The sequence below is a fragment of the Hetaerina americana genome, unplaced genomic scaffold, assembly GCF_022747635.1.
Source record: "Hetaerina americana unplaced genomic scaffold, ioHetAmer1.1.p SCAF_1, whole genome shotgun sequence".
NCBI classification, from domain to species: Eukaryota; Metazoa; Arthropoda; class Insecta; order Odonata; family Calopterygidae; genus Hetaerina; species Hetaerina americana.
In genome coordinates this window covers 18,221,119-18,293,207 of record NW_027286069.1, presented here as the reverse complement: position 1 = coordinate 18,293,207, position 72,089 = coordinate 18,221,119, and the positions used below count along the sequence as shown (strand labels likewise).

Sequence of the window (72,089 nt, the reverse complement as noted above, 5' to 3'; positions counted from 1 at the left end):
GAGGCAAGGAAGTCACCATGAAGGTCCTGGTGAGTACCTACTCAACTTCGTAAGCGTTATTCCTTTTGCATCGCACTACTTCTGGTGCAGCTTGAAAAGAATCATAGTAGAAATGTTATATATCTTGGAATCACAAACCCCTTAATTTTTCAGACGTGGTGATCCAACAACTTACGCATTATAATTCTGATATCCTCAATGTCACGTGAAGTTCTATAACCGTCAAGAAAAATTTAACTCATAAGATATTCTCAGAAAATTTGGATGGTATAACTTACAAAATTTACGATAAATGTTTTATTAATTACATTAATGTCAAAATCATCGTAAAATTTAAATAGACTGATAAGAAAATATATTTTTGCACAAGCCTAAAATCTATATTTGCCGATTTATTAAAAGTAACAATACTTCAATATTCATTTCAGTTTAGCTTTTATTATTAACCTCGAAAAAACTTCGACAGATTTCGTATTGCAAAGAAACACTTGGTTTTTCCACCTAAAATATTTATTCACGACCTAGGTTTCGACGCTCAGCGTCATCTTTAGGTGGATGACGAACCTGAAGATGACACTGAGCGTCGAAACCTAGGTCGTGAATAAATATTTTATGTGGAAAAACCAAGTGTTTCTTTGCAATATGTATCGTTTCCACAAAGTGACGCCTGAAGTTATCTCCTTCGACAGATTTATTAACGTGCATTGGCATTTATTCAACTTAACTTTGGTATACAGAGAAAAATGTTCTTATTGCAATAACTTGAACAATTTACCCTTCGCAAGAAAAGCTTATTCCATAACGCATAAACAATTACAATAATTCTTGCACATGTGTGACAACGGATTTGAACTTAAGGCTAAAAGAATCGAAAAATATGTGCAAAATATAAATAGGTCGGTTATAAGCCGTTAACCTTGGCCGTGACTCAGTTTATAGCAAAAAGTGAAAGTGAGATGACCAGCAGAGAGCGACAAAAACCGGTCACGTAAACATTCATCAGAGCGAGCGATAGGATAAGATCGAAAAACGAGATCAGTAGTGAATAAAGACTAAAAAGCCTAAGCTAAATGCCATGGGCAAGGAATATGCGTCTTTAACTCATAAGATATAAAAAAAATTACGACCGCATGCTCATAAAATCTCTTTCTCTCCCCAGGTCGTTATCTCCGCTGTGCTGGCTGTTGCCGCTGCCGGTCACCTCGGCTTTGCATACTCTTCCGTCGCCCCTTACTACCAAGGGTACCACGGTGTGCACCCTTATGCCACCTATCCTTATTCCTCCGTCCTTCCCTACAGCCACGGCATTGCCGCTCCTTATGCCTACAACGCTGCCCCCTACGCATACCACGGTGCCCTTGCCACCAAGAGCCAGTACCATGCTCAGGTGAGTTCAACGCTCGAATCAAATACACACACATCGAGCCCATGCCTTTCTCATGAAAATCCATTCCCTCCGGACCCGTAATGCATTAATCTAATCCAATCTTTCTTTCCCTTGATGTCATAGGATGAATTCGGCCAGGCCTCTTACGGTCATGCCACCCACGACCAGGCCCACTCTGCCGTCCGTGATGCCTTCGGCGGTGTCTCCGGGTCTTACTCTTACGTGAATCCCGAGGGCAAGATTGTCGAAGCCCACTACACCGCTGATGCCGTCCACGGATTCCGCGTGGCTTCCAACGACCTCCCAGTCGCCCCCGCCGTCCCCGTCGCCCCCGTCTACCCCGAACTCGTCGGACCCGAGCCCGTCCAGGACACCCCTGAGGTTGTCGCTGCCCGTGCCGAGCACCTCGCCGCCCACGCCGAGGCCAAGAGCCGCTCCCGCCGCCAGGCCATCCTCAGCCCCTTCGCTTATGCCCACCACGGAGTCCTCCCCTACGCCCATGGAGTCCTCCCCTACACTCATGGAGTCCTTCCCTATGCCGCCCCTGCCGTTCGCCCAGCCACCCTCACCACCGTCGTCAACAACCCCGGACATGCCGTCTCTTACCGCGTCGACTAAGTCCATTGTATTATCACCGCTCGACCATCTTACTCCTCGATACATCGTGAGAAATGCCGACAACTCAACGCCGCCCAGATAACATCTCCGCGGCGGGTCAAACTGCCATCGATCTGAGAAGTCGGGATGAACTGAACGCGAGGCGGTCGTAAACTCATGGACAGTCCAAAAGGGCATTTTCCACCATACTCTATGAGTTATGACTGTGTGTGTGCTAGTGTGAATGAGTCAACCTACCCTAATACTGTCTTCCGAACATCTCTTCAATTGATTTGGCCGCTCTGGCGCTAAAGTTCAATAAACAACTTTTTCAATCTATATTCAACTGGCATTTCATTCCTTTTGTTTATTACCTATTCCTTTGTTACCACCTGTGAGATAAAAAGAAACATGCACTGGTTTAACTCGTGATCAATAAATGACCAGCGCGAAAGTAATGAAATCAGTCGATTATGAAATATATTTCTAATTGACTGGCACCTTATGAACCCTCTCACTGATTATTGTGTGTAAAGCAACTTACAATTTCAGTTGAAGTTTATATCATCAATTTAGGTGGCTAATGCCTCTTCCTCATGACATGACTTCAAGCGCAAATTAAGACAGCAGTCAAATAATATTTTACGGTATACTTTTAACGCCATCCTCGAACTAGTACAAAAACTTGACATTTAAAAGTAGCGCGGAGAAATTAGAATCGTTGTAACACGATTACAGGACATATAACCTTTAAATAAATTTTTATGTGAATCTACTTCTACTGGGGTTTGCATTTCTTTGAAGCCAGTTTTCCTTGCTATATCTAAAGTTTTTCATCATTTTGCCAAGTTTAAGGTTAACTGCTTTAACTCGACTGAAATGGAATAAAAAATAATTAAGATAAAATGATATTTATCACTCCAGGACTATTAAGAATAATCAAAGGCAATACCTCAATTTGATTCATTTTCTTAATATTTTCGCCCTAATAATTAACGATGGCGCTAAATCTTGACGGTTCAATGCAATTAATTCCCTTGGAAAAATGTATATAATACAGGAAAAATACATTCAATACAGGAAATATGAGTATACTGGTTATTTTTCATCTTTAAACAAGTTCGGTGTTCAGTAGGTCACGTATAATGCGTAATGTTTAAACATTATTAATTGTCTATAGTATTCACTATTGTAATTAACATATGCTACGAGCTCCTCTTTATTTGCTTATTAAACAGATGTAAGTTAAAAAATTGCAGGAAATTAAGTTATCATGACGTTAAATTTTTCAAAAATATTTGATGGAAAGTTATCATATTTGTTCCTCTCTTTGAAAAAAAACCAAACGAAGTTCGAATAGTTCTATCAGTAAATTCCATTGTTTTTCTTTCATTTTCTCAACCGATAAATTAGAATATTGATTAACACAACGATATGCCAGAAATATACATATCATCCGTAAGTAATAGTAAATTAAACATTAGGCACATCACATTATACTTAAGATGATAACTGACACAGGAAAAAGACGGTAAAATTAGTAAAGGAGTTATTAACCATACATATCTCACATAGCATATATTTTTAAATCAAAATGGAGCACCTATGGTAAACGATGAATTACTTTAAGGTTTTAGAATAAGATACACAATATTTGTACATGTTTTTCATTTTATTAAACTTTAGCATCTTAAAATATCTATAATAAACCTAAAGTGGGTTGAAATTCAGAGTAAAATCATTTGGTATTCGAACTTGCTGTTCCAAATTTGTACAGCTCTACAGGGTTTTCGCCATAGACTACATCGTAGTAATTTTCTCAGAGGAAGCATTAAAAATTAAAATATTTTAAAAGAGGTCGAGACACTTAGTTACATAAATCCCCGCGTATTTCTATGGGGATTATATTTCCTTGATAGCTAAATTGGTTAAGAATTGGCCCTGAAAAGTCCCAGTCAGGGACTACATGTATATATGTATATATATATATATATATATATATATATATATATATATATATATATATATATGTTCGTATCCCTTTCCTTATATCTATTTCTATGTGAATTTATATTATTTCTATGATGTATATGTGTGTGTGTATATATATATATATATATATATATATATATATATATATATATATATATATACAAATATATAAAAACACAGATGTAGATTTTTAGAATATAGAGACACAAAGAAAGGACACTCACAATTTGTGAGTGTCCTTTCTTTGTGTCTATATATTCTAAAAATCTACATCTGTGTTTTTATATATTTGTGTGTCGCCGATGAGCGTTCCATTTCGAAGATATTTTATATATATATATATATATATATATATATATATATATATATATATATATATATATTTGTTTATATATGTTTATATATATTTATATATATAACCCTTCAAATGGAAATAGATAAAAGGAAATGGGATAGGAAAACATAAAAAGGAGGGCGGAAACGGGAGGGAAACGGGAGGGAACACAGGAGAAATGGGGAAGGCGGAATCAAGTAGATCACAAGCGCAAAAATATTTCCTTGACCGGGACTTGAACACCGGATCTCTACATTTGCCGGGCGGATGCTCTAACTACTTGATTTATCGAGTAAATGTAATTTACTCTGAGATCTGCGGGTATTTTATGAAACCTAGTGCCCAGAATCTTTGGCCAAGAGATGGCGTCAGGGGGCACTTTCACCCACCATAGGAGAAATACGCGACACACAAGAGGAAGGCCAGTAGGTAAGCAATCATACTGCATCATAAAGGGTAGGAACAGTGCGTTTCGTGGCACGCATAGCCAGAAGTAAGAGACGAGCCACATTGGCCAAATACACATTGGAAAAACACGAAATCCCGCCATATGGCGAACGAATATCATTCACAAGGAAATAGATAGGAAAAGGGATAGGAAAGGAAAAGTATATATATATATATATATATATATATATATATATATATATATATAGTGTGATAAATTCCCACAGCTTCCCGGGAGCGGATGCGGACTCAGACCACAATTTAGTTGTTATGAAATGTAGCGTACGTTTTAAAAAGATAAGGCAGGGGCGGCGAGTTAGAAAATGGAATGTAGAAGCATTAAATGGGTTGAAAAGAAAGGAATACAAACAGGCCGTAGAGAAAATCATGGAGGACGGTAAAGAGCTAAGTACTATTGAAGAAAAATGGGAATGTATCAAAAAAGGGTTGTCTAAAGCGGCAAAAGACACTATTGGAACCGTTAACGCTAAAAGGACTCGTAAACCATGGATCACGGATGAGATGATTGCAAAAATGGATGAGCGGCGAAAATGGAAGAATATAAATACAGAATTAGGCAAAATGAAGTACAAAGAATTGAACAATAAATTGAGGCGGGCAACAAATAAAGCAAAGGAAGCCTGGTGGAAGACGCAGTGCGAGAATATGGAAAGTCTGCAGAGGAAGGGGGAAATCGGTGCGCTTTACAGCATAGTTAAATCTTTATCGGAAAGTAAGAAAGGGAGATCAACGATAGCAGTTAGAGATAAGGCCGGTAAGGTAATAGTTGACGTAGGAAAGATCCAAGAGAGATGGAAGGAATATGTAGAAGAACTGTATAGTAAAGAGCTTAGACCAACAAAGTTAGACATTGAAAAGGAACGTGACGTAGAGGAAGATAGCTTAGGTCCAGGCATACTAGACAATGAGATAGAAAGGGCATTAAGGGAGATGAAACTAAATAAGGCCGTGGGGGTAGATAACATTCCCGTGGAACTTTTGAAATGCTTGGGAAAATATGGGAGGAAGAGGCTATATGGGCTGATCCGTAGTATTTATGAGGAGGGAATCTGGCCGGAAGACTTTGTGAGATCAGTTTTAGTTCCTATTCCGAAAAAGGTAAAGGCCACGTCATGTGAGGACTATAGGACAATTAATTTGATATCCCACGCAGCTGAAGTTGTTCTCAGGATCATAAATAAAAGGATAGAGAGTAGGGAAAATGATTACTTAGGGGATGATCAGTTTGGGTTTAGGAAGGGGAGAGGCACGCGTGATGCCATTGCAGTAATGAGATTATTAATCGAGAGGAATATAGAACACAACCAGGAGGTATTTGCCTGTTTCGTAGATTTCGAAAAAGCGTTTGATAGAGTAAATTGGGAAAAACTAATGAGTATATTGCAGAAAATAGGAATAGATTGGAGGGAAAGGAGGCTAATCCGCAACCTGTACATGTCTCAGACTGCTCAGGTGAGGGTGGGAAACGGGGAGTCAGGATGGGCAGTGTTAGGAAGGGGTGTAAGGCAGGGTTGCCCATTATCACCGTTGCTGTTCAACCTGTACGCAGAAGAAATGATCAAAGAGGCATGGGATGAACTCGAGGTAGGAATGAAAGTGGGCGGGGAATTCGTAAAATCAGTTAGGTTTGCTGATGACCAAGCTTTAGTTTGTCAGTCAGCCAAGGGGCTGCAAGCATTGCTTAGTGAATTGGAAATTCAGTGCGACAGGTATGGGATGAGAATCAATATTAATAAAACAAAGGTTATGCGATTTTCTAGAAAGAAAAAGGCCAAGTTTAACATTAAAATAGGAGGGCAAAAGCTAGAGCAGGTAGAACAGTTTACGTATCTCGGAAGTGTTTTGGACCAACACGGTCAAAGTAGTAGGGACGTAAGGAGAAGAATTGCGCTAGGCAAAGAGGCTTTCACAAGGAGGAGGGAGTTGATGACAGGGACTCTGAGTAAGGATGTTAAGAAAAGACTCGTAAAAACTTTGATATGGAGCGTAGCTATGTACGGAGCGGAAACGTGGTCATTGAAGCAGGAGGATAGACGTAGATTGGAGGCTTTTGAAATGTGGGTGTGGAGAAGAATGGAGAAGGTGAAATGGACAGAGAAGAAAATAAATGAGGAAGTACTTGGTATGGTGGGCAAAAGGAGGGGTTTATTGGGAGCAATCCTATGGAGGCAGGAAAAGTGGATGAAGGGGGTGTTGACCGGCAGTGGGATGTTGAAGACTGTGATAGAGGGTAGAATGTTGGGGAAAAGAGGAAAGGGAAGGAACAGGATAGGGTTGTTTGACGGGATGAAGGGAGGAAGAAAGTACTCAGAGATGAAGAGGGACCTGATATAGAGTAGGATGATTGATTTTGTGTTTTGTTAGGAGTAATAAAATATTTGTTTGGTAGTTGTGTCCGTCCAAAAACCTACCTTAACCGGTAGATTACTTTAAAAAAAAAAAAATATATATATATATATATATATATATATATATATATATGTAACCATTAAAATGGAAATAGATAAAAGGAAATGGGATAGGAACACATAAAAAGGACAAACACAGGAGAAATGGGGAAGGCGGAATCAAGTAGATCACAAGCGCAAAAATATTTCCTTGACCGGGACTTGAACACCGGATTTTTCCATTTGCCGGGCGGATGCTTTTGAGCTTTCGAGTAAACGTAATTTACCCTGAGATCTGCGGGTCTTATAACGGGTATGTCTCTCAGGAATGTTAAAATATGCTTGTGGATGTTTTCTACGGTCTCCCAATGTTTTCCTCTCAGCTCTCTCTCCATTCGGGGAAACAAAAAATGTCTTACGGAGCCAAGTCGGGATTTTAAGGGGGCTGGGGGACCACCGGATGATCCGGGCCAGGAGTTGGTAATGATGAAGGACTTTTAGCTGAGGGCATGTGGCGTTTGGCTGGGCGCTCCATCGCGCCGTGTTACAAAGTCGAAAAACACACTTCACGCGAAGGCACGTCTTTTCGCTCAGATTGCTCGGAGTATTCTGGCAACCAGTTGAGTTGGAAGGGCAGACCCCCCACCACATTTCTCGACCGGTTTTACCGCGCTGTTATAGATAGTCGCGTCACAACAAAATCATGTTCATTACTTTCATAATTGTCCATCTACATAGAGACATTTCCATTGTGCCTTGTATCGTTTCTTCTTTTGTCATTATATTTTAATCTATCCTTGTCATCAGAAAGTCATGCAGTCTTTTGATGTTTATCCCTGCTTTTCTGAGTAATCTTTACTCGATGGAGCATACAGATAGTTATTTAAATGTCCTCAGAGGAAGTAATGTATTGATGAAATGATATCTTGAGAACTAATACACAAAAATAATGAAAGTATCGTATTGCATGCATAATTTCGAAATTAAAAAATGCTAATTATTGAAAATAAGGGGATGCGCTACGCATTATTTGTTAAAAATGGTACCTATACTTTAGAAGGTTCAGACACGTCTGAATGTTCTCCTCCCAGTTAGCGGAGTGCGGTTGTGAAGCAAACTACAAGTAGTCTCACCTTTACTCCTATACTCACCTTTAAGAATCCTCGAAGCAAATTACAAGTAGTATTACTTGTAACGAAATAAGATCATTCGGTCTATCGCGAGTAACCAGTACGTAATCACATAAAAAATCGTATCTTGAGACAACTTAGAAAAAGGATTTAATAAGTCCAAAATCCAAATTTTTGAGAGACAACCCTTCTGATTATTGAAAATAAGTGGCTGAATTACGAATCGTTGGTTTTAGGCAGTATGCTTTAAATGATAGATTGCCTTGTCGATCTTCCATCATCGAGTAAATTGAGGAAATCGAGTAAATCTCTAAGTAATAATAGGGAAAAAATATACTTAAGCAAGAGGAAGATACTTGCTAATTAGGCAGTAAAATCACCAATGGTAGGAAAAAGGGGAATACGTTGAGTAGAATAGGAATGGCGAAGCACACTTTCTACCAGCAGAAAAAAAACACAAACGGCAAAGAGTACCAGTTTAGACATCAGGAAGCATTTCGTTAAGGTATATATGGACCCCACTTTTCTACGAATGTAAGACTTGGAAGAAAGAATCAGAGAAAAGATTGGAGGCGATGGAAATGTGTTAGAGAATAATAATGGAGATAAAAAGTACCGGCAGAAAAAAAATGAACGGACTTCGAGGAGTAGTTGGTGAGGGTAGACTGTGGAGGTCACTTACGAGAAGAAGATTTGCGTAATTGGAAATTGATTGAGCATATCCTGAGGCGTAAGAATTTATTGAAGGTCATATTGGTAGGGGAGAGTTGCAGAGGAGGGCATATGATTAGCTAAAAAAAGTAGGTAGTATCGGTACAAGGAGCTATAAGAGAATGAGGATATTGGCAGATTGGAACAGGATAGTTCCTAAAAAGCCAATCATAAGGTTAATAATCCGTGATTATATATTTTCATTTCCAGATTATTCCCTATTTATACAGAGATATATATACATATATATATATATATATATATATATATATATATATATATATATATATATATATATATATTTATATATTTATACATATATATATATACACACACACGAGTTTTTTAAAATCTAAATTGAATAAAAATATTTTGGTGCTTTATTTTAAGTTTTCACCCCAGAGTATTTATTTGGGTTGCACTATATTTTATTGAACCGTGTTCAATATAATGACATTTAAATTAAATCTCAAACGCCTAATTTTAAATTTTACTCTAAAATGAAGAATAATTAATCAATGCTGGCATCGATAGCAGGAGGTATATAAAAATTGAAAAAATAAACAGTGTTTGTTTTAATCATCAAATAATTCTATTTATACATTTGTATTGCTCTGGCTAAAGAATTTTATCAATTGCTAATGAATGGTTCATTCAATATGAAATACTTGAATATTACATCAGCCACCTTGAATCTTCGGCTTTCTTTTATTGATCAAATATTTTGAAGGAAGAAACGATAACCTATCGCACTATCTCTTAGACGATAAAAAGGAACACGGCAAAACTTGATGATTTAAAGGGAACTTTTATGTAAGTTTTAAACCGAAAGACTGTTACAAATGTTATAAAAATCAGTTTGAAAATATACCATGGAATATAAAAAAGCAGAATTAAATAGAAAACATAGACAAACTATTATAAAAGTGGGAACAACCAGAGTGAGCACTTTTTTAGCTGATATGAGCGAGACATGCAGTACTTGGCGATATTGGAATTGTTACTCCTTTCTTTCAACTTTAACTGTAACATTGAATATTATACGAGATCTAATCAAAAGGTTCCTCAGCTTTTAATAGTGCGCCTCCAGTTAGGTACTTTTTAATCTGCTTGGAAACGTTTTTTTCCGCGGAAACATCCCAAATAACCGCCTTCGACCACTTTGTTGATATCTTGTACTGTTGATTAGTAACGGCCATTCATGTGATAGGTGTTCATGGAGTGCGACGAAAAATCGGACCCGCGGAAATAAGCTCCCTGAAGGAGCTGCGATGTTCAGTTAAATTCTCCGTGAAACTTTGTGATTCCTTCCCGAAAACTTTTGAGTTGACTACCAAGAATTAAGGTATGGATGCGAATATGAAACGTACCGCCTGTTATGAGCGGTTTAACCGATTCAAAATGGGAAAAAATCAGTTGAAGACGACTAGCGTACCGGAGGACCATCAACGTTGACTGATGACCCCCACATCAAAAAAGTAAATGATATCATTCGTGCAAATCAACGTTTGACAGTCAGGGCACTTGCAAAAGAGTGTCGCATCTCGATTGGTTCCTGCCATAAAATACTGACTGAAAAATTGAGGATAAATCGAGCCGCCGTCAAATTAGTGCCTCGTCGGATGACAGCAGACTAGACAAAACATTGAGTTCAAGTCTGTCAGAAATTGCTTTATTGAGCCGCAGAGGATTGTCCAAGATGACAACAGGTGACGAGTCAATGGTTCACGGATATGACATCGAAATAAAAGTGCAAACTCAACTTTTTAATTAAGAAAATAACTGGAAAAAATTTAGCTGGCTAGTGAAGCATTTAGCCTCCTCTTGTGATGACAATGAGTATTGGTTCCAAAAAATTCCAGAATATAGTTTATCATCCATTTTGCATGTCAATTAAGTTTATTTTCCATGCCATGAACGCTGATAAGATATAAATTGAAACATTCATATCTGAGGGGGAAGCTGAGCCATCATAGGAGCATTGTGCCAACAGACTAATTCGGTCGGCCAAAACTGGTAATTCAAGTTGCATTCAGAGTAAAAAACATAAGCAATTTTGAAAAGCCCAGCAACGATTATTTTACAAAGAAACCTCCAGCCATACGTCTTTACTAACGCAAATCGTGTACGGTTACCTCTTGAACACAATCTACAAAACCTTATTGGTAGGTTAGGCATTCTCATATCGAGTAGTAAAAAAGCATGGCCTATTAAAATTTTATTATATTTTAGCGTTAAATTGAGCCTCAATTACTAGAAAGCCTCGCATTATGGCATTGTTTATTATTTCACTGTCACTGAAACATCAAATATTGAAGTTCTATTTACTTTAATGCGTTACCCCAAAAGAGAATACTAGTTTCAAAATTTTCAAATTCAATAAATCATTTTCATTGTACGTATTTACGGATCCGAAAGTAATAAGCAAACAGAAAATAGAAAGCTGGCGGAAAAATACGCTTTATGTAATGTAATTAGAGAGTCCAGAATTAACGCACCGGGAGACGAAAATATGTGCAGTGAAATTATAACTTCAAATTTAATGGATTTCTTTCCTTCACATGGCAATGCCAGAATAATGGCATCAAAATGATCTGACCTCTGAAAATGTAACTAATTTCGAACATATATTAATGGTAAGGGAATAACGGTTTTAGGATTTCATATATGACTTCATCTGGGCATTAAAAATTTCGGATCTAGGTCAAAAGAAGTATTCCAAGACTTTATTGCCATGGATATGAACGTATACGTAATATTAGCACAACATTTGACAACATTTAAATTAAAACAATTTATACGAATTTCCATATTCAGGCAATCATCTCATAAATCTAGGAGAAAGACATAATAATTATACAAGATTATAAGCATACGTAAATATGATTATCACTAAATCATAAAAATGCTTCAAAATTGCACCTCTAAAATATTCATTGTATCTGCTAATCATAAATCAAAATATATAATTTCGTTATCTACAACATTGAAAATTGGAAACGGCCGCGAAAACAGAAATTTTACAGATTTGTTAGAATTTCCGGAGTGATTTCTAGAGGTATGTAGAAGACCTCGGAAGAAAGCAGCCCCAAAGAGAGGCCCAGTGAGAAAAAGGGCGCGGTCATAAAGAAGAATGGAGTGAGGCAGGTGGGCGGGAGGTTTTCCTGGTTGGAAAAAAACAAAGCCGAACAGGTATAAAAGGGCCAAGCGACGCCACAGACAGCATCCATCCCTGAGCTCTCCAAGAGGCAAGGAAGTCACCATGAAGGTCCTGGTGAGTTTAATGAAAAATTCACTAAAGTAGCTTCATTCCAGCAATCCGGCACGCACGCAGTTGCATGGTTAACAGTTAATTCCGACCACGAAAAAAACTTTTGATTTTAACACATGTATCTTTTTCTATCAAGGTTGTTATCTCCGCCGTGCTGGCTGTGGCCGCTGCCGGTGCCCCCATTTTGGCCTACAATTCCATCGCCCCTTACTACAGCGGCAATTACAACGGGCTCTACAACGGCCTGTGGAACGGCATCCACCCCTACTCTGCCCTCCCATACCACGGTGCCCGTTTCGCCACTCCCTACGCCTACAACACCGCTCCCTACGCCTACAACGCCGCTCCCTACGCCTACAACGCCGCTCCCTACGCCTACAACGGACTCTATGGAACATCATCCCAGTACCATGCTCAGGTGAGTTCAACACACAAAAAGGTTTACCTTTGTTTTGTGCTTCAAAATAACTGTCATTTCGCAGTCGACTCGTCGATGGCGATACCTTACCTTAATTCATAATGCATAGAACCAGAATACATTCAAAATTAATATAACCTGCAGAGAATTTAATGCATGTGCAAATTTCACCAATGTCAATAAATTTAAGTGCATATTCCGAGATGTCTATGATACCGGGCGACTCTAGCTTAAAGAAATGACATGTAATCTCTATCTAATTCTTCCCTTATTCACAGGATGAATTCGGCCAGGCCTCTTACGGTCATGCTACCTACAACCAGGCCCATTCTGCCGTCCGTGATGCCTTCGGCGGTGTCACCGGGGCTTACTCTTACGTGAATCCCGAGGGCAAGATCGTCGAAACCCACTACACCGCCGATGCCGTCAACGGATTCCGCGTGGCTTCCAACGACCTCCCAGTCGCCCCCGCCGTCCCTGCGGCTCCCGTCTACCCCGAACTCGTCGGACCCGAGCCCGTCCAGGACACCCCTGAGGTTGTCGCTGCCCGCGCCGAGCACCTCGCCGCCCACGCCGAGGCCAAGAGCCGCACCCGCCGCCAGGCCATCCTCAGCCCCTTCGCTTATGCCCACCACGGAGTTCTTCCCTACGCCCATGGAGTCCTCCCCTACACTCATGGAGTCCTCCCCTATGCCGCCCCTGCCGTTCGCCCAGCCACCCTCACCACCGTCGTCAACAACCCCGGACATGCCGTCTCTTACCGCGTCGACTAAGTCCATTGTATTATCACCGCTCGACCATCTTACTCCTCGATACATCGTGAGAAATGCCGACAACTCAACGCCGCCCAGATGACATCTCCGCGGCGGGTCAAACTGCCATCGATCTGAGAAGTCGGGATGAACTGAACGCGAGGCGGTCGTAAACTCATGGACAGTCCAAAAGGGCATTTTCCACCATACTCTATGAGTTATGACTGTGTGTGTGCTAGTGTGAATGAGTCAACCTACCCTAATACTTGTCTTCCGAACATCTCCAATTGATTTGGCCGCTCTGGCGCTAAAGTTCAATAAACAACTTTTTCAATCTATATTCAACTGGCATTTCATTCCTTTTGTTTATTACCTATTCCTTTGTTACCACCTGTGAGATGAAAAGAAACATGCACTGGTTTCACTCGTGATCAATAAAAGACCAGCGCGAAAGTAATGAAATCAGTCGATTATGAAATATATTTCTAATTGACTGGCACCTTATGAACCCTCTCACTGATTATTGTGTGTAAAGCAACGTACAATTTCAGTTGAAGTTTTTATAACTAATAATATAGGTGTCTAATGGTTCCTCCTCATGACATGACTTCAAGCTCAAATTAAAACAAATATCAAAATATTTTAACTTATATTGGTACAGCCACCCTCGAACTAGTACAAATACTGTACATTTAAAAGTAGCGCGGACAAATTAGAATCGTTGTACCACGATTACAGGACATATAATCTTTGACATTTTGAATAAATTTTTATGTGATTCTTTTTCTGCTGTGGTTTGCATTTCTTTGCAGCCAGTTCCCCTTGCTATATCCGAAATTTTTCATTATTTCGCCAAGTTTAACGTCAATTTATTCGACTCTTCTGCAATAAAATTTGAAATCAATTATGATAAAATGATATTTATCATTCCAGGACTATTAAGAATGATCAAAGGCAACAACTCAATTCAATACGTTTTCTTAATTTTATCGCCCTAATAATTAACGAGGGGGCTAAATCTTGAAAGCACTTGACGGTTCAATGCAATGAACTCCCTTTGAAAAACAAATGCATGAAATAGAGGATATAAAAGTATACTGGTTCCTTTTCATCTATAAACAATTTAATCGATCTGCAGTAGGTCACGTATAACGCGTCATGTTTAAACATTTAAACATTATTAATAGTGCATAGATAGCAATCACTATTACAATTATCAAAAGCTATGAACTCCTATTTATTTGCTCATTAAATATATGCAAGCTATAAAATTACTTGAAATCAAGTAATCAAGATGGTTTTTCTATTAAAAATAGTCAGTGGAAAAATATGACATTCGTTCTTCTGGATCCCTACTTGAGGTGCTTTGTGGAGGGCACTTTGAGTGAGTACGCCGTCTGTCGGATGGGACGTTAAACTGCGGACCCCTTGGCGCCTTTCGTAAAGAGTAGGCTAATGCCGACGCCGGGTTTCTCTCCACCCTTCTTCCTTTCCTGTCCTCCCCTATGGCGCAAATGACCTCAGCAGTCGGTCGCCTCCCCTAAAAACTACTACTACTTCGTTCTTCTGTATTTGAAAAAAACAAAACGAAATTATAAAAGTTCTAACAGAAAATGCTATTTTTGTTCTTCAATTTTCTGTACCGACAAAAAATATTATTGGTTAACACAACGATATGCAAGAAATTATGATTTCAAATGCGGCAGACAGGACACCACAGACTGGACAGACAGTAGACTGGACACAAAATTTAGTTCAAGTCTGTCGGAAACTGTTTGATCGAGCTGCAGAGGAATTTCCAAGATTACAACAGGTGATGAATCAATGGTTCATGTATATGACATCGAAATAAAAGTGTTTATCTTCACAGTGGATTGGTGGAAAATTCCCTAGATCCAAGAGAGCTCGACTATTTCCCTCGAATGTCAAGGCTATGTTGACTGTTTCTTTCGATTGCAGAATATATTTTTGTTATACATCACAAATACCTACCTAAAGATCAATCAAACAACACGGAGTACTATCTGGGAGTTATGAAACACCCAAGAGACAGAATCTAGCGAAAACGGCCCGAACTTAGGAGAGGCGTCTCACAGAAATAGTGATTTTTTAGCCAAAAATAGGACCGCTGTGGTTTCCCATCCACCCTGTCACCAGACCTAGGACCATGTGACTTTTTCCTGAAAGATCTGGTGCTTTCCTGGCGTATGAGTTGGGTGAATTCTTCTCGGGTCTTCCACCTGGTCAATGTCTCCATAGCTGCCGACGTTTCGATTCCCGACTCCGTCATTGTCATCAGGGCTTCTGATTCTAGGCGAATCAGAACCCCTGATGACGATGACCGAGTCGGGAATCGAAACGTCAGCAGCTATGGAGACATTGACCCTGTGGAAGACCCGAGAAGAATTCACCTGACATTTTCCTGTTCCCCAAACTAAAAACCCCACTCAAAGGAAAAAGGTTTGCCACCATTCCAGGGAGAGAGAAAAATTCGACGGAGGAGCTAATCGGGAGAAGCGTTCCAGGAGTCTTTCAGAAAGGAAACACCGTTGGGACAGTTGTATACGTTGGGGGGAGGATTACATACTTTGAAGGATACCCTATCCAATAATTCGCGGCGAAGTTTATCCTTTGAAATAAAAAAGGTTTGGAAGTTTTTGGACATACCTCGCAGCTTCCATTATCAATCTTATTTATTTTTTGTGATGATTTTAGAGAAATTCTAAGAAGTATACGATAAGTCGAGCGACAGTTTTACGTTTCTTGGACTAATGTTCTCCATTATTCGGCTTAAGGAGAAGTAGTCAATGATAAACTGGCCTTTTTAATTAAGAAAAATATTAAGAATAAATTTAACCAGCTCGTGGTGCATTTAGTCTTCTCTTGTGATGACTATGACCGTTACAAAAATTCCAGCTTCCAGAATATTATTATTATTATTAAAAATACACTTGTGCTGATAGACAGTGTCAGGTGGCACACAAGTCCCAAATAATCACAAAAGATAATAGAGAAAATCAGACTTCAAAACACAAATCTCTTTAACAAAACAAGCGAATCCCCATCTCATTTACATCCATCAATCAGCAAGAAAAAAAGATAAATTAAAAAAAAATTAAGCTATTACATATAATACAATGCACCACACATCAATCAAATTATTACATGTATTCCTTACATCTTTTCTGGGAAGTATGCACTCTGTTAGGAAAGGGCTCGAATATTTTTGCAGGTAAGGTGTTCCAATCAATAATTGTTTTATTTAGGAAAGAAAATTTTTTTTATTTGTTCTCTGTGCCCGGCATTTTACCTTAAATTTGTAGTCATTTCTCCCTATAAAATTTGGGTTCCCCGCATCTTTCCGAAGATCTGCCCAAGCTTTCTCCCCCTTCAGAATGCGGAATATTCCACAAAGTCTGCTTGCTTTCCTTCTAGTTTCTAGAGGTTCCCAGTCCAGCGTTTCTAGCATGTCAGACACACTCTTCATCCTCCTATGCTTCCCCAGTACATATCAGGCAGCCTTTCTTTGCACCTTTTCCAGTTTTTTGATATGACCTTCTTCATGAGGATCCCATACAGGAGAAGCGTACTCTAAAATTGGTCTTACCAGGCTCTGATACGCCTTCTCCTTGGCTGCTCTAACTCTCCCTTTGAGGTTTCTCATCACCCAATGAAGAGTTTTGAAATCTTTCTCAAAGATGTACTCCACATTTAGCCCCCACCCTAACTCCTTAGTTAAATATACACCTAATTATTTGCAAGTATCACTTCTAGGAATGACATTTTCTGAGAATTTATATTCCCTATTGTTTCCATTCACCTTGTTACTAAAATTGATGGATTTGCATTTGCTAACATTAATATCCATCCCATTATTTGTCACCCAATCCGCCATTTTATTAATGTCCATTTGAAGTTGTCGCGGTCTCTGTCATTTTCGCGGTCTATGTCAATATAGTTTACCCTTTTCCCATGTCAATAAAGTTTCTTCTCGAGGTCATGGACGGTGATCAGGTATGAATTGCACACTCACACCTGAAGGGGAAGCTGAGTGCAGAGCCTATGGGTTAACATAGGAACATTGTGTCAACAGAGTACTTCGGTCGGCCTAAACCGGTAATTCAAGTTGCATTCAAAGTAAAAAAAAAACAATGGGAAAGGAAATTATCAAATGCCCGGCAAAAATTATTTTGTAAAGAAACCTCAAGTCATCTTATTTACAAACGCAAACCGTGTACGGTTACCTCCCGAACACAATCTAAAATGCCTTTGATGCAGTGTCCACAGTCTTATATGGCGACGTAAAAAAATATGACCTATGAAAAATGTTATTATATTTTAGAGTTTGATTGGCCCTCGATTCCTAGGAAACCCCGTATTATCGCAAAATTTGCAGGATATTGAGCAAAAGTTACTTCTTTATTATTTTACTGTAACTTTAACACCAAATATTGAAGTTCTATTAAATTTTATGCGTTACGTCATAAAATAAACTAGTTCAAAATTTTTCTAATTCAAATATACGTTTTCTTGTATTTATGGATCTGAAAGTAGTCAGCAAATAGGAAATAGATAGCTGGCGGAAAAATACGTTTTATATAATGTAATTAGAGCGCCCAGAAGTAACGCACAGGGAGTAGAAGATATTTTCAATTTTGGAGCAAAATTATAACTTCAAATTTAGTGGATTACTTTCCTTGCCACGGCAATGTAAGAATACCGACATTAAAATGATTCTGACCTATGGAAAGGTAACTAATTTCGAACATAAATTCATGGAAAGGGAATAATGGTTTGAAGATCACATATAAGACTTAATCTGGACACTTAATCTGGAAAAATTTCCTCCAGTTACAGGCTATTAAAAATGTCGGATCTAGGTCAAAGAAGTATTCCAAGAGTTTATTTCCATGTAAATGTATGCATATGCAATAATGAAACAACATTTAACAACGATTGAAAATGTGAAAATTAATACGTATTATTATCCATATTTCGAGATTCACCTTTTAAAGTTAGGAGAATGATAAAGTTTAAATCAACCACAATCATACATGAATATAAAAATGCGTAATTATGATGATCACTTAAATGAGTAATATGCTTCAAAACTCCATCTCTAAACGATTCATTCTAACCAGCTCATAATAAACCATGATACATAATTTCGTTCTCTCCAACACGGCAAGGAAGAAACGGTCACGACAACAGACAATTTATTGATCTCTTGGAATTTACTGAGATATATGCAGACGTATGTACAAGACCTCGGAAGAAAGCAGCCTCAATAAGAGGACCAGTTACAAAAAGGGCGGGGTCATAAAGAAGAATGGAGTGAGGAAGGAGGGCGGGAGGTTGGAAAAAAACAAAGCCGAACGGGTATAAAAGGGCAGGCGACGCCACAGACAGTATCCATCCCTGAGCTCTCCAAGAGGCAAGGAAGTCATCATGAAGGTCCTGGTGAGTTTAATGAAAAATTCACAAAAGTAGCTTCATTCCAGTAAAGCGGCACGCACGCAGTCGCATGGTTAACAGTTTATCCCGACCACGAAAAAAACTTTTGATTTTAACACATGTATCTTTTTCTATCAAGGTTGTTATCTCCGCCGTGCTGGCTGTGGCCGCTGCCGGTGCCCCCATTTTGGCCTACAATTCCATCGCCCCTTACTACAGCGGCAATTACAACGGGCTCTACAACGGCCTGTGGAACGGCATCCACCCCTACTCTGCCCTCCCATACAACGGCGCCCGTTTCGCCACTCCCTACGCCTACAACACCGCTCCCTACGCCTATAACGCCGCTCCCTACGCCTACAACGCCGCTCCCTACGCCTACAACGGACTCTATGGAACATCATCCCAGTACCATGCTCAGGTGAGTTCAACACCCAAAAAGGTTTACCTTTGTTTTGTGCTTCAAAATAACTGTCATTTCGCAGTCGACTCGTCGATGGCGATACCTTACCTTAATTCATAATGCATAGCACCAGAATACATTCAAAATTAATATAACCTGCAGAGAATTTAATGCACGTGCAAATTTCACCAACGTCAATAAATTTAAGTGCATATTCCGAGATGTCTATGATACCGGGCGACTCTAACTTAAAGAAATGACATCTAATCTCCATCTGATCCTTCCCTTATTCAAAGGATGAATTCGGCCAGGCCTCTTACGGTCATGCCACCTACAACCAGGCCCATTCTGCAGTCCGTGATGCCTTCGGCGGTGTCACCGGGGCTTACTCTTACGTGAATCCCGAGGGCAAGATCGTCGAAACCCACTACACCGCCGATGCCGTCAACGGATTCCGCGTGGCTTCCAACGACCTCCCAGTCGCCCCCGCCGTCCCCGAGGCTCCCGTCTACCCCGAACTCGTCGGACCCGAGCCCGTCCAGGACACCCCTGAGGTTGTCGCTGCCCGCGCCGAGCACCTCGCCGCCCACGCCGAGGCCAAGAGCCGCTCCCGCCGCCAGGCCATCCTCACCACTCCCTTCTCCTACACCCGCGGCGCCCTCTTCCCCACCACCACCCTCTCTACCCGCATCGTGCGCCCAGTGGCCTACAACACCATCCCCACACCCCTCGCCTACCGCCTCTATTAAGTGCGCACCGATCCGCCACGACCACCTGGAGGGCCACACCATCGCCCTCCGTACGACTCCATGAGGACGCCTACCAACGCCATTCGCTCCAAAATGGCTTCTCTTTGAAGACTGGTACATTTTGGGGAGCTCCGATACTGATGGAGTTGACTGTGAATATTTGTATATATTCGTCAACTAAGAAATAAATATTTTGCAACACTCAAAAATTCTGCTCATTCATATCCTTGACATTCATATCCTTGTCATAAGCACCCCAAACCTATTTGTCTTGACATACAGCATACATATACACACCTGTATATGAATGAAAAGTCTAGTAGTAGTTTTTAGGGGAGGCGACCGACAGTTAAGGTCATTTGTGCCATAGGGGCTGGAAAGGAAAGGATGAAGGGTGGAGAGAAACCCGGCGTCGGCATTAACCTACTCTTTACGAAAGGCACCAAGAGGCCCGCAGTTTACCGCCCCATCCGACGGACCTCAAACTTACTCAAAGTGCCCTTCACAAAGCACCTCAAGTAGGAATCGAGATACCTCTGAAAAATATTCAACACAAAACATCTAATGTATAAATAATTTCCGTTTACCTCATTTTCTATTTAATTATTTCCCTTTCTATTCCAATCTAGTATTACCTTTTTTTACATGTAAAAGGATTAAAATTTTCAAGGTGAAACAAAATATTCAAATAAATCTTCTTAGAATAGATGAAGGGTTATGAATTTTGGCTCTTAAGTTACGACACTACACACTTTCTTACTTAATAATATTGAAGACTGCGATCGATAACAAAATAGATGAGTACCATTTATATTTCGTACGGATGGAATATACTTTACTTATTATATGTACACAATTATGCATTGCTGGTTGCATTGGCAAAGGAGGCAAAATCTCCAAAAGATAACATTTTATGCTTCCTAATGTTAGAGTCATCCGTAATCGTTTCTTTGAGTCGTAGCATCCTTTCATCGCCGAGTGAACAGGGGCTTTATCATGAAAGTGTGGAAACTACAAATAACAGTAAAGCAGCCTCCGGCAACCACATCTGTTAAATATTTAAACTCAATGTTTGGATAAATTTTAACGTATTTTAGCAAAGCCTAGGGGAAAGAAATGGAGGTAAACTAATGCGATAAATATCTCACGGTCAGGTAGCTAATATTTTTGTGACAAATTTTTCTGGACACTTTTCTTCTGTTGGTCCTTCGTTCCTAGGAATAATCCAGCGCTTTCTTTTCAAAACGTTCCAGCTAAACATTACTCACTGCGGCAGTAATTGTATAATAATTGAAGTATTTCTAAAAGGCCCAGCAATGTTCAATCATTGCTACTAACGTTCGCACAACTACACAATGGAGATTTTTACCATACATTATAATTAACAACTTGTCTTTCAAGAAGATAGAGGAAAAAATAGTAAGGTTATACTGCAGTTAAAACGCAAAACGGACCAGGACTCTTCGATAGCAGAATAGTGTACTTTTCTATATACGTGTAATATCCATATTTTTCTTCAATTTTATATTTATTAATTCGTTTGCTTATTTGTGGGCACATCATGCCAAGACAATACGCAGTAAAGGTTTATAATTTTGCATAAATACGTTAAAAATACACAGATTAGTATGGGCTATGTCCGATTTAGTTCTACGGTACTGAAAATTTTTGAGATCGAAAAAATCTATTTCTGAAAAAATTATTTTCACACATAGATGGTAGCACATGCTTTACGCAGAATTATGACTTCAATAAATTCCCTTCAATTAATTAAATGGGCAGCGATCTTTAAAACATCTCATTCTTTCTCTAGCTATTATATCATTTACAGAGTATACTATATATTATTGATTTACACCGACAGCTGAGCAGACGGTTAGCATATTGGAAACAGCTGTTGCCAAATTCAATCGTTTCAGATTATTTCTTTCAGCGTAAAATTATAAGATGAATCAGTTGTGTTTTTCAAATCCAGGGGTCATTATACCTAGCAAAATCAAATCGCTTTCGTCCAAAGCATTTGGAAAATCACGTGCTCACAGACGAAAATGTGACAAGGAAACTATCGACATGCATAAAAAGCCTATAATACGAATTAGATCCAGTTACAGCTGTACAAATAAATTAGTCCGGCGATACTAGTCATAATATGAAATGAGTGATTCTCTTCTCATTTATAACCGCTGCGCCGTCTATATCTTCCAGGATTTGGTAACGGTAATAATAAAGTTCGTGAAATGCCTACATTTATCGCTAAAAATTATCCACCTCAGCCGTTAAAAAGACACACAGAGATCCCTGAATACCTTCGATTGCAGTATTTGCATTATTAAAGATATACGTTGCATTGAGAATCATATTGAATTATGGACCCAAATTTGGTAAAGGAACATTTTGAAGTAAAGATCATCAAAAATATTTATCCACTATGTTCCATTATAAGTTCTTTTATGACCAAAATGCTTGATTGTGGTAATTAAATGCCACTACTTCTACTCACTGGGTAAAATTGATTCAATATCATATCGAAAAAAACACATTCTACTGAAACAAATTGGCATAATAATTCCCTAAGAATTACTTGAAGCCCCAAATAATTAACATATTGACCGTAATCCAGCCACCAACTACCTACCTAAGGCTTTTCTTTTACAAGTTTTCGGGTAAAATATTTCATGAATATTCTTAAAAACTTTTAAAATAAGTAAGTTGAAAACCTTTTTCGCAAAATTTCAGCGCTTGATAACTTCCTGGCTATGAACACAAAATTAAATGCCATTCTCTAATGATTTGACGATTGGAAGATTGTACCCCTGACCCTAAGGACATAATTCGGTAATTGAAGTCGCGCTCCTACAACGAGTAGGTGCGCAAAGCGACAGTTTGGTGGGAGAGTGCACAACAGTAAAGAAACAATACTGTCTTTTTCAGATTTGATCGATTTTACGCTGATTTCGAACAATAAACCAAAGAAATACAATAATATTAAATATAAATAAATAAATTATAATAATAATAATCTAATAAAAATAATATATTTGAATAATATGTGCATTCAATAACAAAAAATTCAACACATATTGCCAAAAATACTTCTGATTTGAGACAGGATGGACAATGACAGTATGAACTTTTGCCCGTACGTAACGCATTAAAAACACGAAATTTATTTAAGTAAGTTGAAATAACATTCGTATTTAGAATACTGTACAATAAATTTTAACCTCTTATTGACTATTTAACTTTTATTGCACTGCCTATCCTATTACTCATATGATATATGGTTCAAATACAGACTGGAAAATAGAAAAATTCTCAAGCAACTTAGTTTTCGAAAAGGGAGAACACCTGTGAATAATCTGGTTTACTTTAATACATGTCCTGCCCATCTTAAAACATCTTCGGTAGATATATTATCCTTAAATTCGATCTCCATCGTTTTTCCATAGCACTTCATAAACATGATTCTTTCTAAATTCTCCTGCTGAAACTCCGTGCCATGCCTTGAAAGCCCATTTAATGCCTTAAAGAATAACACTATTTGTCTAAATGTTTCGATTAGGTATGTTATTATTTACAGATGCATGTTGTAAGACTTTATTTTATTATTTATCTTCTAAAAACCCTTCTTGCAAGGGATTTTTGGAAAGTCGATACATTTTCCATTTTTTCCATATTTTTTTACAAATTCCATTGCTGGTGATTTTGATTTTAAAAAAATCTCATCCCGGGCCTTAGATTTTCAATGGGTTATTAATATATTCGTTGCGGTGTCTCCTAAATCAGACAAGCATGTTCTAAGAAGTTATAATTTCAACTATTTTCATAAATAAAAAAAGAATCCAAAGTTTCCTTAATCCAAAGTTTCCTTACTCTATTCGCCATGACAAGTACAACTGCTAATTGGTATACGTCCGCGTTTCTCTTACCTAGAATATTTTTTATTTAAACAATAAAAATTTGATTTTAGAACTCATGCGATACTGACAATATTCAGAACAAATACTTCTTTAGATAAATTTACTCAAAAACGCTACAGTTACATTTTCGCTTGATAAAATAGTATTAAGATTTTTCTATCACCGGTATGACTTGTCGATAAAGCATTCAAAAAGTGTATATTTCAAGAATAAGTTAACCCGTTTCATTGGGTTTCATTATTTCTAATGCCTTTAGATATGTGCCACTTATGTGGTGAAGCGGTGATATCATATTTAACATTTCGTGAAATTACAAATATTGTACTCGCAAGAGTAATCATAATAAATGAGAGCCACTAACGTTAATTATATTTCCCACTCTTCTTTGGTGCACTTATTTTTTCTTCGATTTACGACTGTGGTATGAAATACCGTATGAAAACATAATGTCTGAAAATATATTCAACAGATTCAGAGGAAATGTAGCGGAAGTCCTCCCTTATGAAAAAAAAATCGCATTTTTTCACAGATGCAAATTTGCACTTTTCCACAGATGTAAATCTAAGGAAAAGTGCAAATTTGTTTCTCTCATCTGAAAAAAATATCTTTAACCTTCTCAAAATGAATTAATACATACAAATCAAATTAGTACTAAAATTTATCAGCAGAGTATTATTTCTCATAAAAATATAAGGATAAACTAAACTTCGCTCTTTTACACTAAATTAGATGGGCACTTTTCGGTAAAATTACGGAAATTGTTCGCCTCTCATTCTTTTTTAATTTCAATCCACAGGAATTTATCAAATAAAATCAATTGATTAGAGAAAATAAAGGATAAAATATGAACGTTTCATTTTCATATATATCAGATTGCTCTTCTAAAATCAGCGGTTACTGTCACTTTCGCAAGTTATTGCAAAGTAAACGAAAGTTTTGACAGAATAACTCCAGTGAATTATATTATTCAGTTACATATAATAAAAATAATACTGATAAAACAGTTTGAAAGTAATACGAAAAAAATTTGCTTAAATAACTACAATAATAAAAGTGTTGAACATTTTCCATTCGTAAGATCACAAAAATAAATAATTTCATGTACCAGGTAAAATGAAAAAATTATAATTTAAAAATATATCATGAAAAAAACATTTGTAAGAATATCAACGCTCAAAAACCGTTCACCACTGTCACACAAAGATAATTAAGTACGCAAATAACTAAGTCAAGCCTTATATGTTTCATGTTCGCCAACTCCTATAAACATATGACTAAGCAGTCTAAAAATACATTTTGATTACTATCTCAGGATCACAATCATCGGAATCATAAACGAAATCATAACTTTCATTACATGAGTACAATCATAGTCCTAATTTCTTAAAATTAAAAAAAAACATGCATATCTTATGAGTTTTCCTTTCGAAAACATATGGAGAGTATACCTCAAACTGGTGAGAGCAAAATACATTAAATATGGCTGGGACATTTATTTGAAAAATAAATCAACTTCCATTTTATGTCTGAAAAACTGTCCCGTTTAACTGAACCAAACACCTTCTTTGGGTAGGAATGCCTTTAAGACATTTCGAAGGTCTTGGTCGCGAAGGAATCGTCTCGACCTCTTGTCAGTTAAAACAAGATTGGGTGGAGTCCAAGGAGGAGAAAGAAGGTTAAACATGGGCGGGAAAAGAGGTTCAACCTGGAAGGGGGTGAGACATAAAGAAACTATACAAGAAACGTGCAGTATAAAAGGGCTGGATGAGGCCACAGACATCATCCATCCCTGAGCTCTCCAAGAGGCAAGGAAGTCACCATGAAGGTCCTGGTGAGTTTAATGAAAAATTCACTAAAGTAGCTTCATTCCAGCAATCCGGCACGCACGCAGTTGCATGGTTAACAGTTAATTCCGACCACGAAAAAAACTTTTGATTTTAACACGTATATTTTTCTATCAAGGTTGTTATCTCCGCCGTGCTGGCTGTGGCCGCTGCCGGTGCCCCCATTTTGGCCTACAATTCCATCGCCCCTTACTACAGCGGCAATTACAACGGGCTCTACAACGGCCTGTGGAACGGCATCCTCCCCTACTCTGCCCTCCCATACAACGGCGCCCGTTTCGCCACTCCCTTCGCCTACAACACCGCTCCCTACGCCTACAACGCCGCTCCCTACGCCTATAACGCCGCTCCCTACGCCTACAACGGACTCTATGGAACATCATCCCAGTACCATGCTCAGGTGAGTTCAACACCCAAAAAGGTTTACCTTTGTTTTGTGCTTCAAAATAACTGTTATTTCGCAGTCGACTCATCGATAGCGATGGCTTACCTTAATTCATAATGCATAGCACCAGAATACATTCAAAATTAATATAATCAGCTCAGAGTTTAAATTTCACCAATGTGAATAAATTGAAGTCCATACTCGGATATGGCTATGATACCGGGCGAGTCTAACTTAAAGAAATGACATCTAATCTCCATCTGATCCTTCCCTTATTCAAAGGATGAATTCGGCCAGGCCTCTTACGGTCATGCCACCTACAACCAGGCCCATTCTGCAGTCCGTGATGCCTTCGGCGGTGTCACCGGGGCTTACTCTTACGTGAATCCCGAGGGCAAGATCGTCGAAACCCACTACACCGCCGATGCCGTCAACGGATTCCGCGTGGCTTCCAACGACCTCCCAGTCGCCCCCGCCGTCCCCGAGGCTCCCGTCTACCCCGAACTCGTCGGACCCGAGCCCGTCCAGGACACCCCTGAGGTTGTCGCTGCCCGCGCCGAGCACCTCGCCGCCCACGCCGAGGCCAAGAGCCGCTCCCGCCGCCAGGCCATCCTCACCACTCCCTTCTCCTACACCCGCGGCGCCCTCTTCCCCACCACCACCCTCTCTACCCGCATCGTGCGCCCAGTGGCCTACAACACCATCCCCACACCCCTCGCCTACCGCCTCTATTAAGTGCGCACCGATCCGCCACGACCACCTGGAGGGCCACACCATCGCCCTCCGTACGACTCCATGAGGACGCCTACCAACGCCATTCGCTCCAAAATGGCTTCTCTTTGAAGACTGGTACATTTTGGGGAGCTCCGATACTGATGGAGTTGACTGTGAATATTTGTATATATTCGTCAACTAAGAAATAAATATTTTGCAACACACACAATACTGCAGCTGATTTATTTCAACGCCATTCTGATAATTGGTATCCAAACTCTCCTCTCTGGTCCTACAATGTACTAAAATTCTATCAAGGAAAGTATTAATAAAATTATGATAACATTTCTGACATATAAAACTATTAATAGTTGAGGTTTACTATTTTTTTGATTTTGTCTTAAGCGCACTTTAAATCTGAATTTTATTTTTATCTTGCTGATTTCAGAGCTGAACTAATGACACTTAATCATCCGTACTATATCGTTTGTTGATCCATTGTTAGGATTCGGTCAGAATAATAATTTTTTCCTATTTTGGCAATACATTAAATTAATATAAACCCCATATATTACTAGCGCTTACCCTAACAACTATACTAAATTCCGGAAAACCATGTTACATAATTTTCCGTTTCTTAATGCTATAATATTTGCACAAACCATGATATGAAAGTGTGCATCAAAATTTTTCATCTGAACAGGCATAACCCTTTCATTTAATCGCCCATGTATTCCCAGCTTATGAATAAAACGTACTTGCCGCAGAAGAAGTTTGATGATTCTAAAATATCAAAGTTATCGATTTTACGAAGTTCGATTTTACGAAGAAAAAATCCAACCTAAAATTACATTCCACAGCATTAAATCGCATCATTTTTGTATTATATGCTAGTTTACTCTGAATGACAGAATTTTAATTTTCACGATTTGCGAATAGCAAAAAAATCTTTTATCGATGAAAGAAGTCACTTCGATAGTGTTATTATTTGTTGCAAAAAATTTTACCGGATCTGTCATTATTGACGACGCAGATACTCAAAAGATACATTCAATGTGCCCGTAAAAGTGTAACCTCTTTTTAGTTTAAATAAAATTATTACGGGTGCTTTATGACTCAATAATTTCCATTTTACAGCTTTTAATCAAAATTTTGAAAACAATTATCTTTTAAACCTAATGTTTAAATATTCTATAACACCATCGGACCCCAGCTGAGGGCCTCCTTATAAATCAAAAATAGTATACTATATATATATATATATATATATATATATATATATATATACACATATATAGAATATATCGTTATTTACATGTGGGATGAACTCGCATTTCATACTCATTTCCTTCCATTCGGAATCCAATCTGGTAAGAATTCTTCCGCCGCATAATTAATTGGATTACATATTTCATATCAAAGGTAGATTTGCAATTTCCAAAGCTATTTCCTTGAATAGATGATATGGTTTTCAATTTACTCCATTTTATTTCTAGTATATCCCATTAATGAATGCGTTGAATGAAATAAAGTATGTTTCATTTATATTCCACAGCGATCGGATGCATTTTACTTAAAAAACATGAATATGCAATGATTATGACTTGGAGGTATTTGCAATTTCCAAAGCTATTTCCTTGAATAGATGATATGGTTTTCAATTTACTCCATTTTATTTCTAGTATATCCCATTAATGAATGCGTTGAATGAAATAAAGTATGTTTCATTTATATTCCACAGCGATCGGATGCATTTTACTTAAAAAACATGAATATGCAATGATTATGACTTGGAGGTATAACCATAAAAAAATCAAAAATAAAATTAAACGTCCTCGAATATTAGCGCCTTTGGGAATAATATTTCTTACTTGTTTCTTCTTACTTGTATCGTTTCACAACATTTCATTGGTAGTATCCCTTCTTTTTTGTGGTGCCTCATCTTCAGAATATGATAACTGTAAAAGTAATAGTTAACCAGGCACCCGTAGCCACCATACCTCTGCCACATTTAAACTATATCCTTTCATTCATTTTTATACATTTCATCAATGCACATATCACATAAATGGAGGTAAATTAATGATGAGAAAACCCAGGGTTATTCAGTCAAAAATATTCTGATACTTTTTTGAAATATTTCTCTCGTTGATTCAACATTCCTTTCATTAATTCATGGCTTCCCTTTTAGACTGCTCCAGATACACATTTTTCTTTATGTTGGATATTGAATTTTAGTATATATTAATATCTTTTATTGCTAGCGGATCACCAATACCAAATTATTTCCCCTGATAGGCACGAAAATATACAATTGAGATCCATTTAGTGCATTATAGAAAAAAAAACTAGTTTTTTAGCTGAGACTATAAAAAATTACATCTAGAACCACAACATAAGTAAGGAACTTAGTCGGGTGTCTGGAACCTGGATGTAATCCATTCCTTAGCAGAGTACAAAACTGTTTTTTATGTTCCTTATATGGTGAAGTTCTTCGCCTTTATGTGTCTGTGAGGGTGGTTGTGTATTTTATTATTTTATCGTAGTAGTACCTCGTAATACAAAATGATACCAGTTGATTTGTATTCTCATATGTAATTGCGGCGTCGTCTATATCTTCGATTTCATTTGGCTAATAAACAAATTGGTGACATATCTAAACTCCATGGCAAGCAGTATCGTATTCACCCGTGATGGGAGCGCATAAAACTCCCTATATTTCTAAGACTCCTCTGTTTATCTCCGGGACAACATAGTTGAGATTGAAAACCATACTGATCCGTGGACCTTATTTTGCAGGAATCGAAATATTGAGGTACAGGCGATGAGAAAAATAAATCCAGCATGTTCGATATTCAGTCAACTCTGGGAAAAATATGACTGATCATGTGTATTGGTCTACTCCAACAGGGAAACAGTAATAAAGATAATGGAAACAAAATAGTTCATTCCTATAAAACAACTAATCAATCTAAAAACATTTGCCAACACAAACTCATTAATATATTGGTTATGATCGTGCAACCAACAAAATATGTTCGCAAAACGTTTTTCTGTGGATTAAGGAAATAAATAAGTTTTGAAAACATTACAATCTCGTAAAATATGACGCATAAAAATGTTGTGTCACAACGTTCCTGTGGATGATGATTTGTGGGCTACTTAGGTTTGCAGATCAATTTCAATGCTTAAATTACATTACATATTACCGTGCAAGCCACCACAAAGTTGTGTGGCAGGGGGTGATTACACACAAGATTACATTTGACCAAAATACGTTTCCCAGAAGCGTGGTCGGAAAAAGGTTTTCTGATTCCTTGTCGTCCGTTGAAAAAATAACGTCTAAAATGTAACTGTTCTACACTTACTCGTAATCTCTCTCATTTTATTTACATGATATCTCCTACCTTTTAAAAGGCACCTGCTGATAAGCCAAGAATGGAATAGCATAATCTATTTTCCTTCGGTATAGTTGCACAACTGATAATATTCTATGATAAATGTATAACTCAAAATGTTATAGTTAGTAATAATAATGAAGTTCGGCTGAAAAACTTTGGGAATAAATAATTTACTATTGGTTTTCAGTTTGAATCAATATTAATATATTCACTGCTGATACTCTATTAAATACATGAATATTTAAAATGAACACATAATAATAATAGTTATCGCTGGATAGGTGGGAAAGGCTCAATTATGATTTTTACAAGACATCTGTTCAAAAGCTAAGAATGGCTTATCAGGACCTAAATGCTAACGAGATATTCGATAATGATAGAGCTAATGCTACTGAAACAAATAATAATAATGAATGAAACATGTACGCATGGGGCAATTTGGTCGGAGAGGACGTTCCTAGGGTACGAACAGAAATTTTTTCTCAGATCTGACACGATGCAATTTTTATTTGACCAATTCAACTTAAGAAAGACTGAACATTATTACACCTTGAGAATTAGAGCTTTGATTTAAAAATATGTTATTGATATGAATATAATTATAATGATATATATAAGGTAATTAGACATGAATAATTAACATCCCTTGTTTTTATAATTATATTATAAAAATTAAACATGCCTCGCACCAAGGCTCTTTGAAAAGAGATAGGTAATCGAGAAACTAATGTAATGATGAAAAAGGCTATTGACGATTATTTGGTTTAGCCTTTTACTTTGTGTGGCATTAGTATGTTTAACCTTTTCAGGGAGAATTTTCTCTTCAATTTGATCTCCACGAATTTTCCTTAGTTCTTTATATTTATGATTTTTTCTTATCTTTTCTGTAACATTTGCGTTTCATGCCTGAATTACTTAGAGAATAACACATTTCGTCAAAATTTCTGCATGAAGTATTTTTTATTTTTTGCTTCAAATAGCACGCATTTCGCCTCACGATTAAAAAAATCGTTATTCTATTTACATCTTTCACTACTGATTATAATGATCCATAAGTTCTCAATCCATCACTTACTGTTTTTCAACGACCAGTTAATATTATTGCCAAAGTCTCTCCTCCGGTAAAGATAATTTGCATGCTGCGTGCATTTTAACAAGTTACAACTTCACTTATCTCCATAAAATTAAAAATGATTACCTAAATATATATCCCTACTAATATCTACCATTGCTATTTTATCTCCTACTTAATATAATGCGTCAATTTTAGTTTTCCGCGAAATACCTATCGCACAAGTAATGTCGATGTGTTTTTATGACACGGCATTTAAGTCACCCAACACAAATAATTCCGCATTACGCCTGCTACCACTGCCACAAATACTCCATCATTTACTTTTTTGAATTCGTTTTTATCTTAAATATCACTGATTTTAGCAGTCAATAGGCCCTAAAAATGAGTATATTTTCCAAAAAATGTATCACGGCTCAATGTTTTCTATTGAATTTAATGCGGCTGCATGGGATACATTGAATAACCTGAAGATGTCACCAATATAAAAACGGTCGTATTCCATCAAAGATTTCTTGAAATCTAAAATGTTTCTATTCCCTAGTCTCAATTAAAGGAAGACAGACACATGTCCATTTATTAAATTTTTCAAGCGTATTATTACCCAGAATGGGGTCATATGTAAAGAGGAACCCTCAAAAAATTCTAGTTTTAAATTTATTCAAATGTATGAATCTAATTAAATATTATTATTGCCTACTTATAAGTTAAATGAAAGAAAATTATGAGTGAATAATTAATACTTGGAATAAATATTATTTGAACTTTTACGCTCAATCCACGCTTAAAAATTATTTTCTTTTACAAATTGCAATAAACTGTAGGAGATACCGCGACGGTAACTTTTAACGGAGCCATCCGCTAGATGTACATTACACCTACATTAAATTTGACAGGTTTAAATGGTCATTTTTTCCAAGAACAATAAGACACCAGAATGCTTGTAATCGAAATCCCCTAGGAGCCGGCTCGACATTATAAGTATTAACCTACAAGGTAGCGACTGCGCATGGTTATACGGTTATATTTATATATATATTTTTTGCAGGTTCCCCTCACCTTTCCCTACCCATTAAAAAAACCCTAACCCCCTAATCCCTTACCCTTTCCTCCTGGTGCTGCACCCCCTGCCACACACCTTTTTGGTGGCTTGTGTGTTATTGTTGTAGATGTAGATGTACAAGACAACAGTTTAAGGTGTGAAAAACTTTTGGCTTGAAGAAGAACACTTCGATAGCTTATATGTCTAAAATACTCGGACGGGCATTGAGGTACCCAGGTTACTATTACTGTCAATAGAAATGATTTTTACACTGAAATTTTTCCACTACTGGACAGGAAGCCGTACTATCAACATGACTGACTCTGACCATGTATGATAATATACGTATACATATATATATATATAAATAAATAAATATATATATATATACGTATATATGTTCATATATAAATATATATATATATATATATATATATATATGTATACGTATATATGTTCATATATAAATAAATATATATATATATATATATATATATATATATATATATATATATATATATATATATATACATAAATATACACATATAAATATATTTGTATTCATGGTAGTTCAGGGGTTGAGCGTTGGACTACTGACCGGAGGGCCCGGGTTCGATTCCCGCTAAAGCCTCCCTGGGCACCTGCAACTCCACCCAAGTTATGTGATTCTTCCTGGGAAAGGAACTAGCCACGCCGTTGGGCTTAGTACTAGTGAACCCTACCATCACCTACCAAACCGTTTTCTGTATTTATGGTTTTAGATATATATATATATATATATATATATATATATATATATATATATGATTATATATATACATATATATATATGTATAATATATATATATACACATACACAAATATATATATATATATATATATATATATATATTCGTACATATGTACATGCATATATGTGTGACAATATATATATAAACATATACACATCTGAATCAATGACTTAGTTAAACCTAGCCCACACTTTACATAAAAGATTACGTTTAACATCCTGGTACCATACAATTAATATAATGACCCATAACAAAAAATTCTATGTTGAAAGAAGAATTACGCAGAAATATGAGACAGTGATAACAATGAAAATTAAATATAAATACAGTACTTATGTGGAAAAATGTCACTTCGATTAAATGTCTGAAGAACTGTCCCGTTTCACCTCACGAGAAAACCGCTTTGGATCCGGGCATGACGACAAGATTTTCCGAAGGTCTTGGTCACGAAAGAATCGTCTTGATCTCTGTAAGCTAAAACGAGATTGGGTGGGGTCCAAGGAGGAGGAGAAGGAAGGTTAACCACGGGCGGGGCGGAGGTTGGAACTGGAATGAGGCAAGACAAGAAACTACGGAAGACATGTGTCCTATAAAAGGGCCGCGTGATACCACAGATAGCATCCATCCCTGAGCTCTCCAAGAGGCAAGGAAGTCACCATGAAGGTCCTGGTGAGTTTAATGAAAAATTCACTAAAGTAGCTTCATTCCAGCAATCCGGCACGCACGCAGTCGCATGATTAACAGTTAATTCTGACCACAAAAAACACTTTTGATTTTAACACGTATATTTTTCTATCAAGGTTGTTATCTCCGCCGTGCTGGCTGTGGCCGCTGCCGGTGCCCCCATTTTGGCCTACAATTCCATCGCCCCTTACTACAGCGGCAATTACAACGGGCTCTACAACGGCCTGTGGAACGGCATCCACCCCTACTCTGCCCTCCCATACAACGGCGCCCGTTTCGCCACTCCCTACGCCTACAACACCGCTCCCTACGCCTATAACGCCGCTCCCTACGCCTACAACGCCGCTCCCTACGCCTACAACGGACTCTATGGAACATCATCCCAGTACCATGCTCAGGTGAGTTCAACACCCAAAAAGGTTTACCTTTCCAAAGAAACTGCGGGAGATGCCGCAACAGTAACTTTTAACGGAGTCATCCGCTAATGTGCATTTCAGTGCAACAATTTCAGAGTCTTGACTGGGATCCCAGTCAAGGCGAATGATTTTTACACTCTGAAATTGTTGCATTGAGGTTTGCCTTTGTTTTGTGCTTCAAAATAACTGTCATTTCGCAGTCGACTCATCGATAGCGATGGCTTACCTTAATTCATAATGCATAGCACCAGAATACATTCAAAATTAATATAATCAGCTCAGAGTTTAAATTTCACCAATGTGAATAAATTGAAGTCCATACTCGGATATGGCTATGATACCGGGCGAGTCTAGCTTAAAGGAATGACATCTAATCTCCATCTGATCCTTCCCTTATTCACAGGATGAATTCGGCCAGGCCTCTTACGGTCATGCCACCTACAACCAGGCCCATTCTGCCGTCCGTGATGCCTTCGGCGGTGTCACCGGGGCTTACTCTTACGTGAATCCCGAGGGCAAGATCGTCGAAACCCACTACACCGCCGATGCCGTCAACGGATTCCGCGTGGCTTCCAACGACCTCCCAGTCGCCCCCGCCGTCCCCGAGGCTCCCGTCTACCCCGAACTCGTCGGACCCGAGCCCGTCCAGGACACCCCTGAGGTTGTCGCTGCCCGCGCCGAGCACCTCGCCGCCCACGCCGAGGCCAAGAGCCGCTCCCGCCGCCAGGCCATCCTCACCACCCCCTTCTCCTACACCCGCGGCGCCCTCTTCCCCACCACCACCCTCTCTACCCGCGTCGTGCGCCCTGTGGCCTACAACACCATCCCCACACCCCTCGCCTACCGCCTCTATTAAGTGCGCACCGATCCGCCACGACCACCTGGAGGACCACACCATCGCCCTCCGTACGACTCCATGAGGAGGCCTACCAACGCCATTCGCTCCAAAATGGCTTCTCTTTGAAGACTGGAACATTTTGGGGAGCTCCGACACTGATGGAGTTGACTGTGAATATTTGTATATATTCGTCAACTAAGAAATAAATATTTTGCAACACTCAATACCTCAGCTGACTTATTTCAACGATTATTACCTGACGTATTCGGTCATTGAAGCAGGAGGATAGACGTAGTTTGGAGGCTTTTGAAATGTGGGAATGGAGAAGAATGGAGAAGGTGAAATGGACAGAGAAGAAAACAAACGAGGAAGTACTTGGTATGGTGGGCGAAGAGAGGGGTTTATTGGGAGCAATCCTATGGAGGCAGGAAAAGTGGATGAAGGGGGTATTGACCGGCAGCGGGATGTTGAAGACTGTAATTGAGGGGAGAATGTTAGGCAAACGAGGAAAGGGAAGGAACAGGATAGGGATGTTAGACGGGATGAAGGGAGGAAGGAAATACTCAGAGCTGAAGAGGGACCTCATGTAGAGTAGGATGTAGTGTTTTGCTAGGGGTCACAAATTATTTAATTAGTAATTATGTTCATCCAAAAACCTACCTTAACCCGTAGATTACCTCATAATCATAAAGAAGTACGCTTTATATTCCCGATGTACTTCTACGACTTCACGCATTTCTCTTTGCTTTGTCTATAATGTCTTTATTGCCATATGTCATGAATGTTTATGTTTCTAGAACTACAGAATACATTTCCTGAGATAACACTCGCAGCAGACCATTTTATAAAGAAGATTTCCCTATTTATCAGAACAAAACCATTTTGTTATTGGCAAATATAAAATTATTCCAATGAAAGGTGAATTGTGGCATTCTTTTAGAGCGCGATAAAAGTGCAAAGCTATTACGATTTTTTTTCCTCTTCTATCTTGAACCGCATTCTATAAAAACACTTTCTACAAACCACTTATACAAGCAAATTGTTAATAATTTAATATTTCATAAACCACTGGGATCGCGAAACGCATTGTAAATCCCCAGGACGTATTACTGGAGAGTTAAGCACAATGATATTAAAGTAGGAGTTCGTTAAATGTTTGATTGAACAGCGGAATTTCTTCAATACCGGCCATAATTGTACCTTAGAATTTCTGATATTTTTTTAAATCATTAACTAAATTATTATTCGGTAATTTTGGCTAATTAGCAAGACAAAGAGTTACATAAATTTAATGAGAGTGCATGTACATTGACGGAGAGGATGTAACAAGTAATACCTTAGACGTTCATAATTTATCAGTCAAGAATAATGCAAATATATGGCTTAGTTAGAACCTCACCGCAAATACCTGCCATTAGTTTTTATTACTTTCCCCACCGTGGGTATTAAGTAATTTGAAAAAAATCGATTTTTTTATAAACAATTTCTTAGTGACTTTGTCTTTTTAAGTTCAAATCGTAAATTTCAATCTTCTTATAATACACTACGCTATAAAATGTAGCTGCTCCACATAAAACTTCCCCAAATATCGTTTTAAATTTCTGTTTGATTAACTTTTAATTTCTTTTATATACTCTAGTAAAAACCGATAGAATAAAATTCGTATACCCCAACTTTCTTGAGGTAGTACTCATACACTCACCAAAATCTCCATTATTTCTTGTTGAGTTCATCCATACCTAATCGTCTTCCTTCAGGGAATATGCGCTTTAAATAAAAGTATGATAAAAGTCAATTTAGTGCTCTTCCACTGCGCCTAAAATCATTCACTCAAAAACGCTATGTCAAGACGAAGACATTGCCTCAAGAATAAATTATTGAAATCATGAATGTTTGTGTTATTATTATTGCTATTTCATATAGTTGTAAAAATAAGTATTTTGTGATTATCCTCAGATCTGTGTAGTTTTTATAGCAATGGTGAAACTGAAGTAGCAAGTTTTAGCTTAATTCTTGCATTTTTATGTATTCAAACAAAACATTGAAGGCTAGGATGAACAGATATTGATGATAAAAGTAAACAGAGCAGAAAAAAAGATGGAGAAATGAATTTATGTGAAAAGCATCTCTAAGTCTCTGATTCAAAACATGACTTGACTCCTTGAGTGACAAATTTCTCTCCGTGACCATCAGTCAACAGTTACTCAGTGCTCTTGATAAGGAAAATGCCACCTGCCATTTGTCACTGTAACGGACAATAAACATAGTTATGTTTTAATTTCATTAATTCGAAGAGAGTTCCTTTAGAATAGCAACTTAATGCATCTTTTATTGATAAATAAAATAAATATGTTGAATAAATATGTGTGCATGAACTCTGGGATGACACACGACTAATACTGCAGTGCAAACTTTCTTTCACGCTCAATACTCTGCACACAATCAGCATTAATAGACTGATACTTAAATTCATTCGACGACAAAATCTCAGCATCAGTTCACATCAAGTCTACAAACCGAGAACGCACCTACATTTTAGTAGCTACAACACAACACATAAAAATGACCACATCCAAACACAGGCATTAAAATGTTGGCTCTATTAAAGACTGTGAAAATTACATTTCAAGTATACATGGCGCGACGTCAAAACTTGAAAGCCTTAAGTTTATTCATAATTGACTCATTTTGACAGGCTCCACTCGTTTCTACCCACTCTCAAATAACCAATCATAACAGTGGCACCAACCTATGCATAACTTAAACCTCAGGCACATAAGTGATACTGCAAAGGATTTTAATGATCTACACCACAACTCTATTTACATATAACAGAGCCCACGATTTGTTAAATGGTTTGTTTAAAATGTGGTGTCTTACAGCAGCAAAACACGGGTGGTTAAAAATAAAGATAACTCCTTGAGAGGTTTTGAAACATGATGGTGGAATCCTCTCTGTTCATGGCCATCCATGCTTAAGGTAAAGTGGACTGATAGACTAATAAATTAGGAAGTAATAATTGGAACAGGAGAGGCAAAAAAATTCCTGAGAGAAATGTAAAAAGAATTTCTTTTTTGGGGAAACATTATGCCGAAATTACTTGCTGGGAAGAGTAACGGGGAATGAAATTGAAGGAAAGAGACGGAGGGGAAGAAAGAGAGACCTAATGTTTGATGATATAAGAAATAACAGAAGTTACAAGCAGCTGACATAAGATGCTCAGGACCGAGTGCAATGGAGAACACCGAGTATAAACTTATCGGAAGGAGACTGTTCCACTTGAGAGAGAGAGAGAAAGAAATCACACCATTTGAAATCATAAATCTACTTCAGACGCATTACCTTTCTACCCTTCAATGACACGCCCACCTCATAACCTACAAGACACGTTTTGCCAAAATCTCACACCGCCGACCACACACCCCGACCTCTCCCCTATCTCCCTCCAGCCCCCATCCCTCTCCTGCCGCACGTCCTTGCCAGCGCCCACGGTGTGAATTAAAACCCCTCTTCTCCTCTCTTTCCGACCCATTAAATACTCCGCTTACCTACCGCTCCCACTCAATGCATGTACTTACAGCAAGGGCCTCCCAATTATTTATTATTCCTCCTCCAATTCAACTTTTCTCCCTCTTTCTATATTGGAAAATGTGAACATAATGCAAACACTATCGAATAGTACGCCGTCCGTCGGATGGTACGTTAAGCTGCGGACCCCTTGGCGGCTTTCGTTAAGAGTAGGCTAATGCCAACGCCGGGTTTCTCTCTCCCCTTCATCCTTTCCTTTTTATCCCTAATGGCGCAAATGACCTTAGATGCTGATCGTCTCCCCTAAAAACTACTACCCACTACTAGGAAGGGGGAAATTAATGGGGCAGAAAGCTTTAACCCATCAAACGCGTCCACCGGACGGAGAATATTAGGGATACCACCATATAGAGGTTGTTCAATACAAAATAAGAGTATGTGCACCATATATAAATGATTTTGGGCAAAAAGAGTCAGTATTCGGAGGGCACATGAGTCCATCCTCAAGTAAGATGGTCTAAAAGTTCAAAGATTTTCTTTGAACAAATCCACTATTCCTTTAAGTTAGAAATCACTGTCATTTAATAAATTGTAACACCTTGGTCCTTTCTACACCAATAACCCAATACTTCTAATTCCTAATAGACTTATTTAGAGAGAATATTTAGGCCAAAGCATACCGATCCTAAACGGTTTATTAATATAATAATCTATAATTGCTTCTTCGATAACACCTTGGGGTAAATCTCAACGACGACGAATGGTCAATTTGATGATGCATCAAATCTACCTTTGATAAGGGCATAAAAGCATAAACGGCTCCCTAAATGTCTTATAGATCTACATCATTTATAACAACTGAATGACTGAAAATTATCATGGCCCGCCCAACTGTTTTTTTCAATTTATAAATGTACTGGTATAATTCATTGAATTTACCCTTCAATTTAAATAAGTTTCCTAAAAGCCAAAACATTTTTCTCAGATACAAGATTGCAAATGATAACTGCCTTTTCTGAGCTTTAATCCATCGAACGCTTCCACCGGATTGCGAATGTTAGGGGTACCACTATATATAGAGGTTGTTAAATGTGAAATAACAGAATGTTCACGACGCATACACAATTTTGGGCGAAAATTGTAGGTACTCGGAGTGTGCATGATGTATGTAACCCAATGGCAGCGTCCTCCGGTGCGATGACCTAGCAAAATTCAAAGAATTTGTAAGAAGGTGCCGCGAATGAGCGAGTACGACAATTTGTCGCCAACAACAACCCGCAGGAATGGGCAGCAGTCCTTCAAATAAATGAAGATGAAGACAATTGTGTTCGGTAGAGAGACACACTTTTCGCCGTAGGAATGGTAACGCCTGCTTTAAAGGTTAAAGAATTACGATGTAGAAGATGCATCGGGAAATCACGGCTATCTAGACAAGCTCAAGCTCAGCAAGTCTCTTCCCTTTCACGTTTTATTGATTTAAATACGTAACATACGTGATGGAACTCTCTCAAGTCATATATTCCAGAGGGACACTGGTTCATCATTCATATCGCTGGACGGGGACTAATCGTGGGAGAACATCAGAAAAATATGTCAATCAATTGAAGATTGGCATTTGGAATGCTCGAGTAATCCGGGAACTCGGGTCAGAGATCTCAAGCGTCTGATGCGTTGAACGGGGTCAAAGGTCGTATATGTAGGTGAACTGTACATTCTCAAAGAAAGAGGCGCTTGAAGAGGTATCTTGGAGAAATCTCAAAAGCTCAGTAAATGGAAATGCAGGAGTAGGAGCAGAGATTTATATATCACTGAAAATGATATCGCCAAGGCCTACAATTCAGTATCAAAGAAACCCAATTGAGGTGAAATACACGTAAGGCCTACAGGGCCCCTGCTCGTGTAAAATGATTCGCATATCCTATATCCTATGAAGGTAAAAGATAATGAGAAGGCTGGATGAGATGGTTTCCCAATGATGAAAACAGTAAAAACTGAAATACTATAAGGCTCGATTGGGGCAGTCATAACACGTCAATTTTTTAACATGCGATAATACACATACATGCGGTGACGATATGGAAAAAATACACACAAATTTAGATCAATAAGTAACACTATCTACAGAAGTGTTCTCACAAAACTCTTTAAAGAAACCAGGCATTTTTACTAACGGTTAACAAATTCCAAATAAACTGTGGGAGATGCCGTAACAGTGACTTTTAACGGAGTCATCCGCTAATATGCATTTCAATGCAACAATTTCAGAGTCTAAAAATCATTCGGGTTTGAATCCCGGTCAAGGCGAATGATTTTTACAGTCTGAAATTGTTGCATAGTAACGGTTAACAGCTATATATATGGGTGAAAACATGGATTAATGGAAATAAAGAAGATGAGAGCGTATGAGCTGTTTAATTGCTGTGCAACGATTGAAAAATATTAGGTTAGAAATTATTACTCACGAAATTAGCAAGGGAGTAATCCGTAAACGAGCACAGTTAAAGAACAGAAACAAAAATGCTGCACTCATATCGAAAGAATTTTGGCAGAAGAACCATAATAAGAAATGAATTACAAAAATAGAAGTGGAAGAGATATCGAAGGACTAAAAAATCATGGAAATCTTAGGAGGCATTATTGCCTGATCCGTCATTGTAAAATCATCATATAAGGGCAGTCTTAAATTCAAGCAGCTATTATATATTCTTGAAGAACGAGAGACATTTTGGAAGATTGAAATCAAAAGAGGAACAGAACCAAGGGTGATATTTCAAATTGCAGGGGTGAGTGAAATAGAAAATATTATCAGCAAAGTCTTCATTGAAGAAAATTGGCGAGATATGCAAATTATTGGAAGTCATGAAATAAACCAGTTCAGTTCATAGGAAACCAGAGAAAACATACCACAACTCAGAGAATAAATAACTAATATAATAGAAGAAAGCACTAAAATATATGAATTAAGAAAGTGGAAAATTGTTACAAAAAAGTAAGACATTGAATTTTCCGGAGTGAGACAAAGCTTGCAGGAGACAGATATAGCAAACTGATGCACTCTCCATGTGAAAAGGGGGCAACAGTGATTAAATGTGGAGAAAACGAAGAAGCTCAAAAAATAAAGTTAGAAGAAAAGCAAGATTGCTCATTATAGTCTCTTGTATTCAATTCCTTCCCTAATAAAGTAATTAATGAGACAAAGGTAAATATATAAGGTAACGTATAAACACGGGAAAGAAGGCAGCTGCAAATTTCGAGTGATACATGTATAGCTAAACTAGCATAAACGAAAAAAAATTTGACGAAGATACCAACCTGTCATGAAGTAGATGAAAAAATACACCCTCAGGATGTACAAAAATGAAACTAAGGTAATGGCTGCTGTCAAAAAGAGGAAGATAAACTTAAAATAAGGCCAAGGAATGATACACTAGAGGAAGCGGAAGAATTTTGTGAAGTCGCCAGCAACAGCATTAGCGTTTAAAGAGGGATACAGGATATAATGAGCCAAACTGAGATTGCAAAGAAGGCTTTCTATACGGTCAATAAACAATCAACCTTTGGAAATATGGTACCACAGAAGAATTCTGGAAAAATTTTTACAGGGTCAAGAATTGGTACTTTGAAGAGTGAGTGAAAAAAGAAGTCTACGGGAGACAATTAGAAGTATCTGAGGGAAATTTGCTGGAGGCATACTCACGTGTGATGGTTAAATGAAGACTATGATTGACGGTTACTTCAAGAAGTATAGTTATAGGAAATTCATGGATGAACTACAAGAAGCAAATGATGAAAACGCAAGGGAAAAATCTACGAATACATAAAAAGATTCGCAAATAATTCATAGTTAGTGTAGCTGTAAATAATCGATCTTAGGATGAATAGCCCAAAGATGATGCAATGATTGTTATCTTTTTTAAGATCAAGGTAATATTTATATTAAAATAAGTCTAAATTTATAATCCACTAAGATTCTCGGGTGTTCACTTTTTATTTTCTTTTTGCTAAGAATTCCCCATAACATCGTACCACGTCATCCGTTTAGTTTCAATGACACCACATATCATAAAAACATGCCACCTCCAACACCATGCTGAAGAGATTCTTTAGCATACATCTCTCAAATCCTAATTTAAAGTACAAGCTCGACAAATTTCACAAACATGAGTCACCAAATATTAATTAGTAAATCCAAAATAGTTAGCATCAAAGTGAGTTCCAGATTTATTCCTAGCACACGCCCTGAGATGAGATAAATATGATAATGATGAGCAAGATTATATAATTAACTAAAGAATCATCAAGAATTTCTCCAGAAACACGAACTCAGTCACTATTCACAACGAAAAAACCTGAGCCAACTCGTGTAGAAGGGAGGTAGTGCCAAGGACAAACGAGATCCAATGGGCCATTCTGACATTTACAAAGACCGCGACTGCGACCATTCTGGCAGGAGCGAGAGACATTTTAAAACCAGGATCAAAAGATACTATCACTCTCGTTTAAAAGCAAAAGCAGAAAAATCCCACTTCGCAGAACACAACATCGATATGCACACCGATTTTTGAACCTATTAGTATCGCAAGGCACAAAGAGATTTCAGGCGGTACGCCCTGGAGAAATCACACATTTTTATAAGTAAGAATTTAACCATTTTTAAGAAGTAAGTAAGTAAGTTTAAATGTAAATCTCGAAGATAAATAAATGTTAGGAAGAATCAAATAGGAAGAAGCTATTACCAAAAATGTGATCTGATGCTTTGAATTAATTATAATGAATAGGTTTGGGGAGACAGACGATTTTTTAGTGTATTCATATCCTCTCCGTTTCCCCTGACGGCTTAAAACCCTCTGCACATTAGTCCACTTTCTAATTAATACACAGAATTAACTATTAATTTATTCTATAGAAGCTCTTTTAGGCCTGGAAATTTTATTAAGTTTCTTCGCATTTCTATCATAACCTACCAGTCCTGCCGTTGTATAGATTAGCACAACTGAATTAGTACGCTTAGTGTCCATATCAAAAATCCATGAGAGTGAAAAAATAGTGAGAGTTAGTAAAAATAAAATCCATCGCACACCAGGACCTCAAGACAAGGGAAAATACCATATCGAAAGAATCTATAATGAGGCCCGTATCGAGAGCCATCTATCTAAGGTTGCCTTCGCACTCGTTTCCAGTGATCTTTACTTCGAACCGAGAACGGAAAAAAGTCTCCTTTGCATTCGCAGAATTCCTTTGTTTGCGCCGCCAAAAAGAAGTGAACTCTGGGCCGACCTCAGATTAGATTTGCTTTCTTCGTGTAGACTCCCTTCCAAAAAAAGACTCTCGTACAAAAATGCTTCCTTCGTTCTCACCTGTGCCTTATTAAAGGCTTACTTCGTAGGAACGACTCTCGGTATAAGCCGTAGCCTTCTCCGAGGAAAGAGATTCAATAATACACGGCTTCTACAGGTAATTTTCTACGGGAAGAGTGCAAGTAACTGAACACTGTAATCAGTCAAATGCAACCCGTCACTTCCCCGCTATCCACCCTAAGAGAGCTTGCCTATCCTTCGGAAAGACTCCAATGGAAGTCCTGTATTTGTTTTATCAAGGAATTGTTCTTAATTATAAGTTCTTAGAAAATAACTTGAAATGCCGTGCAGAGAATCATATTTTTCACATGCGCAGTTTTATGATTAAGTGCCTTTTCGATAAGCAACTATACGTCCTACACCTCTGGGTGTGTTTGGTACTCTTAATTATAAATTACAGGGTTCGTCCGGAAAATAAGTGTAATGACTCCTGGGCTGGGCGCGCCGCTCCAGACGCTTCGACCCACGTCACGGAACGCGATGCCGAAGTTTTTGGAGCAGCGTTATTCCATCAAATTTGCGGTAAAGCTTGGGAAATCGTCTACCGAAACTGTCGGTATGATTAACCAGGCTTGCGGGGAGTCAGCCATGTCCAGAAACATGATCTTTCGGTGGCACAAGATGTTCGTGGAGGGCAGAGAAGAGGTCGACGACGAGTCTTCGAGAGGTTCCCGATGATGCCTTCGCGGGAGCGTTCCAGGAATGGGAACGCCGCTGGAACAAGTGTATCGACTCACAAGGGTCCTATTTTGAGGAATATTAGGTTAAGATATGTAAAAGTGTAATAAATTTTTTTTCCTGAGCTCAGTACACTTATTTTCCGGACGAACCCTGTATTATTTAACTGTATACCCTCCATGGGCACTACAAAAATAAGCACATATGATGAGTCAAACAAAACTTTTGTATTTCTCTACCGAAAAACCGCCCTAGTTTCCTTGTTTTCCTCCATTTTATTGTTGGTGAATCAGAGCTCTAACAAAATGACTTCATTATCCTAACACTCTTTGAAGATATCCATTTGAATTCATAATTTTTACGAGCGAGAAATAAAAATTTTGCCACCTCACGACCCTCGAAGTCAGTAGGTCATGGCTTCATTTTTGGCAGAGTAATTGATTTAAGAGAAAACAAGACATATGACCACCAAACGTCAGTGTCATTATTTGTTAAGCCATTAAAATCGATAATGATGGCGCTACTCATTTGTTCAATTTGCTATTGGTCCATAAAACTCACTGTTACAAGAATATCCCAAAGTGCTATGATGCATTAATATAATAATAAGTATTACTTTCACTAAAAATCGTTTAAATTGTTTGCGAACATGTATATCACAAACTTTTAGAAATGGATTCGATTTTTGAGGTCAACAATATTCCTTCGAGCTAGAGCAGCTTTCAACTACATGTTGTTGGGCTTATTTCCGTTTGGTTTGTATATACTACTTCGTTCTCATTATTTTAAATAGTAAGTAGTCGGGCGTAGTGATCAATCGTTCCATAAATTGACTGGGATGTATTTTATTTTTCTAACCTTTCCATTCCCTCATTTTTACCGCTCCTACCCCCTAGTCACTCCTACTACTGCAGGCAAAACCTCAGCTCCTCCCTTCATCTACATCTACATAATAGCCCGCAAACCGTCGCAAGGGCGTGCTGCGGTGGGTGCTGGGTCACCACCCTCGTCGCAAATATCAGTAGAATGACCTTGCATTTTCTAACAATGCTACAAAAATATACATATATAATAAGCAGAAAAATAATGCCATTCTATGACAATAAATTATACATCTAATAATCCACCATCGATTCTTACGCCAACATTTAAAGTTATCAACCAACAATCTATATTCTGTCCTTGATATGTAAAATTTCGTGAGAAAAGTAATATTTGAAAATGTTGTTCTGAAGCATTCACGCGATTGAACATTTTCGAGCTTCTAGAATAAGTTTTTGAAGATAAATTTCAAAAACAAAGTTTTGGGGGAAGAAGGCTTACTTAAAACATTAAAATAGGAGCAATATAAAGCAAGCATAACAGTTAATCATGAAGGTGTTTTGGATCAAGACGGTCAAAGAAGTAGGTACACCGGAATAAAAATAGCTTTAGCCAAAGAAGCTTCAACAAGGAGGGAACTGATGTTAGGGACATTAAGTAAACATTTTAAGAAAATACTGGTTAAAAATTCGTTATGGAACGTTGTGTGCTGCGGATGGGAAATATGGCCGTTGAAGCATGATAATATGCATAACGAAACGGGACTCGTAGATTACAGGCTTTTGAGATGTGAGTAGTGAGAAGGATGGATTGGGTCAAACGAACTAAAAGAAGACCAACGAGAATGTGTTAAGAATTGTGAGGGAGGAGAGAGGTATGCTGGATCAAGCACAAAAGAGACAGGAAAAGTAGATGCAGAGTATTTTTATTGGCGATAGAATTCTCATAAAAGTGCGACGGAGAGGAGGACGATAGGCAAGCGAGATATAGACAAGCAAAGAACATGTACATGAAGGGAGAACAGAATTAAGGGAGAATGGAAATATGCCTGTAACAAATAATCAATGAACAAAATACATTCATGAAAGGACTCGTTTCACTACTCAAAAATAGACCGTTTCTCCATTCTGTGGAGGAAACAAAATATATCTAATGTTCATTATGATAATTTCCTAACATAGTAAATTTAATACTGCGTTTCTCTATGGTAAAAATGCAATTTCTACCAATAATATATTATTAGGGAGAAGAGTCAAAAATATAGATAACACTATACAATTATGATTAACTTATTCTTTATTTACGTCTATGTGCTTAAAATGTGTGCATCTAAAACTATATCAACGTTCACATAAAATGAGTCATAAAACGCAAATGAAATTGAAATTAATAAGCTTTGACAGGTACTTGTAAAAGGTAAAGCGTCTCACCTTCGAAAGAATGTACAAATAACTGCAACGTATAAATGAGAGAGAAAACTTTCTTCGGATTCCACATGACAACAAGTTATCCGAAGGTCTCCAACCGTTTTGATCACTGTTAACTAAAACAATATTGGGTGGGGTCGACAGAATAAGAGTAGGAAGGTTAAGCAACGGAGGGGAAGGTGGTTCGGCCGGGGAAAGGGCAGGACAATAATCTTCAGAAGGGAGGTTTCCTATAAAAGAGCCGCGTTACACCACAGATAGCATCCATCCCTGAGCTCTCCAAGAGGCAAGGAAGTCACCATGAAGGTCCTGGTGAGTTTAATGAAAAATTCACAAAAGTAGCTTCATTCCAGCAATCCGGCACGCACGCAGTCGCATGGTTAACAGTTAATTCTGACCCCAAAAAACACTTTTGATTTTAACACATGTATCTTTTTCTATCAAGGTTGTTATCTCCGCCGTGCTGGCTGTGGCCGCTGCCGGTGCCCCCATTTTGGCCTACAATTCCATCGCCCCTTACTACAGCGGCAATTACAACGGGCTCTACAACGGCCTGTGGAACGGCATCCTCCCCTACTCTGCCCTCCCATACAACGGCGCCCGTTTCGCCACTCCCTACGCCTACAACACCGCTCCCTACGCCTACAACGCCGCTCCCTACGCCTACAACGCCGCTCCCTACGCCTACAACGGACTCTATGGAACATCATCCCAGTACCATGCTCAGGTGAGTTCAACACACAAAAAGGCTTACCTTCGTTTGCGCTTCCAAATAACTGTCATTTGGCAGTTGACTCATCGATAGCGATGGCTTACCTTAATTCATAATGCATAGCACCAGATTATATTCAAAATTAATATAATCAGCTCAAAGTTTAATGCACGAGACAATTTCACCAATGTGAATAAATTTAAGTGTATATTCCGAGATGCCTATGATACCGGGCGACTCTAGCTTAAAGAAATGACATCTAATCTCCATCTGATCTTTCCCCTATTCACAGGATGAATTCGGCCAGGCCTCTTACGGTCATGCCACCTACAACCAGGCCCATTCTGCCGTCCGTGATGCCTTCGGCGGTGTCACCGGGGCTTACTCTTACGTGAATCCCGAGGGCAAGATCGTCGAAACCCACTACACCGCCGATGCCGTCAACGGATTCCGCGTGGCTTCCAACGACCTCCCAGTCGCCCCCGCCGTCCCCGAGGCTCCCGTCTACCCCGAACTCGTCGGACCCGAGCCCGTCCAGGACACCCCTGAGGTTGTCGCTGCCCGCGCCGAGCACCTCGCCGCCCACGCCGAGGCCAAGAGCCGCTCCCGCCGCCAGGCCATCCTCACCACCCCCTTCTCCTACACCCGCGGCGCCCTCTTCCCCACCACCACCCTCTCTACCCGCATCGTGCGCCCTGTGGCCTACAACACCATCCCCACACCCCTCGCCTACCGCCTCTACTAAGTGCGCACCGATCCGCCACGACCACCTGGAGGACCACACCATCGCCCTCCGTACGACTCCATGAGGACGCCTACCAACGCCATTCGCTCCAAAATGGCTTCTCTTTGAAGACTGGTACATTTTGGGGAGCTCCGATACTGATGGAGTTGACTGTGAATATTTGTATATATTCGTCAACTAAGAAATAAATATTTTGCAACACTCAATACCTCAGCTGACTTATTTCAACGATTATTACCTGACGTATTCGGTTTGTCTAATATGCGGTTAGCATATCAGGGAATAAATTGACCTTGATAGTGTAACTAAGTAGATGAAACTTTTTATTGATAGGTACTTTTTCTTCTTTTGGACCTTAGTTTGGAGACTTTTGAATATCTTCATCTTATCGCCTTATGATAAAAGAAGTCATAATTTTTGTATATTTTGTCGTTTAGTATATTTTAGCCAATCTTATATTACATATTCATCAAATATAATTTTACATGTAATGCCACAATGTAAAAACTAACACACCTTGGGTCAATTTTTTACGAAATAAATAATATTAATACCAGGTCTCAATAATAAATAGGGAAACGTTTGTGGGAAAACGAATTATTTTCACATTAATCCTTATTTAGAGAAACCGAGCATAAAAGGAAAAACCGAGAGTATATAAAGACAGTGGAAAAAAGCTTCACCCCTGAAGACGCTCGCTCCAATCCGTGAAAGAAACAATCAGCCCAGAAATTCTCCACACTTAGCAAATCCCGGGAATCCCCCCTATACATAGAATGTAATTTCAACGGCACTTTTGCCCCCAAAAGTTTTCGCAGATTAATATTAGGAGCCCGTCAAATTTCCTGGTGGGATTTAATTGATGAAATATTTTTCAAAATAACTTAATTTTAATGTGGTATCAGTCTTCGTTTTTCGTCCTTTTGAAATGTTAATAAATTTGTAAATAATTGAACCATACTCAATTGAACAAGAAAAAAACACGATGGGAATGGGGTTTTTGAACCTTCTTTCATGAATTCCAAGACTTCAATGATTATGCTGCTGCATTCTAATGCCAACATCATTCTAATTCCAATTTAAAAATTTGCTGCTAAAAGGGTGCTGAAATAATAAAGTACTTCACATGTATTAAAGCCCAAAAGCCAACGGTAGGGCCTCTTTATTTAACGTCTTTCACCGTGTGAGGTTAAAATATATATATCGCCAATGCGGCTCAGAAAATTATTTCCTTCTTTTATGGAATCTTGTTTTTTAAACCCGGAATATTATCTTACGAGGGTAATCCCAAAAGTATCCGACCGAACAAAGACAACAATAATTTTGGAAAAATATTTATTCATTTTTCAACATAATCTCCTTTCATCTAACACTTTTCCCAGCGATCTTCAACAAGTTCGATACCCTTTTTATAATAAGAACTGTCTTGCTCCTAAAAGTAGCCATTAACTGCCGACATCACTTCTTCAAGTTTAGAAAATCTTTGACCACCGAGCCATTTTCTCAAGTTTGCGAACATAAAATAATCCGAGGGGTCTAAATCTGGCGAATAGGGTGCTTGAGGTAGCATTTAGAACTTTAATTCATGAATTTTGGCCATTGCAATAACGGATTTGTAAGCTGGTGCATTGTCTTGATGAAATAACACTATTTTCTTAGCCAAATGCGGCCGCCTTTGCTTGATTTATTCACTCAAACGTTGCAATAAGTTCGCATAATACTTGTCGTTGATAGTTTTTCCTTTTTCAAGATAGTCAATGAAAATTATCCCACGCGCATCTTAAAAAACCGACGGCATGACTTTGCCTGCAGATAAAATGGTCTTCGCCTTCTTTGGAGACTGTTCTCCCTTTTTAATCCATTGTTTTGATTTTTCTTTTGTGTTGGGTGTGAAGTAATGGACCCTTGTTTCATCCATGGTTGTGAAACGGCGCAAAAACTCTGCTTTGTTACTGTGAAACTTTGCTAAACACTCAATAGAAACATCATGACACTGGTTTTGCCCGAGTTTGAGCAAACGCGGCACCCTTCTTGCACACAGCTTTCTCATGTCCAAATTTTCAGTAAATATGCCATGTACCGCACTATTTGAAATGCCTACTGTCTGCTAGCTCGCGCACTTTCAGTCGACGATCATCCAGGATCATTTCGTGGATTTTCTTCGCCGTTTCTGGATTCGTCACCTCATTTAATCGACCAATGCGATGCTCGTCTTGACAGCTCGTACAACCTCGTTTAAACTCTACTGCCCAATATTTTACTGTTGTAAACGAAGGAGCAGACTTATCCAGAGTAGAATCCAGTTCAGCTTTTATATTGGTTGAACTGAGGCCTTTCAAATAAAAGTTTTCACAAATTCACTGGAAACGTTCGAAAATTGATTGCTGCCACACAAACACTAAACAACATGTCGCCTTCAAACTTGAAACATGTTTTATATATTGTTTACTTTCTAATACAGTGATATTTTTAACCAACTACCGCTATCTGTAGGTCGGGTCGGGTACTTTTGGGACCACCCTTTTACTCGGGTATATAAAAGAGAAAGAGAATCCTTTGGAAATCAATATACTGCCACAGAAATTGGCAGTGTTTACTAAAACAATAATATATGTCCATATCTTAAGAGAAACATTTAAAACGGACTTAGTCAATTATTTAAACACATACTTGATTGATTTGTTTAATTCTTTATTCTTGCAATATTAGGAATTTCGAACTTACATTCTTGATTTTTTATTGATATTCATTAATGCAAATTTCATCTTTTTACTTAACCTTTCCTTGAAATATTATGTAGACAACTACTAGCCAAAATTTAAAGCGTCACGGAGGTGTGCAGCTGGGAGTGCTAGGTAACCAGTAGTGAAGGAAAATACGTGGACTGATCATAACATTTACTAATTATTTTGATTTCGGATAGTTTGGATTATTGTGCCTATGATTATTTACAATAATGATTGTGCGTTACCAGGAGAAAGAAAAATTCCTCATATATAACGTATTTGCACTATGGAGTCTTTTTAACTTTTATTTCCACAATGCTGATGTCGTCCACCAAATCTACCTCGGGGTCAAAAATAAACTTAAATACCGTTGTCTAATAGAATATATTCTCTCCTCGAGTGGGTCCTATTCTTGATTTTCGCAATGGCGTAACATATTCTGTTCGTTCGTATCAATTTTAAATGATAAAATGCCCTTTCTATGCATTTTTTGTTCAGAAATTATATGCCATTACACAAGGTTACCAACACTCAAGGAGTATGCCAGAAAAGGTCTCATGAAGCAAAACTCTTACCACTTACTTTTGCATCTGTTTAGCTCCCAATTTTTTTTATATAATCAAGTGCATGCATCTCAACAATATCTTCCTTCAAATTTTCTCTCATAAATTTTTATGCATGCATAAACAAAAAATATGCATGCATATACATAAAATTTTTAAATTCTCAATGATAAGAAAGACCTTCGACCATCCAGGAAGAGAATAGCACAAACAAGCGCGCGTCATTCGCTACAGAACCTTACTTGAGAAGTATGAGTTCGGTCAGTAATACCCGGGATATTGTTTATTTCCGCTTTTACGTTTGAGATTTTCTGGCTATTTTCTGGCTTTATCTTCCAAAAAGAGGATTTTATGCACTGTCAAGGGTCTACTGATTGGATTCAATATTTTCAGAATTAGATACAGTTATGCTATTTAAGGCAATATCGCTTTAAGGTTAATTTATGTTATCGTGATTTTTGGTTGGTTCTCATGAAGTCGATGAAAAGTTTTTTCTGTTACAGTTTCGTAGCGCGGAGCGTAAATTTCTTTTTCTGAGCCTTATGTACAGAAATATTCCTCAAGCTTAAAGGAACCAGTTATTGCAATATTAAATAGCGTCTTTGAACACGCAACACAGTATATTTCTACATCTATCTATCTACATCTATTTAGATTTCTAAGGCCCCGTCTTTTGACGATGTTTGAATAATGCGATTTATAACTTTCACACTTGAATTTACTAAGAATAAAGGTTTGCTTTCCGAGTTGGCCAGGCGCTCGCCTACTAACCCAAAGGTAACGAGTTGAGTCCCACCTTGGGTATGGGTCTCGTAAACTTTAGTGACTAGGCCCTCGGGCTGGTATCTAATAAGACGCCAGGAGTGAATTAACGGTATTCCAGCGGCAAGCGGTTTACCAGATACTTTCGGAGAGAAAAAACATTCCCAGTGGTGTATTATATTGTTAAATAATCTCAATGCCTTTCCAAGTTTTCGTTTGGTGTACCGATTAAAAATCTTGACAAGACGATGATGGTTGGGAAGCTCGTGATGTACTGCATACGTGACTAGCAGTTTCGTGATTTTCAGCTAGTCTGTGAATGTTCCGGATTATTTATGAACCACAAAGGCTCCTCTGACTATCACTATGGCTACTCTTGTTGAGTTAAAGAGAGCACCCCTAAAATATGATGATAAATATTTTATAAATTGATATTCGGAATAAGCAGACATTTTTGTACACATTTTATATACAAAAATACGCAAAAATTCATGTAATTTTTAATATGAAAATATGTACATATTTTTGTTTTCTTCTCTTTGGACCCCAGCCAGTTAATATTTCTTTTCTATTAAAAGCACGTTATAATATAATTTGAACATGGTTTACCTGCGATAATACTCCACATACAGCCTCTTTAAGTCACTCACGTCAATAGAATTGATACACCGAAGGAAATTCTTCGAGTAATTTATGACTACATTTAAGTGCGTACTTTGGAAAACGTAAATCTTTTTAGCCCGTTTACTTTGACTCTACCAAATTTAATGACTGCCTCAATTTTGTGATCTGTTTTATTACCCATTTCACCACATGATGTTCATGCATTTTCTGCATGTATATTGTATACCAAAATCAAAAAACTTTGTTATTTTTAATATTCATACTCATGTTTATAAATCGATAATGAAACTTCACTCCGCAGAAATAAACTTCCAAATATAGTGACATCACAGAAGAGAAAACGGGCATACTAAATAAAAGATCATGGCAAGAAATAAGAGAAAAAAGGTCCATTTCATTAGATAATTAATTTAGTGTCCAAAGTATATTGCTTGAGAGCATCGTGAGTTATGTCGTATATATTCATCATCTTTCCTTTTTACTTTTTCCTTAGCATTTCCAACAAGAAATCCAACTCATATGAGACATATGGTCTCCCATTCAGAAAACTTAGCATACAAGATTTTGTGGTGCAATGCTCATTGTTAATTTTGAGTTTTTAAGGTGTGGCGGAAGAGTTATGTCACGTCGCAGAGGCAACAAAATAATTTCCACCATAAATCTGGACCTAATCAGAACAAGCCGTTTGCGATAGATCTACCATAGGTCGCCTATTATTTAAAGTAATGCATGAATGTTGGAAGCAAAAATCACAAGGCATCTGAAAACATTTAAATGTATCTTTAGCACATTTAAGCCTAATTCAATTTGAACGGTGAGTTTAAAATGTTGGAACCGATGGCTAAAAGAATAGAAATACAAATCTAAAAACTAGAAAGTCAACCAGTAATTCGAGCCTTAGCCTATTTATAATTGTGCAGATGGTAGAGAGACTAAGGAGAAAATATTTAAGGCGTATTGTACAGTATATAATACTCCCTACTAACGTGAAACCCACATCTCCCCTCAAGAAAAATGTGTTCATTATATTAATGTTATAAAAGGCGGGCTCAACATAAGAATGGTTTATTCGATAGAATACTCGTACATGTATTAAATGTATGTCAATATTAATTTCGCTGAATTATTTTCCATCAGTTATTAAGGTAAATGACGTAAACTCTGTAAACCATTACTAAATCCTAATAAGTAATATTAATTGTGATTTAAATTTTAGATGCATAAAATATTATAGCCAATTAAGACAGAAAGAAACATTGAAAGGGTTCTACTGAATAAATAAATTTTTAAAGAACTCGATACTACTGGTTGTTATTAATACATACAAAATTTTCGAAACATCATTCTAATGAAGCTGGTGGCGAAATAAGTTACGTCACAGTCCCGTTGGAAGGAAAATTGTAAGGAAGTTCATATCATTCTTGAGGATGTTAATTCACATTTTAGAAAAAACGGTGTTTTTGTATTCATTCAACTACAAGGTATCATAAGTTAGTACAGGTACTCATGATTTTTATTTCCATTACATAAGTTTATTTTTTCTACTGCATTCCTCTGCATAAACTTAACTGATTTTCAACTTTGGGTACCTTTGTAGAGTTTCTCGCTTTTTACATATATTTGAACTTTAAACTGATCTTCATGCCTCTCAAAATGCTTTGAGCTTTCCTCCATCTTTCTCGCCTTACTGTTACCATTCGACCGCAATCGTCAGTATCCCAGTTCCGCATTACTTCTCCTCCAACCGCCTTTTCCATCTACTTCGAACTCACCTCAGTAGATTTTTCTTTTCCCGATCATTGTTTACATTTATTAGTTTGTCTTTCTCCTCAGTCAGCTTATTTTCTCCATCGTTCTGCACATCCAAATCTCAGTATCTCTTTAGCCCAATACCTCAACCCCTTTCCTCCAAAACCAATTTTAAGAGCTGTGAGGCATAATTATTCATTTTGAAGTCATGTTTTGCATCTCTACTCGGGCTTCTTTTTTGTAATTTCTTCTTTCGCGTAATATTTTCGTTACTTTTCATGATGTAATTACCACAAAACGAATTTTCGTCATACATACTGCCGAAAATTGTGTGAATCGCTCTGCCTTCATTATGCTCTCCAGAGTTAATGCTAAACTTATTCTTCCCATTTTTGAGAGTCACTACCTTACCTTGTTTAATTTACTTTCATCACACGTATTCCAAACTGTTTTTCAATAAATTCGGCAGTAATCAAAATCCATTCTCACGTAAAATAATCCTTTATTATTTCAAAATTGAAATATGTCAGCTCTTAATCTAATTTCATTTTTTGCATTAGTTTTTTTATATTCCATTCTTTTTACTTTGCTTGAGGTCAAAACTTTACAGGATGACCACGCCAATCTCCTGGTTTAGCAAAGTATTGATACATTTGTCTTGTAAATGATTATTCGCAAAAATTTCATTAAAATGTTGCACATAATATCAGGCGTCTTTATTCAAAGGCGGAAACCACTCCTTCAAGATCGATGATTTTGCAGAAAATGGCCTAAGATTTATAAAATTGTGCTTTCAAAATTCATTTCCTTAGATCAAGATATCATAACGATGTAAAACAATAGTACGGCAATGTATAGTCAATAAATGAGTGTGCATTTATCAGTCTCAGCAGTCAAATTACATATATTTTAATAACACTAATAACTTGAATTTTAAGGTTTGAAGAAAAAGGCAATGGCAATGAATAAAAGTAAATACTTTTAATGCTAGCAAGTTGATCAAATACTATTTCGCAATGGGTTTCATTGTGTTTTTAGTTCACGTCAGTGAATATAACGTGATTCTACATTCATTCCTATCTGCATCCATGTCCTCCCGTCATACTTCCTTTCCTAGATTAAATCGTAGGGCAAATATAAACACTGACAACGGTCTTTCATGAGTCCCGCCTATCAATTTAATTTCCCCGCCTATCAATAACTATTCCAAATATATGTACCATATCTAATGTTCAGTCTGACCAAATAGAACAACAATACACGCCCACTTCCACAGGTTTCAAAGTTTCTCTTTTTTAAGTGGCAGATAATATCATTTAGCAAATAAATAATGAGGTTCTCAAACTGTTCTGCGTAACTGAATGCACAGAAATAATTGCGACTGTCATTCCAGCTTTCAAAAACTCCATCTACTACTACGCAGGAGGTAGATAGATAAACGCGTCTAAATATTTCAAGTATCAAAATATTTACAACATAATTTATGTTTTCCATTTTAACACAATATTTAGAAAATATATTAATAGTTATTCATAGTATACAGGTGATGTAATTTAAATTTTATAAAAAATGAAATCACTTATCACCTCTATAATATACATATTTATCTCTTGAGAATTCTTATCAAAGGAGATGTCCATCAAATATTTATAGTAATTCACTCAATTTTATTTGCAATGAATGACAATTGCCTTTTTTGGGCATATTCTAATTAAAGATCAATTTTGGATTTTCGCTGAAAATAATAACATAACGCGTGGACTTCCTTTGGCCTACACTCTTATTTTCCCGGCACTATTTCCTTCTTCAGACAGCCATCCCTTCTAGAACACTTCATCCAACAAAAAGTCTATTCCCTTCCTTCTTCACCGCTTACCTAACATTATCACTTGTATCACGGCCCTCAGGATTATTCGTTTATTAAATTTCTCCAAGCAACTTCCTCCATTCCCTCACCCTATACAAAACTTCACCGTGATTCTTCTTTTCCCTGAAACTTATTTCACCGTTCTTCTCCACATCCACATTTCAGAAGCTTCTAATCTTTTCTCATCCTCATGCCTCAAAGACCGAGAAGTTTCCAAACCATAGAGCGCTACACGTCATATTAAATTCCATATTAATATTTATTTGACGTCTTTACTCAACATGAATGCCGCCGTTTTCCTTTTTTTTAAGACTCCTTTACCCAACGAAATTCCTCTCTCAACGGTCGTATTACCCTGCCCGTTTTCTTCCAACATAGTGCCCAGAATTGTGAACTGTTTAGCCTGCTCTAGTTCAACCTCACCCTTACGTAGCTTCCTAACCAACTTCATTACCAACTAAAGCCTTACCATTTAAAATGACCTCAGCGTATAGGGTAAAAGGCACTGGTGAAAACGTACAACCATGACCTACTCTCATATCTATCACTGCCCTTCCCAACACACTATCTACTTACCTTACTTCAGCTGTCCAATGTATATACACGTTTCAAATAAGCCACCTGACTCTCTAGTCCCCTATTACGTTCTGCAGTATTTTAATTAGCTTTGTACACTCTTTCGAATTACTATTCACAATCCTCTGAGCGCAAACCAACATTCTGGTTACATTCTATAGCCCTTCCTAATACCGTTCTCGGTGTTTTGATTCGCGTATCTTAGCATTAAAATTCCTTTACTCTAAAATCGCGATGGAAGATTACTTTGAAATTATTGTAAAGATTCATTGTTACAATATCTAAAAATATATATTAAGGTGAAATTATTTTGAGAGTAATGCGTGCATACTTGGCAAATAAAAATTTAAATTTTCTAGAGTGTAATAAAAGTGGGCATTAAAATATTTACTGGATGAATAAGAAATACGTAGGCACATTTGGCAAAATACTGTGCCATTAAAACATATTTTATTAATATTTCAAGTTAATTTAACTTATGCTTAGTGGTATTCCAGCCTATTCTTGAAACAGGAAACTGTGAATGGTTATTTATCCCTGAACATTTAAGTAATTTTGAGCCGGACACAACGAAAACGGATACCGAAGGTCTTGGATCATTTGGGTGGGGTCGAGCAAGGAAGAGAGACAAGGCACAAGGTAAGACATCGGCCGAGGAGGCTGATGACGGAAAGGGGGCGGGGCGGCTGCAATCATCGCCTGGGGAAGCCCGCTATAAAAAGGCCGCGCGTTGCCATGAACAACATCCATCCCTGAGCTCTCCAAGAGGCAAGGAAGCCACCATGAAGGTCCTGGTGAGTAGATCGATCACTCAGAATATCAATACTTTGCTCCATCACGCAGCTCAACCTTTTATGTTGTAAATACTACAAAAGCAACTAAAAAATTAGATATAAGTTCATTCATCAAAATTCTTTTGAAATTTTTTGCGAAAAGTAAGATACTTCATTCACTACGGAATGAATCGAAACAAGGCATAAAATAAAATAGTACTAAATTAGTAGTATATATAGCATAAAAGTACTAAATTTGAAGCATGGAAGTTAGCCAGCAGTATATCATCAGGAAATTACGTTAACTACTTTTTTTCTCAAAGGCAGCGAATTTTACTCTGCTTTTTCTAAACAGCATCATATTTTACTTAGGTCATACAGATAATATAACCCACTGAAAGGAGAGCACTTTAGTTTTAAAGTAGCCTCGTGCCAAGGTGAAAGTAAATAAATGGCGTAAATTTGATAGAAAACAAATTAATTCTTCTCAATTAACATCAATTAAAACACAAGCGTACAGAGTCATATTTGTATTTTGTTCTAACTTTAAATTATCACCATTCCTTTTAAGACATAATTAAATATTTCTTACAATTTCTGCTTGCTTTATTTTATTACCAATATTATGCCCTGCGATAGTACTAGCAATAAGGCGCTTATTTAATAAGTATTATTTTATCATTTGGACAAATAAACTTGTCAAGTCAAGAAGCACTTAAGAACAAAAAAATGACGGGGAAGGTATAGGTATCTTATTAGCACTTTTTTTTTTATTTTAATTACAAACATAAAGATTTCAGAAGTCGCTCTTGTAAATATTGCAATAAGTTTACTGTTATTCTCGTGTCAATTTTAAAAGCAGTAAACTGCCACTATCCAATTCTAATGCTTTTAGGTGCCTGAAAAACGATTTCGTTGGGCGTGCAATTTACCGTTGGCATAACGGATCAGTGTCATTAGATATATAATTCCACATCCCGTAGAAGTTTTTTTTGACCGCACCTATCACTTCTTTCAAGGTTATCTTTTTCAATGGAGTAATAATACACGAACTGCGTGTCCATGAAACCTACCAATGTGGTATTTTCACAAACCACAGCTCATTTAACAGAATACTCTTATTTCTATGATTGAATATTAAATTTTTGTAAACGAAGCACTTTGCATGACTAAAATAACATGATGAAAGTCTCCATACGGAGGTTCTCAGTGAAATCTAGAAAACAAAATTGGAATTAGACGTTAGTATACTGATTCTCATCCACAACGAGGAGGCTCGAATATGTAAAAATTATTTTGAATTAAAGTGGGAATTTAATCACTAAAATTTATATTAAAAATTGACAACAACACATGAAGGCATTTCCGTTATTAGTTAATTATTTTTTTAGATAGGCGATCACATAAGACTGGGTAAGAAACAATGACGACTTATCCGTATGGCGCCGACCTACTGCGCTGCCTTAAAAAGAAAATCATGAGGGCAACACGAGTGGTCACTTTGTGGTCGCCCTTGATTGTTACGGGATATATCAACGTCAGGGAAAGTGATATGCCGTTGAAGTTCTGTGAAAACGTTATTTCCAAGAGCGTTATGAATTCATTTATTTTGCATACTATCGCTTCCGACGCAATACCGCAGAAATCATCAACACGAATAACGTCTCAAAGTCCTTCACGCAATGCTTCCTATATTATCATTAAATAAAATCTACCAATCGTGGTAAATTTATGAGAAAATAGCTTTGAAATGATTGCACAATAAAACCTTGACAGTTAAGATGATCAACTGCGTCATGCCTGCTTTCACAAACGTCTGATTCACTAAAGATGATGTGGACGCAATAAACATAATTTAAAAGATAAGTGGACGAATTTTTATAGATGCCATTTAAATTATAACTACTAAAAAATGCATAATACTTGTGGCGATTTTACACTGTGTGTTAAATATATCTTCTCATAGAAAAGACTTCTAATCAATATTTCAGCGAATTAAAAGTACGAGCTCGATATGCCATTCATTTAAATAACCTAGGATATTCAGTTCATAGAGAGTAAATATATACGAGACAACCTCGTACATCTTTCTTGTAGTTGCATACTTGATCAAAGATTTTCAAAGCGTTAACAAAAACTTCAGGAATAATTATAATTTTTATTTCCAATTAAAATTTTTGTCTATATTAAAGCATTTGTTCTGCAAATATATACATTTTTTTTCTTCTACGTTCTCTGGATAACCGCGGCAAAGAGTATATTACAAAGACTCATTACATAATACATATTTTATTAAATAGCTGAAGTAACATGCTAAACAAGGGATAAAAAGCTAGAAAATACATTTTTAATTGTCATCAATATAAGCAATCTGAGTAGATTTAATGTATTTGTATTAGCATCTATTGGAAACGTATTCTATTTTTCTCCACAGGTCGTTATCTCCGCTGTGCTGGCTGTTGCCGCTGCCGGTAACCTCGGCTTCGCATACTCCTCCGTCGCCCCTTACTACCAAGGGTACCACGGTGTGCACCCATATGCCGCCTATCCTTATTCCTCTGTCCTTCCCTACAGCCACGGCATTGCCGCTCCTTATGCCTACAACGTTGCCCCCTACGCATACCACGGTGCCCTTGCCACCAAGAGCCAGTACCACGCTCAGGTGAGTTCAACGCTCGAATCACAAACCCACACATCGATCCCATGCCTTCCTCATGGAAAGCCATTCCCTCTGAATCCTTAAAGTATCAATCTAACCCAGTCTTTCTTTTTTTTGATGTCATAGGATGAATTCGGCCAGGCCTCTTACGGTCATGCCACCCACGACCAGGCTCACTCTGCCGTCCGTGATGCCTTCGGCGGTGTCTCCGGGTCTTACTCTTACGTGAATCCCGAGGGCAAGATCGTCGAAGCCCACTACACCGCTGATGCCGTCCACGGATTCCGCGTGGCTTCCAACGACCTCCCAGTCGCCCCCGCCGTCCCCGTCGCCCCCGTCTACCCCGAACTCGTCGGACCCGAGCCCGTCCAGGACACCCCTGAGGTTGTCGCTGCCCGCGCCGAGCACCTCGCCGCCCACGCCGAGGCCAAGAGCCGCTCCCGCCGCCAGGCCATCCTCAGCCCCTTCGCTTATGCCCACCACGGAGTCCTCCCCTACGCCCATGGAGTCCTCCCCTATGCCGCCCCTGCCGTTCGCCCAGCCACCCTAACCACCGTCGTCAACAACCCCGGACACGCTGTTTCCTACCGCGTGGACTAAGCTCAGCAAATCGCAAGGATCTCTTTTTTTCTCCCCCCTTCATCTCTCCAACTGCAATCCCACGGTCTGCAGTTAACATTTTTTATGTATGTACAAGAACCAGAAAATATCTTCCAGCTCTTCAACCGACGGATGCTTCTTTACTTTACAGAAATTACGCGCCCTCTATGAGGTGTCACGACTTAATGTATTTAATTTCTTTTGCTCGTAAATGCCATAGCAAATCTGTAAAGTGAGACGATTCAAACTTCATCAGCAATAAATACAAACTTCCGAAAATCTCTTTCTTTATTTCTGTTTACTGTTTGTATCCTGTTAAACATCAATTCTAAAAGCTAACCCTTGACCATCTAAATTAGCAGCAGCACAGAGAGAGGATTCAATAGTTTCCAAGGAGTTTTCCAAAATTATATTACTCGTTTAATGCAGCAATAAACAATGAGGGTCTATCATTGCGTATTTTTGCTATACTGTCACTCAAGGACTTTTAATCAAATCAGAACAAATTTAGAGACGTTTGCCATAACTATTTACATGAACGCACCATGCACCACGATTTTCCATGAATTTGCATAAATTTGCATGGAGTACAATTACTGGGAATTTTATAAGGCAAATCGTAATTAGTAAATGGATCCCAATCTCCCGGGGTTAGTACTAGCTAGCGTAAGTTTTCGATAGCACATAAACAATACAGCACATAAAATTAATAGCACTGAGCTGTATCAAATACATATTTCAAAGGGCACCATATAGCAAGATATGGGAAAGATAACTTTGTGATAGGAATAAATGTTTTCAAAAAATAAAAAGCATGACAAAAGATATAAATAGTGTAACTTAACCCTTACTGAGTTTATATTTATATTTGCCTAAAAATGAATGCGAACACAAAAGGAATTGTGCCAAAGGTTTTATTGTTAATGATAATAGCCGAACAATAGCACAAACATTTGGCGTCATTGCTATGACAATGTAAACATACGAAACTCGTATAACTGAGACAAAGCAATTTTAACTCATGCAAATACTTTTCGATAACTAGAATTTTTTTAATTATATGAAATTCCAATTTGTTCTTTCTATTTCAAGTATCACAAACAATAAATTTCAATAAGAACATTGGATCCCAATTACGGAGTTTCCACAATTTGGAAACATATTATAATTGCAATCTAATTTTCATAAATTTTAATCAGCGATGGAGGAGAGGAATGAGACGTTATGATCCACAAATTATTGATAAACTTCTAAATTACACCTTGATGACCGATATAATAGAATTTTAATGTGAAAGTACGCATTTCCTGGTGCATGGCTAAAAATTAAACTAAATCAACAAAATTGAAATATATATAAAAATATGTTATTATTTGCCTCTGCTTATCGAAAAAAAGCTTTTTTAAGTCATTGCTTGGAAATATTCTTACGCAACTAACATAGCAGATGAATTACCAGAAAACTGGCAATATATCTTTTCTTTATTACAGTTAACTCCACGGCTGAAATAAAAATGAATATGTAAGTTGATGCCTAGTAATGTCAAACTCAATAAAGTTATTCACAAACATTTCTAGATGCTTACAACAAAATATAAATTTTCATAGTCGATTAAGAGAATGATATTATTTCCCGGCTTGGAGCATTTGATAAAACAGAAACATCGAGACCAGAGACCCTAAAGTGTATAGTTATCAAATATGTCAAAGACGGAAGATACGGGTACAGGTAGGCGGAATCAATTTGATTGAATTTTTAACAGTAACCATGCAAGTTGCTGTGAGGGAAATAAAAACCTATATATGCATACACCTTACAGAAAGCATGATGTATCGGCTTATCGTTCAATATATAAACTTTCGTGCTCGTTAATATTACATTGCCATTCAAAAGTGACTTAAAATACGCCCGTCGGCGCTCCGTTACGTTTTTCAATGTAATTTCAATCGACATGAAAAGTCGACTCTCGCAGTAATTGTATTTTTTCCGAGTCACATGCCGAACCGAATTGGAGGGACGAATTAATTTCGCCGGTGATTTTAAGGGGACTTTAATAATCTCAAAATGGCAGAGAACAAAGTGTAGCGAAACAACAATTCGTTTTTCAATTTTTTCTCACTCTTCATTTTTGAGGTTTTTCATAAAAGGGGAGAATCCATTTTTAATTCCGAGCCCCAGGCGGAACAACGGGTGAGAACATCGAAAATTTGATCACAATAAAGTCACGTATTTTAATTGAATGACGAATGAGGACGTTTTAGCGGCGAGTCGGAGATGGGGAGGAGGCGGGTAGGAGGGAGGGAGGTAGAGGACGATTTTCAGAGGAGAGCGGGGATGGAGGAGTGGGGGGTGAAGGGGTGCGTGGGTGGAGGGAGGGTGAGAGAAAAAGGTTCATGAAAGGGGTCGAGAGGCGTCGAAACACGACAGGAGGAGGGGGAAGAAGGGAACTAGGGGTGGGAGGAGGGATAGAGGGGGGTGGGGGGTTTCCGTCGGAATTGAGGCGAGAGAGGAAATACGGTGACTCCGCTGGATCCGTGTTTATGTAATCCGTTTGACACGCGGACGCAAGAGGAGGTTCAACTCATCCGGGCATTGACATGTTAAAAAGCACTAGCCGCACGATTGCGAATAAAGTGTGGGGGGGTGAAGAGGAGCGGTGGGGGTTATGGAAGAACTCGGACGTGGGAAGAGTGGGAGGGAACGGTGAGGGGGGCAGCTGATTGGGTGGATGGGGGAGGGGGAGAATTTTAGGCAGCAAGCGAGCGACGAGGCGATGGGTAGGGGGGAGAGTGAGGTGGAGAGAGAAAGAGGGCAGGATCACACAGGCAGGGAGAGAGACAGGTCTGTGGGATGAGGCTCGTGTGAGAGACTGAAGGTGGGGGAAAAGGAATTAAGACCCGATGGAGATGGGGGGCGGAAGGGGTTGAGGGGATAGGGGGGTGGTCGTGGGAGGGAGAAGGTATGAAACGGCACGGGCATCCCGAAATGGAAAATTAAATAAGCAGACCCAATGAGCGTTGAATGGAAATCAAATATTTAGTCCCCAATTCGAACTCGCGGATTAGGTGGTGCGGAGGGAGGCGAGCGAAATCTCTATTGCGGAGGGCGACGACGGCGCGATGGCTGGGTCGGGAAATGGGGCCGAGCGAAAGGGAGGGAAACGAAAAATGAAAGAAATAAAACGCTCTCCCCGTGACGTAAACGTCGGTGTGGATATCCGTCGCTTACGTTTTTTCCTCCTCCAACCACCTCCCTCAACACCCTCCCTTCCCACACACTCGTCCTTCGCTCGGTCGCTGCCCACATTTCGACGCCCCATCGCTCGCAATTAGCCGGTCGGAAATGAGATGCACTCGGACCGAATGCGAATTCTACTCTTTTGCGCGATCACGTCATATTTCGGCTGATGCGTCCGGGGTGAGAGGCAAACTCCCAGACATGAAGAGGGAATACGGAATGACGAGGGCGGGATAGGAGTTATGACGGGGGAAGGGGAGTGGTTGATTTATGCCAAAATTCATTTGCTCACTCGACGCGCGCCCCACCGATGATTTCGGCCAAGGTAGAATCGGAAAAAAGTGCTGGCGCATTGCTTATGCGTGGTAATCTCACCCTGATCTTTGTAATTCTCGTTGTCATAAACTCCGTTCGAAATCAGTTCAACCTAATTTTCAATCTATTACTGCACTTCGGCCATGAAAAATCCTATATGAAATGTAAAGCCTGGTTATGTCCCGTGAAAAAATTATTGAAATACAGCTTCAGATAAATGCACAAATTCTAGTTGCAGCTCTTTTAGAAAACTATCAGTAGGAAATGAGTAATAAAATGACTAAACAAAAAAGTGCCATACCAGGTTAATATTTGCCACCTCGTATAGGCTACTAGTCAAGTACAATAACAGATATCTCCCAAGCAATCAAAGTAGATAAACACCTAATATAATGCTCAGAAATGGAGGATGTGAAATATTACATTGGAATATCGAAAACATTAATCTGAAATAAATATATAATATCTTACCAATAATTTATCATTTAAATTTTTTAATTAAAATCGTTCCACTACGGAACTAAAATAACTATTTTTGTTTATAGAAATCTACCTGGGCGTAATTATAGACAAGATGCCTGCTCTTTGATATTTTCCCTTCCCAAACAGAAATTAATCATAAATAATCCATTTATTTATAAATAAATTTAAACATAGAATTTCTAACCTTTATATTTTTTCTGAAAAATATTCCTGTACGCATAATTATAGAATAATCAGAGTTTCATACTGAAAATACCAAAGAATTAGACAATCATAGGGAAATCATTGACCTCAAAGATTCAATATTCACAATTAAGCATTCGATTTATGAATGGTTGAAATTTGGTTTACATCCACTTCCGATTGCACACTATGCATTAAATAAACTATAATAAGCAGCTTCAAACCTAATGAATGAAAATTAATTTGAAATAGTGATATTTAACAACCAGAACAGGACGGATGAGAGAGAAACATTCCCCCACAATTAATGCAACTAGTACTCTGGATGTTCATATATGTCTTTAATCCGAGTCTTCATTGAACGAGTCTTGCATAACTTATCAGTATTTTTGTTACATGTTCTCTTCGTATAATAACAATTGGAAGATTTTTTGCCAGTAAAATCGCAAAAACAGCAAATTATCCTAATGTGTGGCAAAGTGACAAGTGCTCGAGATCATATAAATAGTTTGGAGGACAAGAATGGGCTTCCTGAAAATTTTAAATGGGAGCTGAAACTAGAAATTTACGCCAAAAAATTCATAAGCTAAAAGGTAAAGAAACCAAATAAATACAAATAAACTGCTAGAAGACGAGAAAAACTAATTGCATCTCAACGTACTCTATTCTACGCTTCGCCTTTTATAGTTTCTTTTTATGTCATGGTAGGTATTTGACCCAAATCTGTTCTAAACTTCAATTCTTTGAGCATATAAAATAATCAGTGTAACTTTAGAACATCGGTTACGTAATTGCAGCAAGACCACTATTCTACAATAGGGAGGAAAAGTTGCTGAAATCATTTAAATTCGCGGCGCCGCTTTAATATCCCGCAATTGAGGTAGAGACAAGTCTGTACGTAGTCCTTTAATGTACTAGTTCTCAAACTACTCCCCCTTCATCTCCCTCAGTCTGATCGCATCTCAATCGAAAGAAACTGGAAAATGGAAGGGAAGGAGGGGGCGGAGAATCCAGCTGGAAAGAGGAAGAGTCACCCGTCTCCCTTTTTACATAGCCCAATCCCTCCCTTCCCGCCCCAAGCCAACCGACAACTTCTTCCCCACTCCTGAGTCTTCTCTGTCTCAACCCCCCCCCCCCGGCCTACCACCCCATGAATTCTTCGCCGGGTTCCATGGAAACGCTTGACTCGGGACTCGTTGGGAATTCGCCCAGTGTCCCGTGGAAATAGATCTCTTTTCGGCTTCCTTAAGTGAGAGGAAGAGTGCGTGGGAGGGAGAGGGGAAAAGTGGGGGCGAAGGAGAGGTGCGGGGGGAGAGGAGGGGTTTGAAAGGGAAGAGGGAGGGTAGATGAGAAAATATACATCGCACTTTTTTTTAAAGGGTGCGAGGACGATGAATACGAACTTGAGTGGGAGACACTTATTCCGGTCACGGCGAACATCTCGAACACGACGGGAGACGCCTCTTATCCCCCCCTCTACCCTATCCCCAATACAGAAGCTCCAACGGGAGGCTTTGCCCCGTGCCAAACCCACCCTCCCACTACACGGAAACTCAAACGCCGCCCTTTTCGTCTCTCGCTTTGTCTCCGAACCATTTACTCATTTCCATCCAGTGGATTCCTTCTCTCCGGCCTTATTTCCTCTCCTCCACAACTAACGCCTATTGAATTTTCTCGGAGAACTATTCCCACCTAACAAGCTTTGATATTTCTACAACTTGTTTGCACACATCGTACATACAAAAAAACAGTCGGCGCTAAAAGGAGTAAATACAACCCACAATTTCATCTGTGCAGTATACGCGTTTTAGTTCTAACCAAGGTGCGTGTTTCTCAGGTTCCAAATTCAATTTATGCCATCATTCTATTTGAAAACGACAATAAACCTTTTACGTACATAAATTCAAGATTTTCGAAGTTGAATCATGAAAAAAATAATATACATATTTTGAGCGCTTCTTTTTTGTAATGTCTGGGCTTTAATCGGCCTTGACCAACTTTGGGAAGCAAACGCATTTTCTGAAATTCTTCGGAATCTTTCCGAGGTAAATAAATATTATCCTTCATACAATTACTCTCCCGGCGTATTTTTGCTCCCTACAAAAGTCTCACATTCTGAATTCAAACATTAGATAGGATAATTATTTATTGATATTTCCCTTGAATATTTCTTTTACGATGTGATTAACTCATAGATTACAGTTTAGTGATGCAATGTTAATACGAGATATTCCATTATGAAAAACACACTGACTTCAATCTTTTACACAAAAAATAATCTTGAATAAAAGTCGTAAGAAAGAATATATCGCCATGGTTAAAACTGAGTTAGTGTGTCCCCCGCTTTATAGTTAACTCAGGAGTTTGAAGTTGTTGCACAAATATTCACTTAGAAATTAAACGAAGATGTGAAAGAAGGAGATATTTTTTGTGTACGGGTCAAGAAAAATTAATTAGCTACAGGAATAGAGTGTGACGGTCACTAAGTTATGCTTATGCTGATTAATATAAATCACTGTGTAAAAATCAAGCCTTTCGGTAATAACGTCAGAAGAATAAAAAAATACATCCGTCCGAATCTTCCTCAACTTAAAAAGAAATGAATTGTGTCACCTTCAATAGTAAATACCAGCTGAGGACTCAACACACGATTTATATCTGGGTGGTATAGATCCAAATTGTTCATTAGTGCAGTAGAGCCATTAAACAATATTATTTTTGGTGATATTGATAAATGACCCTAGGTATACACCTACTACACTTTTCATTTCCGCTAGCCTGGCTACTCCGAAATCGAAGACACTCGTCGATAAATCCGACGATTGAGAGCTTGGATACGACCACGGTGATGGATATTTCTTATTTATAGGATACATTTCTTGAAAGAAATTTGCCTTACCTATGGTGTCTACCGCAGGAAAAAAATTATGCATGCAGTCGATACAAAAGTTTCGAAACAAAACCGTATTCGTTTACAGAAGTAAGTATTAGAGTCCTTTTGATTTCCAAACGAAAATATAAATTTGAGTTTTACTGGTACAAAAGCTCATGTCACATCTCAACAAAATAACGCAATATTGCATGTGCTGCTTTCCCAGATTTCAAAGTGAAAATACGGCAGTTTATTAAATCCAGTAATCTGCGATGCGTAAAATGAATAAATACTTAAAATTTAGAGAGACGAAAATATGACTAAAGTATTCATGATTATTCAATGTTCTGCAAGAAAGGTTAGAAAATAAAAAACTAAATTAATTCCACAGGTAAGGATGCCAAAGTTCTTCATTGGTGATGTAGGAGCGGAATGAGTGTATCATTATTGAAAGAGCACAGCAATGTCAAAGCGAGAGAACCAAAAGCAAAACACCCATCGGATAAGATGAGGTCTTGAAGATATGCATACAGTTGAAATATTCTCATCATGATTTGGCACAAATTAACTACACCAAAATTTATATGAAGTGAGATCACTCGAAAAGTTGTGTAAATTATTTTATACATTTCCCATATGGTATCATAATTCTCAGCCCACAAACATCGCCGACCAAACTAGTCAATCTAAAAAAATACGATTTAAAAAATGAAAGCAGTGAAGCAAATAGTGCGGTCGAATTGGGAGGACGGAGAAGCAGAGAGAAGCGGGACACTTCGGAGTGGGCTTCGACGGCGGGTGGTGGTTGACTGTCCGGGAAGGGAGGGACGGGAGTGAGGATGGAAAATTCTCTGGAGAACACGAAGGGTTTTTTTTTCTTTAGCGAGTGGGTGACGAATGAGGGATGGATGGGGATAGAGGGAGGGGGTAAAAGTGAGGGGGTAAAAGGGAGGGGGAAGAGACAGAGACGAAACCTTACTCCCGTACAGTAATACTCTTTTTTTAAAAAAAGTCCACACGTTTCCCTCGCATTTGTTTCACGGACGGAAAATAAATATAAAAGCGAGTCGAGAAATGGGAGAGGAATGGCATAATGAAGTTCCGTTCACCATTTTTTCCCCAGCGTAGTGTGGGGCCGGGGAGGGAGGTTCGACCAGAGGGGGAGGAAGGAGAGAATATCTGTGGACCAAATGGAATAAGGTGGAAGGAGGGAGCACTTCCAATGCCCTGTCCCGGACCCTCCCCTCTTTAAGGGGGTCGGTGGAAGAGGAGGTGAGGCGAGAGAGGAAACCAAGCCCACATCACGTCCCGAATCGACTAGTCTTCCACTCTATTCGATTTCCACCCCCCTTCGAAAACGACGCATCCTCTCATCCTTCCACGTCCTCCTCTACGCGCCCCTTCTTCCCCCTGCTTCCTACTCATGAAAAAAAACTACTATGGGAATCTTAAAGACAGGATAAGTGCAAATTTCAAGAAAAATTAATGGTTAAAATAATACAAATGTTTTTCCAGTGAAATGTTAACGTTTCAATTCGACACACGCATTTTCGATGTCGTCTGTCCCATTATATTCATACGGCCGTAGTTACCGTTCGCTTAATACAATCCATATTCTGTTTATCCAAATAGCGTAATAATTAATCAAAATCATCTAGATTAATAATATTAAAATTAATGGGAGTCTGAGAAAATACATCGAAACGAAGACAAATCATCAATTTCAATTTGTTTGTACCAGCATAAGAACATTTGAGATAAAACTTTATTTGAATAAAATTGTCACTAAAATCCTTATTGGTTAAAAGTTATGAAAATGATGACTTTTAATTACGTGTATTCATTCTAACTGTTTCTATGACTCTAAGCGTAGTAGTCGAGCAATGAATTAACACTATTTATTCAAATCATAAAAAACAGCTAAAATTGGTCTACCAAGAGAAAATTCTAACTTTACCTCAAATTTTCAAAGTCATTATGGACCAAAATGTATGAGTTCCACCATTTTTCTCGTTATCATTTCTAGCTTCGACAATACGTCTCATCACAGTATCTGAATAATAAAATTCTTCTATTCATTCCTTAAATAAAAACGGAATGCTCGACTCTTTTAGTGTGTGCCTTTTCAATTAGTTTTCCCCCAAAATAACCCACGCACAAACCTAGTCAATTTTACATAGAATTTCATTTTAATACGAGTCACCGTTGCAGTATTGAAGCTTATTCATCTGCACTCCCAGTCCTAAGTGGATAAGAATATTGCATTACATGAATAATACAAAATGAACAATACAGAAAAGCAAATTATATGGTTTACAGAAAATATTCTTACTCTCTCCCTTATGAATACTTAACAATGAATGATTTCAATCAGCATATTTAGAACCATCCTCGTGACTCCTCATACAGCGCCTCACTAATATGTGTATTCTCTCTTGACATAAAAATATATGAAATGTATCATTAATCATGTGATTTTTTGTGCTAAATAGGTTTTATTATGTTTTATTTATCATGTAAATAAGTTGACTATTAATACGCAATCAATATTTACATCATTTTCAATAACGCAAAGGACATGTCTTCAAATATTTTCATTATCGTTTCCGTCATTCAGTGAGAAAAAATGGAAAAGGCCTACTGAGAACGCAGTCACTTGGTGAAATTCCATGTTCAAATTAAAACACATTTTTTTTAAGTTGTACATTCACGCAATAACATAGCGGTGAAAAACAACACGATCGGCCTCGATGAATTATCGTAATCATCGCCATCCATCATACACTAAAACGACAGCAATATACAAGGTGACATATACAATACAGTAACAATAACAATTTGGGTAACATATACAATATACTTGCATATGTCACCCCAACCATTCTTGTACTTCCCCATAAAAATTTCATTTTAAATGCACAAAATATTGAAAGACTCCTTTAAAAGCTAAAATAATTCTCGGTTGAGACTGAAAAAAGCTCAAACAACAGGACGTGTGCGTGCTGGTGTGTCAGTACTCACAAAAGATTAATACCTCTTGGTGGTGGGATGAGGGAAAACAGCAATTATTTCATAAGGGATGACACGTGGTTTAGAATGACGATGACTTCTCTGAGCATTAAATTTCTAAGCTTTGATTTAACTCGGGATATGGTGGCGAAAATATGCCAAAACTGGCCGGTATGGTACCAAAGCTTTCATCTGAAAATGATACACGTGGAACGGGCACTGAAATGTTTGGAGACTTAGAATGATTAATCTACTCCACATTTTCCCCCTTTCCTTACCCCTTAAACACCCTACCCCTCATTAACCTTTGCCTATTCCACCTGGTGCTTGCACCCCCAGGCACACAACTCTTTGGTGGATTTCGGGGGAATTTTGCAGATGTATTTATAACAGTCAAAGAAAAGTCATGGACAACCAAACCACATATTGGGAAGCGCAGATTCTACAATCCCTTAATATTGACCCCTCAAGAAATGGGTTTGGCAATGTAGCCTAGAAAATCGGTAACTGGTATGTCGAAGCTAATAAACAACAAAAGTTACTGAATGGTATGATGGTGATATGGATGCATGCTCTGGGTAAGTGAAAATCAATCAATATTGCGAGTGGTGGAAAATTGATTGAAATGAGTGCGTTCGTTTAATATTATGACAGTAAATTTT

General features: G+C 38.1%; 6 protein-coding genes across 6 annotated transcripts; all 6 read left to right on the top strand.

The window, feature by feature from the left end:
• The first annotated feature begins 13 nt into the window (after positions 1 to 13).
• LOC139700305 (cuticle protein 7-like) lies at positions 14 to 2,262 on the top strand. The gene is made up of 3 exons (XM_071598948.1): positions 14 to 29; positions 1,160 to 1,387; positions 1,511 to 2,262. Exons 1-3 carry the CDS (start codon positions 18 to 20, stop codon positions 2,003 to 2,005), a joined length of 735 nt encoding a protein of 244 aa, XP_071455049.1. The 5' UTR covers positions 14 to 17; the 3' UTR covers positions 2,006 to 2,262.
• Positions 2,263 to 12,268: 10,006 nt separating this feature from the next.
• Positions 12,269 to 13,695, top strand: LOC139696880 (larval cuticle protein A1A-like). Its single transcript, XM_071595763.1, has 3 exons — positions 12,269 to 12,280; positions 12,414 to 12,695; positions 12,974 to 13,695. Exons 1-3 carry the CDS (start codon positions 12,269 to 12,271, stop codon positions 13,466 to 13,468), a joined length of 789 nt encoding a protein of 262 aa, XP_071451864.1. The 3' UTR covers positions 13,469 to 13,695.
• A 5,200-nt stretch (positions 13,696 to 18,895) lies between these two features.
• LOC139696870 (cuticle protein 7-like) lies at positions 18,896 to 20,262 on the top strand. Its single transcript, XM_071595753.1, has 3 exons — positions 18,896 to 18,907; positions 19,041 to 19,322; positions 19,601 to 20,262. Exons 1-3 carry the CDS (start codon positions 18,896 to 18,898, stop codon positions 20,051 to 20,053), a joined length of 747 nt encoding a protein of 248 aa, XP_071451854.1. The 3' UTR covers positions 20,054 to 20,262.
• Positions 20,263 to 25,792: 5,530 nt separating this feature from the next.
• LOC139696859 (uncharacterized) lies at positions 25,793 to 35,178 on the top strand. The gene is made up of 7 exons (XM_071595742.1): positions 25,793 to 25,804; positions 25,936 to 26,217; positions 26,485 to 26,926; positions 32,728 to 32,762; positions 33,841 to 33,891; positions 34,023 to 34,304; positions 34,726 to 35,178. The coding sequence occupies exons 1-7, from the start codon at positions 25,793 to 25,795 to the stop codon at positions 35,176 to 35,178; spliced, it is 1,557 nt and encodes a 518-aa protein (XP_071451843.1).
• Positions 35,179 to 47,272: 12,094 nt separating this feature from the next.
• Positions 47,273 to 48,429, top strand: LOC139696848 (cuticle protein 7-like). The gene is made up of 3 exons (XM_071595731.1): positions 47,273 to 47,284; positions 47,418 to 47,699; positions 47,977 to 48,429. The coding sequence occupies exons 1-3, from the start codon at positions 47,273 to 47,275 to the stop codon at positions 48,427 to 48,429; spliced, it is 747 nt and encodes a 248-aa protein (XP_071451832.1).
• A 9,624-nt stretch (positions 48,430 to 58,053) lies between these two features.
• On the top strand, positions 58,054 to 61,597 carry LOC139700294 (cuticle protein 7-like). The gene is made up of 3 exons (XM_071598937.1): positions 58,054 to 58,090; positions 60,504 to 60,731; positions 60,855 to 61,597. The coding sequence occupies exons 1-3, from the start codon at positions 58,079 to 58,081 to the stop codon at positions 61,326 to 61,328; spliced, it is 714 nt and encodes a 237-aa protein (XP_071455038.1). The 5' UTR covers positions 58,054 to 58,078; the 3' UTR covers positions 61,329 to 61,597.
• Positions 61,598 to 72,089: the final 10,492 nt, after the last annotated feature.

Bases quoted from the DNA above. Each gene is read 5' to 3' on its own strand.
- LOC139700305 (XM_071598948.1), top strand. The intron at 1,388-1,510 runs GTGAGTTCAACG...TTGATGTCATAG, and splicing joins AGAGCCAGTACCATGCTCAG to GATGAATTCGGCCAGGCCTC.
- LOC139696880 (XM_071595763.1), top strand. The intron at 12,696-12,973 runs GTGAGTTCAACA...CCTTATTCACAG, and splicing joins CATCCCAGTACCATGCTCAG to GATGAATTCGGCCAGGCCTC.
- LOC139696870 (XM_071595753.1), top strand. The intron at 19,323-19,600 runs GTGAGTTCAACA...CCTTATTCAAAG, and splicing joins CATCCCAGTACCATGCTCAG to GATGAATTCGGCCAGGCCTC.
- LOC139696859 (XM_071595742.1), top strand. The intron at 26,218-26,484 runs GTGAGTTCAACA...CCTTATTCAAAG, and splicing joins CATCCCAGTACCATGCTCAG to GATGAATTCGGCCAGGCCTC. The intron at 34,305-34,725 runs GTGAGTTCAACA...CCTTATTCACAG, and splicing joins CATCCCAGTACCATGCTCAG to GATGAATTCGGCCAGGCCTC.
- LOC139696848 (XM_071595731.1), top strand. The intron at 47,700-47,976 runs GTGAGTTCAACA...CCCTATTCACAG, and splicing joins CATCCCAGTACCATGCTCAG to GATGAATTCGGCCAGGCCTC.
- LOC139700294 (XM_071598937.1), top strand. The intron at 60,732-60,854 runs GTGAGTTCAACG...TTGATGTCATAG, and splicing joins AGAGCCAGTACCACGCTCAG to GATGAATTCGGCCAGGCCTC.